The following is a 72,089-nucleotide window of genomic DNA, read 5'->3' on the forward strand; positions in this document are numbered from 1 at the left end:
TATTGACGTAGAGCATATGAGTGCAAATCCAAGCATAAATGGTCATCAAACAAGCATAAAAAGGTAAAGAAAAATAGTAACTCTTATAATTTGGATTATAATACTAGGTATAGTTGTCACTATTGTCAAGAATATGGACATGTTACTGAAAATTGCATAAGAACATATTTCAAAAGTGACTACAAAAGATCGTTGAGTCAAACCACATGTTTTAGTTGTTTAAAAACTAATCACATAAGCTCAACAAGGTCAAAGGTACCAAGCAGTGAGTTCAACAAAGGAAAAGGAAATGTAGATGTTGAAAATGTCAGAGATGAGATGAAAAAGACAAAGGAAAATGACAGCACATCAAGTTCAAATGGGATCACTTCACCCAATGTGTCAGGTGATCACACCTCCTCCAATTAAGCAATCAAGAGGTATGTTGGGATTGATATTTAAAAGAATACTATACATCAGTTCTAAGGATTTCGTTCTGAATAGATTACATATGCATGAATAAAGATGCAAGGTGTTGATTATAACCTAGAGCAAATCTTTAAGTTTTGTCAACTTTCATTTTATCGCCAAGCATTGAAAGTTTCACTATGGTTGCCGAGTGAAATGTTAGTTGATGTTGAGCTATCACAAGGTGATAGTGTTCACCGAGGTCGTAGTGGTTGCCAAGCAAAGAGGGAACTTCATGGAAGTCGAGTGAGTCAAAATCTCTATTGAAGTTGAGCTTACAGCTATGTAAGCACTAAGCATTAAATGTGAGGTTTGAAGGTCTATATGATTGATTTCTACTCATTTGACATCATTCAAATTTAAAGGAGAGCACGAAGAGAAAAAGGCTAATTGAAAGAGATCATACCAACATTTGCAAGCTAAATTCAACAATTGCTTGACACTAACACAGCAGATTTGTAAGGGGATTTATCATGTGCCGAGCTACACAGTTTGACTTTTCATAAACCCTAGTTTACAGAATGGCATCTAGTTCTTCAACTCCTAAGGTTAACGAGGGTAAAGAAGTTTTGAATATACAATTGATAAGCAATGAGATCAGACAACCTAATTTTAGAGTCCTTTATGATATTGTTTACAAGCAAGATCCATCTAATGCATTGTTTGTGATACCACCTCGGGTTTTAATGATTCAAGATGTAAGAAATTGCTACACATGCAAGGTGGGTAGCACAGGAGACATGGAGATTAAAGAAACCTTTGGGAAATTGTGTGAAAATGGAGTGTTAAGAGATGAATTCAAAATTGTAGAATCAAAAGGGTTAACCCATGCCCTAGATTTCCCCAATGTTTTCAAAATTGAATGGATTAAGATAGTTTTGAGTAGAATTCATAATAATTATATATGGTTGGATAATAGACCGGTGAAAATCACTAAGAAAATTGTACATAGAGTAACTGGATATCCAACACTTGACTGACCTAAAACCATAAGGAGTGAATCTAAAGAGGTTATTAAAAAGAATATAGGGACAGTGTGGAACAAACAAGGAATGACAATTGATACTATCTCTGATCCTCTAATTGCATTTGTAGTGAGGATAATAGCACATAAATTCTACCAATCAAGCAGGCTCAACAGTGTACCATGTATTGTTGTTGACATGGACTATAAGATAGTTAAGAAGGATCATACCTATGACCTTGTCAAGTTATAGATGCAACAATTATTAGAAAATTTGGGAGCTATAAAGAAAACCAAAAGTGCACAATGTAAATTTGGTTCAATTCTTGTATGTATATTCTTTTATGTACATAATACATTCCCCACATTTGGTAAAGTTGCATGGAAAACAAATAGATCTATTGCAGTGCAGATAGGTGAATTTATTGAGCAACTAGGAAACAATTTTGAATCAGTTATGACTAGCTACTTTGAGGACTTCAAACAATCAATGAAGGAAAGACTGAGGATACCAATCTCACTAGTTGACAAACATTTCAATAATGTTTGCTTTCTAGTTGACAAACATTTCAATGATGTTTGCTTTCTAGTTGACACTGATTTTACTTATGTTCAAGTTGCAGTTCCAAGGGTAAGGCGGGTAAGGCCACTAGGCTATGAAATCAATGTTGATGAAGCCTTCGCAACAATCACGGCACTACTTGTAGAAGATGTAGATGCTAAAGTTACTGCCTTTGGAAACTATGACATGGCTAAATCAAAGATTAACTATGGATTTAAAGATTGCCTCAGTCATAAGTAAGAAGAACAAAATTGTCAAGAAACTTAAGCAAAAATTTAATGAAGGAGCGGATGAAGAAGAAGAAGAAGATAATGATGATGATGATGAGGAAGAAACGGATATACTGTTGATGTGAGTTTTGTGTCACTTACATAACATATTAGTAATTGGATGCTTGATACAGAATATCAAATACACAATTCCTCTCTTGAAAAGTTATCTCTCATGGGACACGAGTATAACTCCAATGTTCCTTACACCGTTGGATACTCGCTCAGTTTTATCAATGTGATTTGCTGGTAATCACGTAGGCGGCCTTACGTTTTCTTGTTTGAGAAAAATTTGGATCTTGGTGAGAAAATGGAGATGGTGGTTCGGTGTGAATGCTAGATGATGTTGATGGCGCGATGATGGCAATGTAGGGTGAATTGTGATGGAAGGTGAGAATGCCGATGTTTTGGTTTACTTCTCTAACTAACCTCTTCTAAGCATGAAATTTGGCTGCTCAACTACTCCTACTCCTAAGAATGGAAGGTTAGTAGATGGACGGGGATCGAATCTAATGAAGGCTAACCAGCGGCCCTACCTCCATAGATGCAACGCTTCAAAGGAAAGTAAACTAGATCACCACACAAAGCCTCCCAACCAGCCGCTAGGATGCTAGTGGCCTAGTGTTGACCCCTATCAAACATCTACCAAAGCTACCATGCAACTATCCATTTTATTTTACTCTTACTCTAACAACTTGAAATGAAATTGCTTTAACTTGAAAAGAAAATTTAACTATGTGGAAGTAGAAAACATGCAATAACACCCAATGTTCTTAGTCAACATGCAATGAAAAAGAGAGCACTTTGGTATTATTTTCGCAACAATTTCTCCAACCCCCTCCTCTTTACAAATGAGAGCCAATGGCCTTATATAGAGGTCCAAAATACAATGGACGGTAGAGATCAAAACAAGATCGACGATCCAGATTGGATCCCAAAACCCTAATTAGGGTTGCCACCCCATCGGCCAATGAGAAGATGCCACCTCATCAATGGACCAATGAAAAAAGTGCAAAAGTGGTAACCAATGAGAAGGCACCAAAATGGTGGCCAATCAGAAACAAACACTTGTCCTATTCTAGAAGAAAGAGAAAGTTGCCACTTGGGCTTACATAAGATGATCTTCTAGTATAATTCTTCCTTTTTCTTTTGTTCTTTTAGCTAAGGCAATGAACTTAGCTAGCCTTTCGTTAACTTCTTCCATAGGAGGACAAGGTGTGTGCTTCGCTCGGAGTTCTGCTGACTTTGCCACGCTGTTTGCTGCTTGTAGTATCCTTTCGTGATCCTTCTCATATTCCTTTGCAAACCCAATAAAAGCATTGAGTGAGGAAAGGGTGTTCAGATGTTTCCTTTTGACGGCAGCCTTTCCTAACTCATCCAATCTCGATCCAAATCCTATCTCACTGACATCCTCCTCTCTAATACCCTCAAAATCAAGCGCCACCCCAACATTGCTCATCATGGTCGAAATGGAAGTGTCGACGCTTGGGCCGTGTTGTGCAATCTCAATCCTCTCTCATCAACCAACCGGGCTCTTTCCAAATATGCCTCCGGTAGCCTAATGAACGCCTGCAGCCTAGGAATAACCAAATCCTTGATGGGAAGAAAATTCTTCCATTCCTCTTCAAATAATCTGAATTTGTTTCTAACAGTCACCAATGACTGGAATGTTGAGATGAAGGAGGGCAAGAAATTTCGCCCATCTTGGATTGTATCATAGATCCAACCCCTTACTTCATGTAACTGAGCTGATACCTCTTCTGAATTGCTCCCGCTGTCTTAAGGAAGGGCTGCCTGATGCAGCTGTTGGATTGGTTGGCAATCTCTCCAATATTTGTTTTCGGCCTCCAACTTTACTATCTTTTCGTTTTCCTTCCTCAATCTTTCTCTGATTGATGTTATGCCTTCCTGAACCTCCTCACATTCCATATCATCTGTATTTCTTCCCAAATTATGTTCTACTATTTCGTACTCCTGGGTTGCAATTTCATCCGCTGCCTTATTGACTGTTGGTATAGCAATCTGAACCCTTCGGTGACCATCACTGTCGCTTCTGATTACCCTTGCCACCGTATTTGCCATCTGTTTTTGGTTCTCGCTATCATCCTTTCCTATTAGTCCTTGGATATCATCAACTGCGTGAGCCATTACCACCTCGCCTCTCGGCATAAGCATTTGCCTTAACCATAGTGGTGCAGTGCATCTCCCCAAATCCGGATTCGGTTCGACCAACAAAGCATCACCAACGACCTTAGACGCCTGACTTATCTCTTCAATATCAATCGGCCCATCTTCTTCTCTACTAGTTTCTGCCATATTTCCTTGCTGGTTCTCCGAGAGAGGGGAGTACTCCGTACTTTCACTGTAGCCACTTGATTCCGAATCAGAGCTCACCTCCACTGCGGCCTCTTTATCACTCGAATTGACCTCTTGGCCTCTAGCCTTAGTTATACTCTCCCTTGACGGCACTGCCCGCTGTCTCTTGGCTGGAGGTTCCGAACGTTCTTGGCTTTTCTCTACCTCCAAAGCCCTCTTCTTTCTATTTCCAACTGTCTCCGATTGCCGACCACTTCCTTCACCCTTCTGTCCGATTGATTCTACTAAACCTTCCTTTGGTTTCATCATCTCATAAGTAAGGAGAACCTTTTGTCTTTGTAGCTTTCTCAACTTGGCATTATACCACGACTCGGTATGCAAATCTACTGTCCTTGTGACTGCCTCCAAGGAAGGATCCTGATGATCGTCCCAATCCACTGGATTCAACTCTGTTCCAACTACTGTCTCATAGTCTTCTACGATCATCCTCCAATTGATCGGGAATATCAAGGCCTCTCCATCTGATATCTCTCATCATGTTCACCGACAATCTCGAGAAAGCTAGCTTTCTCACGTGAAAATCATCCTTTGCATTGGCCCAAAAGTCCTCTATAGTAGGAACATGCTTAAATTCGCTTCCATGAGATGCCTTGATAAGACCAACAAGGTCGAATCCTTGCCTTGCTCTGTACCATCCTAGATGATACCACTCCAATTCCTTTTCCGCAGCCTCAAAGGCGGCCCGATTTGGGCAACTATCATTGCCAATTATAATTGAGAAGGAAACGCCTGTTTTCCCCTCATTCCTCATTACTCTATCATAGTGCTCAAGCTGCCTAGCCAATTCCATCAAAACTACCTTGTCGGGCGGGTATCTTGGAAGCCTCTTGGGACAAACTGTACTTCCTGCCACTCTAATGTATGTGAATTGCGGGAATTGGATGAACCAACTCCCAAACTTCTTAATCCTTGCTTCTGCTTCCGATGAAAGTCTCTTAGTAGGCGCCCCTTGTAATACCCTTACTGTCTTCATGGCGAATGCATCGCAAAACATCTTGTAATCCTTGTTATTGTGCAAATGAAGCTGCGGATAGCATTCATGCACCAAATATTGCCCCGGCCCATTACCAATCTCTCCTAAGGCCCTAAGTCCTGGACTCTCATACAATCTAGCAATTAAGTAAAACAGATAGGATCCCATGTAGAATTGCCTTTGGTTTTGAACTGTTCTAAGTTGCAACTCTAAATTTTCACTTATGATCCTAGCCCAATCAAATTTTTCTTTTCCCTTTTCAATTTCATCAATGAAGAAGTACATCCAGTTTTCGAATTGCATAGCTTGAGCTAGGCCCATGATCCGACTGAGAAGAACAATGAGATCGTCATATTCCGGCTTGAAATCTGCCACTGTAAGCCTTGTTGATTTGTTAACTCCTTTCCTTCCTTCGTGTATCCAATTCCGCTTTAGATGTGAGAAGTAGGCCTCTTGGTTACCTTGAAATGATTTGGCCGTCTGATCCACCATTACAACTGTCATGCCCTTGCTCTGGGGAATATTAAATGTCTCTTCAATCACTTGTTCGCCAATGTTGGCCAACACCCTCTTCCCTTCGCCAAAAATGATGGATTTACTGTCTAGATCAAATCTGGATGCACACTCCATAATCAATTCTGGACAAGGCAAAGTAGGAGGAAAAGATGCTGCATGTACAATTCCGCTCTTGTATATCCTCTTTGCCAAGGGGGATTGTCCTTCCTTTAGTCTGTCCCTCATCCGTATCATGTCCACTGTAGCGATATTAGTATCGGTTATTTTCTTCATTTTCGAGAAGAAGGAAGTTTTGGGCGTCATATCCTCTTTTTCTTTCTTAGCGTTTGCCCGCTTGGGATTCTTACTTGCACTATCATCCTCCATGCTCGTCGCCCTATTACGGGATGGTAGAGTGGTGGACCAAAAGGCAAGAAGAACCAAGTAGTGCAATTCTTAGAAAAGAGCGAAAGAATGGATGTCAGCTTAAGCACTCCTTGCAACTCTAGATGATGACTTTCACCTTAACTAATAATCTTACAGCAACTTTTCGGAACCCGGGATATGACATCAAAGAATTACAAATCCCTTTGCAAATTAGAAAACAAAGATTCTAAGCTTATCCAACACTTGCCTTCTATGCAAAAATCAAACTTTCATATGTATCTCTTCTCCCAACAAAATTGCCCAAATCTGATATAAAAAATTGCAGCCCCTCTAGAAAATCAGAATTTTGTCTTCCACAAATTTCGGCCCCCACAAAATTCGGCTAAGCATGAAAAAAAAATCTGCCCTTCCACAAAATTCACCCAAGCAAAGAAGGAGCAAAATCTGTAAAATCTGCCACCTAGGGCACAAATCGCAGCCCACAAAGTGGAGCAAAAATCCCCAAAAACGCAAAAAATCTGGCCCTTAGACAAATCGCCCAACAATGGCAATGGAGAAATTGCCCAAAAATCGCCAAAAAACTGCCTTCCACCAATTTCGCCCAAGTCTGGAAATCTGCCCTTGCTTCAAATTTGCCCAAGCATGAGGAGCAAATGAATTGATGAAAATGAAATGGGAGGGGACTCCCTTTATAGCAGCTTTCACCTTCCTCCCAGGCTGGCCGACTTGGTCCTATAGAGGAAAGAAAACCAAAATTAAAGCTAAGTTAGTGGCCCACTTTAAATACTTTGCCAAAATTTTAATTTTCTAAAATGAAAACTGCACTTTTAATTTACTAATTAACCACAAATTGCAAAACGAAATTGAATGGTGCCTTGGGGATGCTAAAAATTTCTATTTAATGAGGGTTTGCTAATTAATACATCCTTGAAGTTGAATTTTGGCTAACCAAAAGCCATTTCTTAATATTAATTTACCAATTTCATTAAATACCAAAAGCTTTCAAGGCAAATTTAATCTATTAAAGCCAATTTTTGCAATTTTTCCTCTAAATCGATTTTGCTAAATAATTAAAATTTTATGACAAAAAATAAAATTGCCTCTAGAGTAAAAATCGATTTTGCAATTTAACTTCATCTTACAAAATTAAATTCTATTTCACCAAAAAAAATAAGATTTTCCAAGAACCTAAGTCTAACGAAAAATTTCCTTATTTGAAAATCATTCAAATTTACAATTAAATCCAAATTTTCAAAAGAAATCGTCTAAGTACAAAATTCATAATCTTATCCTGCCAAGTTGAAATCAATTTTGAACTTATTCGGCCTAAGGATAGAACTGGTAGCTCTGGAAAATCAAGTTGAAATCGGGTGAAAAATACATCTAACCTTCTCCACTGGCCCTAAAGGCGATTAAAAAAGGGGGTACCCAAGATTTTGGGGCGATGTGTGAAAACCTTACAACATCTGACGACTCCACGGGTGAAATGTTCCTGAACATTTCGAGAAACAAGTAACTTAGAACAAAATCTCAGGATGGCCTATCCGCAAATCACTTAAGGACGAGCACTCAACAAGGGAAAGGACTCTCAAGTTGAACCTAAGCACTCTGACCATAAGTTACTCACGTGTGTGCAAATGATTTGTTCCCCGCTCGACAAGAAGTTGATAGTCTCTCAGATCCATTAAACTTAGCTATTATAAATATCCTTACTTCAAAAGCAACCCGGATAGAGCTCCGTTGCCAGTCAGGCGTCTATAGCCCCGACGGAGTTATCGCTGTGGCACCACAATCACGGTTCTGCCTTTAGTGATTATCCTTATAACACCGGCAGAGATGACTGCACACCCTTTAACCAAATTTTATCTTTATTTTCACTTTAATATTGCCTTTTCTCTTTTCTCCTGATATTTTCTCTTTTTCTTCTCTCTTTTCAATCTTTTGTTTGGTTTGCAGGCAATGAAGCTTGCGGAGGGTTTGGAAGACCACAGTGGCGCTGAAGTAGGTGTATGATTTTTACTAAGTCCAACTTCACTTTAAAACACCAAGAACTCAGAGCAATTAAGTGTGAGTAGAATGTTGTAACCATGTCAAAAGATAACTTAAGAACCTCTATAGAGTCTAACCCAAATTTAGTACAAGTCCTACCATAGACCAACGACTAAACACATCCTTTAATCTCTGAACCTTGTTAAATGCATTCAAGAAATGAACAAGACAGACTCCGTTTTGTCCCAATATAATATAAAATCTACACACCTCGCCCATGAGTGATAACATGGAACCCTCCTTTGCACTTGCAAAGGTCCAAAACCAAAACTACTCTCCGACTGAGGGAAGCAAAAAAGATCTCAAGTCAAATGACTTGATGCAAATCAAATTCAAGCTCCCTCAAAACACCTAAACTAAGCAACTAAAAGAAAACTACTCTAAACAATTGAAAGGGAAACTACTCTAACCCTTGGGCCAAATGGTCCAACACAGACTCTATTCTAAAGAACTGAAAGCAAACCTAAACTAACAACTGAAAGCAAACCTAAACTAACTATGTACAAAGGGCTCCAGACAGAGTCCTAGGCTTGGAAATAATGCTTGAGGAATTGCCCATTGACGGGCAATGGGACATCTCCTCCAGTGAGTGTCTTGAGTCTAAATGCATTATCTCCGATGATCTCAGCAATCTGGAAAGGACCTTTCCAAAGTTTGTCGAATTTATTATGTTGTCCTTTCTTTTCATGGGCTTTGTCCCAATATAAGACCAAGTCAGAAATCCTGAAGGCCTTGTTTTGTGCTTTTCTGTCAAACCAACGTTTTACTACCCCTTGATGTTTTGCAAATTTTTCCAGGGCTTCGTCTCTTTTCTCATCTAACTGCATCAGTTGAGTCAACCTGACTTGGACTCTGTCTTCGTTCTCATCATAGTATTCCTGTATGAACCTTAAAGTTGGAATTTTCAATTGAATTGGGAATACAGGGTCTTGTCCATAAACCATATGAAAAGGAGTGATCCCTATGGACTCTTTAACTCTTGTTCTATCTGCCCACAAAGCGTATCTCAGTTGTGTGTGCCAATCTTTTGGGTTTCTGTCTAAAAGTTTTCCAATCACAGTCAAAAGGTTCTTGTTTGTGGATTCTGCTAGGCCATTTCCCTGGGGATAGTAACCTGATGAAAATTTTAAAATAATCCCGTGATCAAATGCCCATGTATGAAATTTCAAAGAAGTGAAAGCAGAACCATTATCACAAACAAAAGCAGAAGGACACCCAAACCTGGTAGTGATTCTTTCCTCTAAAAATTTGATAACAATCTCAGCAGTGCAATTCTTGAAAGCTTGGGCTTCTGACCACCGAGTACAGTAGTCAGTTGTGGTTAGAATATACCTGTGTTGTGCTGAGGAAGGTGGATTGATAGGACCGATGAAGTCAAGTCCCCACATCGCGAAAGGTCTCACCTCGATGATTGGCTGCAGAGGCATTGCCGGATTCCTTTGTCGTTTTGCCGAAGTTTGGCAAACATGACAAATCTTTACGTGCTCGTGAGTATCCTTGAACAAAGTTGGCCAATAATATCCTGCTCTTAGTATCCAATGTGCTGTGGCCAAGTCTGATCTGTGTCCTGTTCCCCATTTATCATGAAAATGTTCCAAAATATTTCTGGCTTCTTCCTTTCCGACACATCTCAAATATATCCCTTCATGATTTTGCTTGTATAATACTGCTCCTTGTAACATATATATTCTGCTCTTGAATCTCAATGCTCGCTTCTGTACTGGATTCAAATGTGAAGGGCACCGATGATTTAACAAATAGTTGGTTATGTCCCGGTACCATTCATCGGGATGTACATCCTCCAATTCATAAACTTGTTGCACAAGTCCAGGCCCCTCTGATGCCATGGTCTGTGCCAATTTTTGTCCTCTAACCAATTTCATTGGTAGGATTTCTATGTCATATTCTTGGATAGTGGCGACCCACTTGCCTCTTCTTTCTCCAAGCTCACTCTGCATCAGTAGCGTCTTCACTACTATATCAGGTACAATTGCACGTACTTTACTTCTCAAGATGTAGTGCCTGAATTTCTTCATTGCCTTCACCAAGGCATAAGCTTGCTTCTCCACATTTGGATAATTCAATTCAGCTTCTCTGAAAGGTGCACTCATGAAGGCTATTGGGTGCTCCTCATCTTCTTCATTCTTCTGTGTTAAAATAGCCGCGCATGCATGATCAGAGGCGAAAGAATATATATTGAATGGCCTCTCATAATCTGGACTCACTAGAACTGGTGCATTGATGATAGCATGTTTTATCTCTTCAAATGCCTTCTTAGCTACTGGAGTCCAATCCACTTTTGCATCCTTTTTCAACATGTCATTCATTGGCTTCACGATCTCAGCAAATGCAGATATGAACTTTCTCACAAAGTTGATCTTTCCAAAGAACGATTTGAGCTCCTTCTTACTTCCTGGCATGCCAAGTTTGGAAATTGCTTCCACCCTCTCTGGATCTATCATGATACCTCTTTCTGAAATTATATGTCCTAGCAATTTACCCTCGGTGACTCCAAACATACATTTCTTCGGGTTCAGAGAAATTCCATACCTACTACATTTCCTGAAAACTTTCCTCAAATCCAGAATGTGATCTTCTCTGTTCTTTGAAAATACGGTTATGTCATCCATGTAGATTATAATGCACTTGTCTTTTAAGTCCTTGAAAGCATAATCCATGGCTCTTTGAAATGTTGCGCCTGCATTGATCAAGCCCAAAGGCATCCTTCTGTATGCAAATGTTCCCCACTTCGTGGTGAAAGCCGTTTTTAACCTATCTTCTTCTTCGACTATCACTTGATTGTATCCCGAGTATCCATCCATAAATGACATCATTTGGGCTCCATTTACAATTTGCAAAACCTCGTCTAGTGATGGCAATGGATAATTGTCTTTTTCTGAGGCTCTGTTCAAATTTCTGAAATCTACACATAGTCTTATCTCTCTGTTCTTCTTCCTTACTGGGACAAGATTGGCGACCCACGTTGAATGTCTCACTGGGAAAATGATCTGCGCATTTAGCAACTTCTTTACTTCTTGATATATCAATGGTTCTAACAAAGGATTGACTGGCCTCTGTCGCTGCCTGAATGGCTTACTCCCTTCCTTCAGTGGAATTGTATGTGTGACGATAGAAGGATCATATGTTTTCAAATCTCCATATCCCCAAGCAATTACATCTGGGAATTCCTTCATCAAACTCAATATATCTGCCTTCTCCTTAGGTGTGCAAACTTTCCCAATGTGAACTATTTTGGGACAATCTTCTGTCCCCAAATTAACCTTTTCACACTCATCGCCCCCTGTGGGTTGATACTGCATTTTGTGGAACTGGTCCATGTCAAATATCCTTTCTAACTCAATAATCCCCTTTGGAATAGTATTTTCTTTTAAGCTCATAATTCCTTTTGCATCAATCTCTGATTCTTCATCCACTTCACCATCTATGATTTGCGCTATGAAAACATCTGAATTGGTCAAGAATTTGAGGATATGTCTATCATCTTCAAACACTTGGAAATTCTTGACATTGTCTGGTACTGATGGAACCGATGCCAACTCAACTCTGAATTTCTTCAAACCATCCAACTTAATTGGTGCCAACGAGCTTGCAGTCTGTGCGAGGGCATTTGCCACCTGATTGTTCGCTCTATAGCTAAACTTGATATTGAAGGCATCGAAGTCCTCTATCAAATCCCAAACCCTGTTTCTATATCTCTTCAATCTCTTGTCATAGCAGGCGAACTTCTGTTTTATCTGCTCAATTATCAAATATGAGTCCCCAAGAACATGTAGTATTTTGGCACCTTTCTTGATAGCGCATAACAATCCTAAAATCAAAGCTTCATACTCTGCCACATTGTTAGTGCATGAGAATTGCAATCTATGTGCCTCTAAATATGTTGTCCCAGTTGGGCTAACTAACTCAAATCCGGTTCTAGCTCCTTGTTTGGTTCTGGAACCATCGAATCTTAGAGTCCATACTCCATTTCTTTCTAGATGCTTCTCCTTTTGGAGACTCTCCGACTCGTCTATTTCATCATCTTCTTTTATTTCCGCACTGGGTGGTGTAATTTGGTTCTTTGTTTCACCCATCATGTTGCTTTCTGCTTCATCAACTTGTTGAATCTCAACCTTCTCAACTTGTTGAATCTCAACCTTCTGTTTACCATGTTGATCTTCTCGTTTTAGAGCCCCTGGTATTCTCTTTTCCACTTGTTCTAAGGCTACTGTACACAGAGAGCAAGATAACTCCGAGTGGAATGCATTGTGAATTCTGCACCAATTGGGTAATAATAAGTCTCTTACTGGTGTTCGGTTACCCAACTCCATTCCTTGTTGCACGGTCCTAGTCACGAAATTCTTGAAATTTTCAAACATGCCTTCACCCTCATCGGACGAAGCATCTGGATCTGACTCAATCAGGATCTCAGTGGAATCCCTTCCTTTGCTTATGATATTCATTGTCAATACTTCTACTTTCTTTGGTCTGTAGGTGCTCATATTTGTCTCCACAAACAATATTTCGTTTGACTCCCCATTTTCGGTCACTGTCAATCTCAACCTTGGGGTGCTATCAATTCTAATTTGATTCGCCAAACCTTTCCATGGGAGCCACATGTGGGAGAAGTCAGTAGCCATATATCCATTCAATTTTCTAGCCCAATCTCTCCCTAGGATCAATCCGTAGGTATCGGCTACATCCACTACTGAAATGTATACCATGTGTTCCATCCTCGGATCAGATGCCAACTGCATATGTATATTGTGTAATTCTCCTACCACTGGCACTTCTGTTTTATCTAATTGAGTAACTCTTCTGTTGGAGTCCAAAGGCGTGATTCCTAACCTTCTGCAAATGTTCAAAGGCATGACGTTGCTTGATGCTCCTGAATCTATCAAACAATTGTGAAGCAACTTCCCGAACATCCTTACTGACAACAAGAATGGGGCTGGTTCCTCTTTCCCTTGATAATATACCACAGGTGTCTTATGTGCTTGCTTTGGCTTCACTCTGAAATCTATTGTTTGAGTAATCTCTTCCTTCTTCACCTTTTCTTTATTGTTCACCGGATTTTGACTCTTTTGAGTTTGTTGTTCTATAGGCGTCGATCCTTGAGCCACATAAATTGGTTGAGGCCCTAACTGGCCATTGAAACTGCTAATGTCGCCATATGCAACCTCTTGTGTAGGGTTCTCCCCCTCACCATACGAAATTTCTTGAGATGAATTTGTCATATTCGCTCCTAGAGCGTCTTGGATTACATGCACCGAATTAGGAGGAGACCTCCCTTGAGTATGTGTTACTGTACTTTGAGTTTGAGATCCTTGTGGTTTGTTATCCTTCAAATTGTTAAGGAACGTATCCCTAACCTCTGCTATCTTCAGTAATTCGAACAAAGGGAGACTGATCTTGATCTTCCTCATCTCCTCTGTCACACTTTGTCCCAACTTCTTCAATTCTTCGTTATTGACAGTGTTGTTTCCCGTTCTTCCTCTATTTGTTTCTTGTGTCGACTGGACATTCTGTGATCTTTGAACATCTTGATTGTTCTTTTGTGTACCCTGTTGAAAATTCTGTTGTCCATTCCCACTGCTATGGTTACTCTGTCTGTATTCAGGGGCATCCCTTGAAGCATTTGGTACATTGCTCGCATTGGGGTGTGGAGGTGTATTGAAATTATTCGGGGGAATGGAGGATGTGAAGGGTCTGTCATTCCTCCTGTTGTTTCTCTGATAAAATCTTGCGTTGCTAGCCGGTTGTTGAAATGTTTGATTCCCACCTGTTCCTTGAACTAGAACAGTATCCTCCAAAGGTGGGAAAGAAAAATCTGACTCATTGTTATATTCATTTTGATTTATCACCTCGCTAACTGGCCCATTGGTTGATTCGGGTGGAAATCTTCCTTGGTGCTCTTTATATGCTTCAAATTCTGGCGGGAATGAAAACTCCTCAAAAGTCAAACACTGATCATATCCCGGGGATGGAACAATCTCATACCCCGTGACCTTCACATCTTCTTGACTATTTGACTCATCTATTATGTTTTGAAACAGGTTAGATGCCCTCTTGAACTCAGCACATCCTAACTCCGAATGTAAATCAGTCTCATGAAATCTGCAATATTTGGACATAGCGGACTCAGCTAGAAATATTCTATCTACCGGTCTACTGTCCGCTAAGGCCTGATTATCAAGTGGCGACACCACATTTCCATTGTTTGGGCCTGTGTTCCAAGTCTTCCCTTGGTTAGACTGATTGCTATATCCTTGGTCTTGTGACTGATTGTTACCTTGATAGTTGTTGTTTTGATAGTTCCTTTGATAACCACCACCTTGATTGTTTCTTTGGTAGTCTCTATCCTGATAATTTCTTTGGTATCCCCCTTCTTGATGGTTTCTTTGATACCCTCCTTGATAACTTCCACCTTGATTCTGGTAATTATTCCCTTGGTTCTGATAATTGCTTCCTTGGTTGTTTCTATGGGAACTTTGGAGTTGATTGTTCTGATTTCTCAAATAGGTGACTTCTGTGGATAGCTTCTTGACTTGGTCAATCAACTCTTTCATCTCATCCTTCTCTTCTTGTGTCCTCGTGGAGGAACCTGCACCTTGTAGATAAACTGGTACTGAGGGTGGTGCTTGAGATAATGGAGGTCCCGGGTGTACCACCAATTGATTTGTAGGAGCTTGGTAAGCAAGTTGTGGAACTGGATTGTTCGGATACCTTACACCTTGAGGTTCTATTCCTTGTTGGCCTAATTGCCTCCCAATCTTAATTGCTTAAGTGTAAGCCTCAGTTTTCGTTATAGGAGCAGGATTCGCCATCCTTGTGAACATAGCCGTCTGGCTGTCTAAGGCACTATAGTATGCTTCCAATGCACCCGCCTCTGTTATTGTGTAAGGAGCTTGCAATCTCGTGTAAGCCTTATGGAAACGATCATTGAAGGAACTTATTGACTCTTTATCATGTCTCCTGATGTCCACAAACATTCTATGTAACTCCAGTGGTGTGGTGGGCATACCAAACTTTGCAATAAAGGCTTCCCTGAGTTGAACCCATCCCGTTATTCATGATGCTGGCAAATTGACAAACCAGTAATATGGTTCCTCACTCAATGAATAGGGGAAAAGCCTACATGCAACATCTTCTTCTTGAATTCTTCTGTTGCATAATGCCTCTTGAAACACTTTGATATGCTCTTCTGCTGTGTGGTTAGGGTTATTGACAAAAAACTTGGAGCAAAAAACCTCAGGATTCTTAGGTAGATCATGGTACTGTTGGAATGAAATGGGTGAAGCATTGTTTTGAATCCATGGTGGTTGAGCCATTGTTGGTTGATTGGCTTGAACTTGAACTTGAACTTGAACTGGCGAATTAACCAAAGCTTGGATTGTTTGACCACTTGAGGGGCTAGCTAAGTTTGAGATATCAGCTACCTGACGATTCCTTGACCTTTTGGGAGATTCTAACACAAGTAAGTCTTCTTCTTGGTGTGGTGTATTTCTCAATATCCTCTGTCTCTTATCCGATATCAATCTCTCAAATCTTTCAGGGGAAAAAGATCCAATCTTTCTATCCAGCTTGAATATAGTTCAGACCCGACTCAAGTGATTCTCTAATTCGAGTTTTCTTTGATAGTAGCTTGAGCTTGTCTTTGCGCCTTTCTTTCTCTCTCAAGCTTCCTTTCCAATTCTCTTTGGCGTTCCAACTTCCTTTGAATTCTCCTTTCAATAGCTCTTGCTTTCCTTTCTTCTTGATTCAATACTTCAATGGTGTCCAAATACTCTCTGGTGTTTTCACTTTCCTCCCAAGCAATTGAGCCCAAACTGGCTACAAAGTGATCCTGAAGTGTTCTCCAAGTTGCTCTAGGTTGATTTGATCTAGGAAGCACCATTCTTCTTCATACTTATCTTGAAATTTTCTCAAAAAGGAAAATTTCTTGCCCTCCTTCTAGCACCAGATAATGTTGATGCGAGTTTTGTGTCACTTACATAACATATTAGTAATTGGATGCTTGATACAGAATATCAAATACACAATTCCTCTCTTGAAAAGTTATCTCTCATGGGACACGAGTATAACTCCAATGTTCCTTACACCGTTGGATACTCGCTCAGTTTTATCAATGTGATTTGCTGGTAATCACGTAGGCGGCCTTACATTTTCTTGTTTGAGAAAAATTTGGATCTTGGTGAGAAAATGGAGATGGTGGTTCGGTGTGAATGCTAGATGATGTTGATGGCGCGATGATGGCAATGTAGGGTGAATTGCGATGGAAGGTGAGAATGCCAATGTTTTGGTTTACTTCTCTAACTAACCTCTTCTAAGCATGAAATTTGGCTGCTCAACTACTCCTACTCCTAAGAATGGAAGGTTAGCAGATGGACGGGGATCGAATCTAATGAAGGCTAACCAGCGGCCCTACCTCCATAGATGCAACGCTTCAAAGGAAAATAAACTAGATCACCACACAAAGCCTCCCAACCAGCCGCTAGGATGCTAGTGGCCTAGTGTTGACCCCTATCAAACATCTACCAAAGCTACCATGCAACTATCCATTTTATTTTACTCTTACTCTAACAACTTGAAATGAAATTGCTTCAACTTGAAAAGAAAATTTAACTATGTGGAAGTAGAAAACATGCAATAACACCCAATGTTCTTAGTCAACATGCAATGAAAAAGAGAGCACTTTGGTATTATTTTCGCAACAATTTCTCCAACCCCCTCCTCTTTACAAATGAGAGCCAATGGCCTTATATAGAGGTCCAAAATACAATGGACGGTAGAGATCAAAACAAGATCGACGATCCAGATTGGATCCCAAAACCCTAATTAGGGTTGCCACCCCATCAGCCAATGAGAAGATGCCACCTCATCAATGGACCAATGAAAAAAGTGCAAAAGTGGCAACCAATGAGAAGGCACCAAAATGGTGGCCAATCCGAAACAAACACTTGTCCTATTCTAGAAGAAAGAGAAAGTTGCCACTTGGGCTTACATAAGATGATCTTCTAGTATAATTCTTCCTTTTTCTTTTGTTCTTTTAGCTAAGGCAATGAACTTAGCTAGCCTTTCGTTAACTTCTTCCATAGGAGGACAAGGTGTGTGCTTCGCTCGGAGTTCTGCTGACTTTGCCACGCTGTTTGCTGCTTGTAGTATCCTTTCGTGATCCTTCTCATATTCCTTTGCAAACCCAATAAAAGCATTGAGTGAGGAAAGGGTGTTCAAATGTTTCCTTTTGACGGCAGCCTTTCCTAACTCATCCAATCTCGATCCAAATCCTGTCTCACTGACATCCTCCTCTCTAATACCCTCAAAATCAAGCGCCACCCCAACGTCGCTCATCATGGTCGAAATGGAAGTGTCGACGCTTGGGCCGTGTTGTGCAATCTCAATCCTCTCTCATCAACCAACCGGGCTCTTTCCAAATATGCCTCCGGTAGCCTAATGAACGCCTGCAGCCTAGGAATAACCAAATCCTTGATGGGAAGAAAATTCTTCCATTCCTCTTCAAATAATCTAAATTTGTTTCTAACAGTCACCAATGACTGGAATGTTGAGATGAAGGAGGGCAAGAAATTTCGCCCATCTTGGATTGTATCATAGATCCAACCCCTTACTTCATGTAACTGAGCTGATACCTCTTCTGAATTGCTCCCGCTGTCTTGAGGAAGGGTTGCCTGATGCAGCTGTTGAATTGGCTGGCAATCTCTCCAATATTTGTTTTCGGCCTCCAACTTTACTATCTTTTCGTTTGACTTCCTCAATCTTTCTCTGATTGATGCTATGCCTTCCTGAACCTCCTCACATTCCATATCATCTGTATTTCTTCCCAAATTATGTTCTACTATTTCGTACTCCTGGGCTGCAATCTCATCCGCTACCTTATTGATTGTTGATATAGCAATCTGAACCCTTCGGTGACCATCACTGTCGCTTCTGATTACCCTTGCCACCGTATTTGCCATCTGTTTTTGGTTCTCGCTATCATCCTTTTCTATTAGTCCTTGGATATCATCAACTGCGTGAGCCATTACCACCTCGCCTCTCGGCATAAGCATTTGCCTTAACCATAGTGGTGCAGTGCATCTCCCCAAATCCGGATTCGGTTCGACCAACAAAGCATCACCAACGGCCTTAGACGCCTGACTTATCTCTTCAATATCAATCGGCCCATCTTCTTCTCTACTAGTTTCTGCCATATTTCCTTGCTGGTTCTCCGAGAGAGGGGAGTACTCCGTACTTTCACTGTAGCCACTTGATTCCGAATCAGAGCTCACCTCCACTGCGGCCCCTTTATCACTCGAATTGACCTCTTGGCCTCTAGCCTTAGTTATACTCTCCCTTGACGGCGCTGCCCGCTGTCTCTTGGCTGGAGGTTCCGAACGTTCTTGGCTTTTCTCTACCTCCAAAGCCCTCTTCTTGCTATTTCCAACTGTCTCCGATTGCCGGCCACTTCCTTCACCCTTCTGTCCGATTGATTCTACTAAACCTTCCTTTGGTTTCATCATCTCATAAGTAAGGAGAACCTTTTGTCTTTGTAGCTTTCTCAACTTGGCATTATACCACGACTCGGTATGCAAATCTACTGTCCTTGTGACTGCCTCCAAGGAAGGATCCTGATGATCGTCCCAATCCACTGGATTCAACTCTGTTCCAACTACTGTCTCATAGTCTTCTACGATCATCCTCCAATTGATCGGGAATATCAAGGCCTCTCCATCTGATATCTCTCATCATGTTCACCGACAATCTCGAGAAAGCTAGCTTTCTCACGTGAAAATCATCCTTTGCATTGGCCCAAAAGTCCTCTATAGTGGGAACATGCTTAAATTCGCTTCCATGAGATGCCTTGATAAGACCAACAGGGTCGAATCCTTGCCTTGCTCTGTACCATCCTAGATGATACCACTCCAATTCCTTTTCCGCAGCCTCAAAGGCGGCCCGATTTGGGCAACTATCATTGCCAATTATAATTGAGAAGGAAACGCCTGTTTTCCCCTCATTCCTCATTACTCTATCATAGTGCTCAAGCTGCCTAGCCAATTCCATCAAAACTACCTTGTCGGGCGGGTATCTTGGAAGCCTCTTGGGACAAGCTGTACTTCCTGCCACTCTAATGTATGTGAATTGCGGAAATTGGATGAACCAACTCCCAAACTTCTTAATCCTTGCTTCTGCTTCCGATGAAAGTCTCTTAGCAGGCGCCCCTTGTAATACCCTTACTGTCTTCATGGCGAATGCATCGCAAAACATCTTGTAATCCTTGTTATTGTGCAAATGAAGCTGCGGATAGCATTCATGCACCAAATATTGCCCCGGCCCATTACCAATCTCTCCTAAGGCCCTAAGTCCCGGACTCTCATACAATCTAGCAATTAAGTAAAACAGATAGGATCCCATGTAGAATTGCCTTTGGTTTTGAACTGTTCTAAGTTGCAACTCTAAATTTTCACTTATGATCCTAGCCCAATCAAATTTTCCTTTTCCCTTTTCAATTTCATCAATGAAGAAGTACATCCAGTTTTCGAATTGCATAGCTTGAGCTAGGCCCATGATCCGGCTGAGAAGAACAATGAGATCGCCATATTCCGGCTTGAAATCTGCCACTGTAAGCCTTGTTGATTTGTTAACTCCTTTCCTTCCTTCGTGTATCCAATTCCGCTTTAGATGTGAGAAGTAGGCCTCTTGGTTACCTTGAAATGATTTGGCCGCCTGATCCACCATTACAACTGTCATGCCCTTGCTCTGGGGAATATTAAATGTCTCTTCAATCGCTTGTTCGCCAATGTTGGCCAACACTCTCTTCCCTTCGCCAAAAATGATGGATTTACTGTCTAGATCAAATCTGGATGCACACTCCATAATCAATTCCGGACAAGGCAAAGTAGGAGGAAAAGCTGCTGCATGTACAATTCCGCTCTTGTATATCCTCTTTGCCAAGGGGGATTGTCCTTCCTTTAGTCTGTCCCTCATCCGTATCATGTCCACTGTAGCGATATTAGTATCGGTTATTTTCTTCATTTTCAAGAAGAAGGAAGTTTTGGACGTCATATCCTCTTTGTCTTTCTTAGCGTTTGCCCGCTTGGGATTCTTACTTGCACTATCATCCTCCATGCTCGTCGCCCTATTACGGGATGGTAGAGTGGTGGACCAAAAGGCAAGAACAACCAAGTAGTGCAATTATTAGAAAAGAGCGAAAGAATGGATGTCAGCTTAAGCACTCCTTGCAACTCTAGATGATGACTTTCACCTTAACTAATAATCTTACAGCAACTTTTCGGAACCCGGAATATGACATCAAAGAATTACAAATCCCTTTGCAAATTAGAAAACAAAACCTCTAAGCTTATCCAACACTTGTCTTCTATGCAAAAATCAAACTTTCATATGTATCTCTTCTCCCAACAAAATTGCCCAAATCTGATATAAAAAATTGCAGCCCCTCTAGAAAATCAGAATTTTGTCTTCCACAAATTTCGGCCCCCACAAAATTCGGCTAAGCATGAAAGAAAAATCTGCCCTTCCACAAAATTCACCCAAGCAAAGAAGGAGCAAAATCTGTAAAATCTGCCACCTAGGGCACAAATCGCAGCCCACAAAGTGGAGCAAAAATCCCCAAAAACGCAAAAAATCTGGCCCTTAGACAAATCGCCCAACAATGGCAATGGAGAAATTGCCCAAAAATCGCCAAAAAACTGCCTTCCACCAATTTCGCCCAAGTCTGGAAATCTGCCCTTGCTTCAAATTCGCCCAAGCATGAGGAGCAAATGAATTGATGAAAATGAAATGGGAGGGGACTCCCTTTATAGCAGCTTTCACCTTCCTCCCAAGCTGGCCGACTTGGTCTTATAGAGGAAAAAAAACCAAAATTAAAGCTAAGTTAGTGGCCCACTTTAAATACTTTGCCAAAATTTTAATTTTCTAAAATGAAAACTGCACTTTTAATTTACTAATTAACCACAAATTGCAAAACGAAATTGAATGGTGCCTTGGGGATGCTAAAAATTTCTATTTAATGAGGGTTTGCTAATTAATACATCCTTGAAGTTGAATTTTGGCTAACCAAAAGCCATTTCTTAATATTAATTTACCAATTTCATTAAATACCAAAAGCTTTCAAGGCAAATTTAATCTATTAAAGCCAATTTTTGCAATTTTTCCTCTAAATCGATTTTGCTAAATAATTAAAATTTTATGACAAAAAATAAAATTGCCTCTAGAGTAAAAATCGATTTTGCAATTTAACTTCATCTTACAAAATTAAATTCTATTTCACCAAAAAAAATAAGATTTTCCAAGAACCTAAGTCTAACGAAAAATTTCTTTATTTGAAAATCATTCAAATTTACAATTAAATCCAAATTTTCAAAAGAAATCGTCTAAGTACAAAATTCACAATCTTATCCTGCCAAGTTGAAATCAATTTTGAACTTATTCGGCCTAAGGATAGAACTGATAGCTCTGGAAAATCAAGTTGAAACCGGGTGAAAAATACATCTAACCTTCTCCACTGGCCCTAAAGGCGATTAAAAAAGGGGGTCCCCAAGATTTTGGGGCGATGTGTGAAAACCTTACAACATATACCTACTCAAGCACCATTGGCCTTAACTCAAGGTCAAGAAGAAGACCAAGCAGAAGAAGTAGAAATGGAAGAAGAAGCTAGTGAAGCACCTAAGAAAAAGAAGAGGAAAGCTAAGACACCAAATGCTAGTAAACCGAGGAAGGTTGCAAAACCTAAGCCTACAGTTCCCTCTACAAGAGCAAGCACGAGGGCTACAACAAAGAAGGCTCAAGAAGTAGTCAAGCCAAAAGAGAACAGAGCTAGACCAGCTAGCAATAAAGAGGAGCTTGAGAAGAAATCAAGGAGAATAAATAGCTCCAGCTAAATCTGATGAAGAGAGGATGGAATCTAATGAAAACAGCCAATTTCAAGTGGTAAGTCACCGTCCTTCAGATTTAGACAATATATGTGAGAACATAAGGAATAATGTTGATTTATCTAATCTCACACATTAAATTTGATACCCTTGGAAAAGTTGAGATGAATCAAGTAGAGGAGTCAATTTATGTCATGATGGCAACATTTAAACAAACTCCAATTGAGATTGTCAACTTTCTACCAAAGGAATTATCTGATAGAGTTGAGAAAAAATGGAAATATAGTCTAATGCAAAAGACAAATCAAAGAGACTACACTTGCTAGAGTGATGCCAAAACTAGATAGGGAAACAATGGCCAAGGCATTAAAGAAGCATACTGGGAAATTTGCACTAAAATACAAGGCATTCAACATATTGAAAAACAAGGTTGAGGATGTTGTACAAAAGACCACTTTGATCTGGAAATCAGCATATGGTTTGACAACAGCAAAGGCAATAATGCAAGCACCTATTGAGGTAGGTGAGGACAAAGAAGAGCAACAAAAGGTAACTGGGGAAATCACAGTTGACACTGAGACAATTACGCAAGAGGAAGGCACTTAAACAAATGAAGATACACAGGCACCAGCTGAGGATGAGCAACAAACAGAAATAAGTGTACCAGATACACTAGTGTCAATTGTCAGTCCGCAACATGAGGTGAACATAGAAAGTGATACTGTAAAGATAAAGGATGTTTCTGATACTGTCACTCAGAACATCAATCCCCTTACAAAGGATGACTTGAAAGAAGATATTGGTAGAAGCCACTATCCAGGCAAAACTTTGTGAAAATCTTGTAGTAGTGAGTGTTGATGAAATTGAGAAGGCAGACAAGGTATCTGCAGGGGAGGAAGTACAGAAACAAGTGACATCTACAGCCCCTCCTCAATTCACATTTATACAACCTACATTACCCCTTATGGTATATCAAAGGAAGGAGACAGCTACTTCCACCATCAGTACATTGGCACAAAGTACTCCAGTCTCAGTCACTATAAAGGAAACCAAAAATGATAAGGGTGAGATAGTTGGAGAGCAGAAAGATGAGACAGAAAAGACTAAAGGGACACAAGTTCAAACAAGTCAGGTACACATGAATTTAGTTAATACCAATATCTATACAGGATTTTATACTAAAAACTTTCTCTGGTACACATGATTTTCAGCCATTGTAATTGAACACTTTTCCATTATGAAATCAAAAAAGAACTTTATTTTGATGATCCAAGTTTCTAGCCATTCAGCATGGAAAGCCATTCCACTGTACTACTTATGCAGTCCCATTCAAAGAGTTTTCCAAGATAAGTAATACTAAGCCAGGATAATAAAAATAAATTAGAGCTAAGTGCTCATTCATTTTCTAAAACTCATTTGCACTATAGTGAACACCACCATATTATATTGAAAATAAGGCAATGGAAGACAAAAAAAAATATGTTGATCAAAAACTGCTTCCAAGCATTCATAGTTATAAGAAAAATGTTAAGTGAATCATAATTGAGACTAGAAAATGCTTGAAGGACAATTCACAAAGAGCTTGTTTGAAAATGCCCTCTGTTTGACTAACAGTTGTTTTCACAGTACATGAATGTCAAGAGTGATCTGCAGTAACATTTACAGTTGATGCATGCATGGATTCCTTTTACCAATGAGGTGTTTGGTCATGGCTTGTGTTGTGCACAGCTGGAAGATCTGTTGTAATTAGAAGTGTGTATTGGGTCTTCTCTGTCAACTGTAAGTGTGTATTGGGTCTTCTAATTACAACAGATCTTCCAGCTGTGCACAAGACAAGCCATGACCAAACACCTCATTGGTAAAAGGAATCCATGCATGCAAATCGCAAGCTACAGTTCATTTGTGATTTCCATAGGAGACTTTGGCTCTGATCCATGGACCCTCAGTCGGTAAATACATGTATGGGAACAGCTGCCATGATTGGATAGTACATCTAGCTTTATCATATTGATGAGATTCCCTGTTGACTCAACTGGCAGATTGAATGTTTGTGCACTTCCTTTCTCAAGATCATAACTGAACTCTCCCAGCAGAAACATTTGCTCAGATGCAATGTTTGTGTCGTCCTTATATTGACTAAGCCACCCAAATATGCGAAAATATTTTGGGGCACTTGATCTGTCATAAGCAACACTCTGAAAGGAGCAAAACATTAATCAGTCAACCAAATCTTGGAAGCAGAAATACAAACGATAAAATGCTTACTCATGATAATGAAATGTTCTGGAGGAAAATAAATATAACATCAACATAAAGGACATATTCCAAATAAGTTCTACAAATTTAGTAAAGACTGACATTCGTGGTGATTCTAAAATGACAAATAATTTGCAAAATTGGCCAAACCATTCCTCAATCAACAACACATTAAATAAATGTAGCTCCCTATAAATGAAGTTGCATCGACCAAAAGTAGAACCATTTCGTGCAGACCAGATCTCGCCCACTAAATGAGGGAAAAAAGATTTGCTTCTGCAGATTTTGAATATCTGCAAACATATACTCCTCATAGATGTCATTTAAGAACTCAATGGTATGCAAGGGCTGTGATCTCACTGAAGCAGAAGGGCATACGCTGGCACAGACAACTCTGTAGCAGAAGCAGAAAGCAAATTTACCATCTAATTTTGCTGATGCTCGACTTGGTCTCTCTGATGCTCGGCTTGGTCTTGGTTCCTATGAGTGTCGAGTTGTCTGTGAGCCAACTTTGTGTATCTAATTTGTGTTGTAGCCGACTTGTGGCTCAACATATATTTAATTTAAGGGATTTAATTTAATTTGTATTGAACTGAGCCGACTTGTGGCTTTTGGGTATAAGGGGGTTTTGTGGAGTCTTTAGGGAGAGAGTGTGTGATCCATCTTGGAGAAGAGGATGCGAACTTTGAAGGGCCAGTAGCTATGGCTTGAGAACCAGAGAATAGCTTGGAGGTCCTGCAGGTACAAGTGTAGATTCTTCTCGGTGTTCTTATCCAATTGTGGATCTGGACTAGCTGGGATTAGGATTGTGAGTTGGATCTTGTTGGATCTTGCAGAACTGTTATTGTAATTGCTGTTGTATTTGGCCCTAACCCGGAAGGCCTTACAGCCGGGCATATTGCATGTAATCAAATATTTTATGAATATAGAGTTGTGATTTGGTATCATATCTTGCATTGTTGTTGTGTTTTCGCTATGTGGTTATTTGCTGGGGGCTTGGATGTCTCATTTGGGGATTCTCCTGCCTTGTACTGCATCATGTTTTTACTCTTCAAGACAAATATGCAAAAGATGCGCATGATTGCTGGTATATAAATGGTCAAGGCTACATTTATTTGTAGCTTTTTGCAATTAAAAGGCTCTCCCAAGTATGTATCTTTGAATTTTTTTCGTTTTTTAACAGTGTGTTCATCTTTTTTGATATAAGGAACAAGTCTGGCCACTTCATATCTCTAAAGAATTGTGATGTTAATACTCTTAGAGACAAGTATAATAAAGATGTTCGTGATTGGTGGTATCTACATGGTCAAGGCTACATTTACTTGCAGCCTTTTACAATTAAAATTCTATCCAAAGCACGTATCTTTGTATTTTCTATTTTTTCTGGTTGTTATTTAATATTATTACACTATATATTCTATTTTACAATTTACGTTTTGAATTTATAAAATTAAATACTACATATTGCCTGCACACTAAACAGGTTGCAAATTCTTCTTCAGCTAAAGATGAATTGGAGAACATACTTCTCCATCGACTCAGTTTAGCACAACCATTTGGGTGCTAAGATATAACAGAGAATTTAATCTGTATGCACTCCAACCTGTCTCTTACCACATAAGACAACTGCATACAGTGAGGGTGTAACAAAGAACAGGGATCTAACCACTAAGTATGCTGATTTAGATGGTAGATGAGGTAGCTTCTGCACATGATTCTCTTTAGAACATGTTGATGTCTTGCCATCATATAGCAGTTCAACATGGTGTATTTGGTAGTAGAATATTCTAATTTAAACTCTGTTAGCTTGCTCGATATAATATTCATGTAAATCACGAATAGTTTTCAAACTCTCTAGCAATAACTGTCAGACAATCTCTGACCAGTACCTACTTATGCATCTTAGTTTTTATTGTTACATAAGATATAGATGGCATGCTCAAACTCATTTACAGGATACATGTCATCAAGAAATTGTTTACATTTTCTTTTACAAATTTACATCTATAATGGAAAGCACGTATTTCATAAAAGATAAAACCAATATCAAAATGCTAAATAATTGAAATTCTAATTTTGAAACTATTACAAAACTCGTTTGCATTTGCAAATCTTATACCTTGCATCACCAAAATATTGTAATTTGTAAATAACATCAAAATGATTAATGTTAGTTGAATAAAAATTTCGGCTGTACACAACAAATCTGTTTAACACTTGTGGAACAGACAACATACACACTCTCCTACTCCTAAAATTCTTAAAGATCCACATTTTTCTTGACCTTATTTTATTCCTTACATAATGAATGACATCTCTAATTCTGATATTACATGTGGAATGAAAAGGATGTACAGTTTTTTTGGATCATACTGGGCAATTGTTTTGGCCAGGCTCTCATACAGTTATCAGTATCACCATTAGAAAGCCAACCCTTTGGAGTCCTACCAGCTGTTGGTTTTGGTACATGTTATGTCATTCCGCCCCTCAAGTTTAAATTGTCAAAATTCAAGGGTTACACCCAGGTCTTACCCTTCTGCTTCAAAGCATTCCTCTATTATAGAAGGAAGGCATGATCACCTGTGAAAATTATTTCATCACAAAAAATAGGATTTTTCTTTGAACCATTCCACACCATATTTGAATTAAGTACCTGCCCAACTCACAAATTACCATCTCTCAAACAGGTGCCCTAGTGATTTAAACAGCTCAACTTGCATCGCCCAAAATAGCTGTTTCATTGCCCATATTATAATAATTATTTGTAACTAATAAAATATCTTGGAAAGCATAGGCTTTCCTGTCTAATACACCAAATAAAGTCTACAAGATATCCAGTGTTAGTAGGCGAATATTTTTATTCTCAAGTAGGAGGCCAAGATCATGTGATCTCTGGCCTTATTCAACAAGATTGGTTCATTTGTAACACTCATTAAGTAATCAAAGGTTTCGAATCTAATTTTCCTATTTATCATAGAAAGTTATTGCTCACAGCACCTCTTCCCACCATTCAAAAACAGATGTAAGGCAAATCCAGAAGACTACAAATGTTTTCTCATTGAAACAACCATGTCTATACAGGGGTAGCAACCCCTTGAGAACATGAGAAGGTTAAAAACGTAGATTTTACACAACCATTCCCAGATGAGAGATATATGATAGTCCTTCAATAAGACCAGAAATCCAATGCTCAAATAGAATATCTTTCTCCCTCAATCTCACTTCCCCTCATATCATTTCTCAGATGTTTTCTCATAATCTGCATGAGAATTAACATACATGACTGGTTGCTATTTCACAGGTCTTAGGAAAGCAATGATACGGTCTTTAAGTACCCGTATAACTCAAGGATATAAATTACAAGGCTTTGGTAAAGTAAGAAGTATTCCATAAATCAATCTCTACGCTCCTCTATACTATACCAGCTCAGAATTATCTATCTGAAGTGCGGTAGGAGGGAAACATTTGTCAGTTCCATCCTTTCTTTAAACGCTTTGTCACTAGCTAACCATATTTAGTGCCAAAAACCAAGAATTGAACTCATTCGTTCTGACATAATAGTTAACTGAACCCAAAATTCAAACAATAACATATGAGAAAAAATGTAACAATACAAGCAGTAATAAAAACAACAAAACCAGACCGTATCTTTGAAAATTTTAAACATAAATCACAAACATGGAAAAGTAAACTGACGCTGCCTTGGCACTTGATTAAATAATCTAGGGAATCATTGTTTAACTAAGTGTAGTTTGTCTATAATATAAGAAATATCATCCCCATTTCCAACAATGTGCTTAACACCAGCAGAACACGGATACAAAATCTTTAAAAAAAAAAAATATTGGCAGAAATCTAAAAAGTTTAGATGCACGATATGAGATAAAAATAAAAATCCCCTGATTTGACGGGGAAAATTTCCAGCCCCGTCCTAAAGCCGCTGCCGGAAATTCCAAAACTAAAAAGTAATGGTTCCCATGTCCTGGATAAGTTTCCAACTTATCCTGTAGCAGATATTTCGTCATCCTGTGGGACCTCTAATCCATTAAAATAGATCTTAAAATACCCTCCGTGAGACCACTTAACTTTCTAATTATCTACTGTCAATTATCATATGTTGATAAAGAAGAAAGCTACGTAGACTACTCCCTGATTACTAAAAAGGAAACAGGAAGTCAAACAAAGAAGTAATTTAAACAGATAGAGTATACCTCGGCAACGTGTTCGAGGGTAATGGCCTCTGGTAAAACTGAAGTCCTCAAACCAATGTCTACAAATACATTGTTACTCTTCAACGGCAAACATTGACCAGGCTCCCCGAAACTAGGCTCTAGAATTTTAGAAGCGTAAGGATGAACACTGCCGAAACTTCTCCTCAAAAAATTTAGAGAATCTAAACCCCAATTCTTTCCAACACCAACAAAATACACCTCGGAGTGTCTAACAACCTTACCTCCGCCTGATCCAAGTGCATAATCAACCTTACCCAAGCCATCAGCTGAATGCTTTTCTATCTCCGCTTCCACAATCCGCTTTGCAACAGCCCTTACATCGTCCAAACTCAATGCCTGTTCTTTCGCTTGAACAGCCCATTCATCAACAACAGAGTTCACAAGCTCCAGGACTTCCCTTTTAGACATAACCCCAGTGTCAACCAGCTTCAGCAAGGACCCCTCAATCTCCTCCGTATGTGCCTGCACATTTCTCAGCTCAGTCAAAAATGTAGCCGTCTGCTCCTCAATCTTGTCTTCCAATTCCTTTCTCAGATTCTTCACCTGCTTCCCAATCTTCTTATCAACCATATCCAGCTGGTCTTGCATCATTCGGGTGGTCGCCTTCAAAAACTTCTCAAGTTCTGATATCCTGCTCTCTGAAACAGACAATCCTAGCGGCGTCAGAAGCCCAGACGATTCGTTCTTTTGCAAACTCCAATTCCAGAAGGTCGTCCCCAGTCCCGCCACCAGAACGAACATAATGAAAGCTTTAGTGAAAATACCGCCCAAATACTGCAATCTTGCAGCAGCCTTGGGGCTAGGAGGGTTGTTAGGGTTAGAAGTCCTAGGGGACTCGAGGATTTTCCTGGCAGCATTGGGCACATTTTTGCTACTTGGTATTGACTCCAACACAGTTTCTCCCCTTATGGTATGGCTCAAATCTTTTCCATAGACATCATTCGCCACAGTCTGTGACAACGATAATTCTTCCTCTACAGCAACCGCGCCTCTGGTTTTAACTGCGGCAGCCGTTCTTTTTCTGACGCTTTGCCGACGAGGACGAGGAGGGGGGCCAGAGAGCACAGTGTTTACAGAGGCATTCGCGGGTACAGCCATTGTAGACATTTTGTAGGGTTTTCCGTCAACTAAAAGATTCAAATTGTATACCAGATAACTGCAATTGGTAAAAATACGGGTTACCTGGCATACATTTAAATGTGAAGAATTCCGCTCCCTCCTCCTTGAATTACGCTTCGCCTACTCTCTGAAACGTCCGTTGCAGGAAATATTAAGGGAGACTGTGAGTTTTAATTCCTACTGGGCGCAGCGAAAGATCTGTAACTACCCAGAGGAAATTATTCGAATTTGGGAATTTAAATAATGATTTTGGTGTATTTTAGTAGTCTACTTTGGGCTACAATGTCAAGCGGATTTTCATAAATGGATTGGATCCGTATGTGAGGTCCTCAACATGCCCATTGTTTCGCACTTTCTATTTTCTGAAGGGAGTAGTTAAATGTTTGAACCGTGTTTTGGAGGGAGTTAAGAAATTTGAAAAGCACAGTGTTTACAGAGGCATTCGCGGTTACAGCCATTGTAGACATTTTGTAGGGTTTTCCGTCAACTAAAAGATTCAAATTGTATACCAGATAACTGCAATTGGTAAAAATACGGGTTACCTGGCATACATTTAAATGTGAAGAATTCCGCTCCCTCCTCCTTGAATTACGCTTCGCCTACTCTCTGAAACGTCCGTTGCAGGAAATATTAAGGGAGACTGTGAGTTTTAATTCCTACTGGGCGCAGCGAAAGATCTGTAACTACGCAGAGGAAATTATTCGAATTTGGGAATTTAAATAATGATTTTGGTGTATTTTAGTAGTCTACTTTGGGCTACAATGTCAAGCGGATTTTCATAAATGGATTGGATCCGTATATGAGGTCCTCAACATGCCCATTGTTTCGCACTTTCTATTTTCTGAAGGGGTAGTTAAATGTTTGAACAGTGTTTTGGAGGGAGTTAAGAAATTTGAAAACATTCCGAGGACTATGGCAAAACAATTGGGACATTTTTGGAATTTGCAAATATAACATAAGAAAATGTGTGTCGTGCTTTTCACTGTTTTGTTTTGTTTTTTGGCCTATATAGTGTAACTTTCCATAAAGGGCAGAGGACTAATAGGAGCTAATTTTCAAGTTTTGTCATCTAATTTCATATGAGCAAACTAGATAGACCTAAGAAAGCAAGCAGAAACCTCATTTTTTCCGGCTTTCTTAAATATAATTTTGATGGTGAGGGACACGTCACACCACCATCAAAGTTATTTTGTTATTTTAAAAATTAATAACGGTGCAAATCCTTCTAATTTTGTTTGGTTTTACTAATTTTCAAAGTGATAGAGACTAAGGGAGTTAGAAAAAATTAATAATGGTGCAAATTCTTCTAATTTTGTTTGGTTTTACTAATTTTCAAAGTGATAGAGACTAAGGGAGTTTGATATATATATATAGTTAATTATAGTTATGTTATATATTTATTTATTAAGTTGGATTTTTATAAATTCAATTCATTAAAAAAAATTAAAAGTTAATATTTTGTAATCTTTCAAATTATTGTCGATCTAATATCTTGTCACAAAAAAAGTAATATGGGAGAAGCCTTTCACAAAATGAGCTTCTATAACACCAAATCAAGACCTATCATAATTGAGATAAAAAAAAACTATAATATATTTTAATTATAAATAAATAGATAAACTTAAGAAATATTTATTTTAATAGAAGAATTATCATTTGTCATTGGTTGATTGATCGAGAACTAATTCATTAATTCAACACAAGTGAATGCAATAGTATTTGCCTAGGGCGAGTACAAAAAGATGATTACATCTAAATTATGTGAGCATGATGAGTGTGTCTTTAATCAAAGAAACAGAAAGTCTTTAATCCTAAATTTTAACTATGTCATTAGTATGTTATCTCTTACAATTTTTTTATAAATCGACTACCAACTATGTCATCAACATGTTTTATCACATTGCATTGAAGTACACATCAAAATGTATTCACTTCTGAAGACTAGAGACAAAATGTCAAGATAGGTCGTCAAGAATTAGATGGCCCAATGATGTTTTTGCTACACTAGGCATGATCCTTGTCATGTGATAATGTGTGTGTGTGTGTGCACACACATATATGTCTATATGTAAACATGTGTATGGATATATATGTATCATCTTAAAGAGTAAGCACTTACTTTATGTTCCTTTTGAGATAATTTTAGCCCTCCTTAGTGTGGCTCTTCTTGTCGTGATCTTGCATTGCATTTGATTGCACACAACATTGCATCAAGATCCTTTATTTTCCTTTAGTCTTGCTCAAAACTTTGTGTTTTCTTTAATTCATATTCGATCTCTCATTTATTCATCCATTTACCTATTTTAAGTTCTCTCTCATTATTACAAAATGAGAGGTCATATTTAATGTTAACATGTCCTTCTTTACTTTTCCCTCTCCAACATATGTGAAAATTGAGCTAAGATCTAATATCAATACATCATTCAGAGTTTTTCCCTCCAATCACAAAATTCACTTTTACCTTAGGTCCTATCTATTAGCAAAATGTTTGGTGCTCCCCTTGAGATTCGTGACAAGGGCTTAATTGCCTTATGTATATTATAAGTTTGGTTGTATCAAGCACTAACAAATTAGTCTTTTGGTGCAACAACAACCCTAATCTAACAAGTGGTATCAAAGCTTGGCCATAGGTTTGAAACCTTAGACCCTTGGTTAGTATTAAGGGGGAAATTGTTGGCAAAATGTTTAGCATTCTCCTTGGGATTTGTGACAAGGACTTAACCACGTCCTATGTACTATAATTTTAGTTGAATCAGGCACTGACAGATCATTCTTTTGGTGCAACAACAACCACAATCTAACAAGTTATCTTGGTTAATTTGAGATTTGGATGTCATTTTACTCATTTTTACTGTGCATCTTTTTGAATCTCCCTAGATATCTTTAGACTTTATTGATCCATGTACCAATACCTTGAAATTAGTGTCCTCCAAGAATGGGTTGTCTAAGGACAACCTATGGAGGGCCCCTTTGAGGGGTTGCAAGCCCAATGCAATATTTCTTAATTCTTTCCAGCCTTGTAGAGTCGACTCCTATAAATTGTAACAGAAAATTATTATAAAAGGGAGTCTTCTCCTTTCATTTAGTTGTCCATTATCATATACATTTCATTCCCAATCTCTCAAATCATCAAGACAATGTGCATTCTAATGTAGAGCAACTTAGGGTTTTATGACAACTTTGTAAAATACACTAGGTATAGTGTTGTTTCTAATATCCTCAAGGACATAAACTAACTCAAATCACCCTTAACATGCACTAGGTTTCCCACTAACTCAAAAGGATTCTAAGGGCCTCTAATTAAGCAACCCAACCAAAATAATTGGCTTGTAAAATTCTAAGTGTTTATCTTCTAGGTGAACCCCAATGTGTCATCCAATTAGGCCTTTAGTGGTTGTATATCCAACTTTTCTCAAACATTTTCTATTGTCACTAAGGTTTGCACCCTTGTCCAAAACCTATGCATGAGGAAAACCTAGTGAAACATGGAAACAACCTCCAAGCTGTGGGACTTGAATTGTGAGGTTGAGTCTCCGGAGAAGGTCGGCTTCCTCTTACTATCAGGGCGCACCTAACTATTCTTGGAGAGGAAAAGGGAGAAGGAGAGCATGAAAGCAAATCTACCTAATCTAATCTAAAGAGGTGATGCACCAAAATAGAGTGTTCGGACCAAACTCTGCCCATATATGCACTAATGAACCAAAATGAAACTAAGGATACACACATTCAGACTTGTTTTAATCTAATAATCACATGCAGATCAGAAGACCAAGATAAATGACACAAGGAAAGAGAGATTCACTTATATTATCATTCATAGGCCAAGGAGATACAGTCATGCAGATCATAGATCTCTACAAAACACTAGTAAGAGGCAAAGAATTCTTGCACTTTCATACCAATGGTTGAAGGAGATAAGATAGAAAATCATGTAGTTTAGAGGCACATGGGAATTTACACTGAGAATCTGCAGAGCAGTAACAAAGAAAGCTCGACTCTTACAAAATTCACAAAAATTGCCTTTATAGTTCAGGCATAACTGAGATTTTCCCTCCAAAACTATCTTGCAACCACCACCATCAAGGATCTACCAAGAACAATCATGGGGATCAGAAGAAATATGATCTAAGTACAGCTTTAGGTACCACAAAATTTGACTGTTAACTAAAATAGGGCCTTGAGAAGATAGAGGCGGCTCTATAACTATGCTCTGACCAAGTAGATAGATTAGATCGAGGTGGTAGAGTGTCTCTGCATGCTTCACATTCACTTCGGGTGGTTGGAATTGATCATGAAGATCATATTCGTGTAAAACCTTGATTTTTTATCATTTTTTGGTGCATGAACCAATAGAGTTAGGAAGTCAGCCGAACACTGTAAGCGAAACAGGCCACGTGGACCAATCAGTTCATTTCTCCTTGCCACCCACAAGGTCTTCCCGAGGTTGACCAATCTTTCTTTACTAACTGCGCCACCTTGCAACCCTCACCGCGACAGTCACATTAACTGTCGATCGCTAACCGTTACTACCTCCACTAGACCCACTGGGACACGTGTCACTAAGGCGCTATGTCGCTATGTGTATCCTTTGAGTAATTTTTCGATAGCACCATAGCGCCCACTGTGGATCTAACAAAACCCAGCGCCGGAGAAACAAGGAAAAGGAGGACCCACCTGACACGCAGCCAAAAGGCGCTATGTTGCTATGGTAAAACAACATGCAACTTCCCATAGTGAGATAGTGCCAACCGTTGATCATCTGAGATCTGACGATGGAGACTTGTGGGCCCCCGAAAACATTAAAATGCACAGGGAAGAAATATCGTAAGGTTATCATAAAGTATTTCATGCCCTTTTTGAATATTTGAATATTTAAAGCTTGTGAACGTTAATACATCAAATTCAAATGCAGTGATTCTGGCAAGAAGGCAAAAATGACCAACAAATCTGGCGACTCAGAGGGGATGCAAGCCAGCTATGCATAGACCAGTGACCTCATGCATCCATTGGGCTATAGAGTCAAAAAGATGTGGATCCTATGTATACTGTGAAACCCTAACCCTACCTCTGGGAGGAAAACCTTGAAACCCTTGTCTCTGCAACTAGAACCGGAGACCAAAACCTCCTCTACATCCTTCAAAATTTCAAAACTTGTTGTCTCACGGAGACAATCCTGTGCTCATGCACTTCTTGGAAAAGCAAGGAACAAACTAGAAATGAAACTAAGCTAACTATGTACATGGAAATTCAAACCCCTTAGAAACATGGCTTGAGATAGATCCCATTGACTGGGATAGGCAGAATTTCACCACTAGGCCTGCTTGACTGAAAAGCGTCGGCTTGTTTGCAACTGATAATCAGATAGGACCACTCCACAATGCATCAAACTTTGAGTGTCTTCTTGGTTTTTCCCTATATGCATCCCATTTCAGAACCAAATCTCCCTCTTGGAAGATTCTGACCCTAGCCTTCTTGTCAAAACTCTTTTAACTTGCTGCTGGTGTGCCTCTAGGATCTGCATGGCTTTATTTCTCTTCTCTTCCAGCTCCATTAGCTCTGCCATTCTTACTATCATGGCATCATCTTCAATCAACTCCAACTGATGAGCTAGCTCTAGGGATGGGAACTCCAATGAAATTGGAATTCTTGCTTCTCTACCATAAACTAACACAAATGGTGAATTCCCTATTGACCTTTTAGACGTTATTTTGTCAGCCCATAGTGCAGTCTTTAGTTTTTTACGCCAACACCTCTGGTTATCTTCTATTGTCCTTTTCATGATTCTGGTCATGTTCTTGTTGGAGGACTCAGCCAAACCATTACCCTAAGGATAGTAATTTGAGGATGTGCTCAAATAGATATTATGATCCACTACCCATGTACAAATCTGAGCTCCAACAAAAGACTTTGCATTATCTGAAATAATGGTTGAAGGGGCACCAAACCTGGTCACAATTCCATCAAGGAACTCAACAACTAAAGATTCAGTGGCATCCTTCAATGCAATTGCCTCTGTCCATCTGGTGAAGTAATCTGTAGCAGCCAAAATCCATTTGTGACCAAAACTGGAAGGAGGATTGATAGGGCCTATGAAATCCAATCCCCATTGAGCAAAAGGCTAGTCCACCTAAATAGGATGAAGGGGAAGAGCTGCAAGTCTTTGTTTGCCAGAGAAGAAGGCACATTTTTCACACTTCCTTACATACTTATGACAATCATGAAACAGAGATGGCCAATAATAACCAGCCCTCATGATCTTCATTGTAGTTGTCCTTGCTGAGAAATGGCCACCATCAAGACCATCATGAAGTTCTTTGATCATTCTTTCCACCTGGTCTGTATCAAGGCGTCTCAATATGGCTCCATTAAAATCTTTTCTAAAGAGGACACCATCAACTATGACATAAGGAATTGATTGTAATCTATATTGTCTCCTTTTAGCTTTGTCTAACCTTTGAGGGTATCCATTTCCTAGCAAGAAATTCTTCATATCATCCATCCAATTTCTTAGGTCGCTATTTCTTAACTCTTATTGCTCTGTCAGTATCATACTTCCTCATTAGGTTCTTGTGATGATAACATCTATTTACACAACCCCCTCCCTCTTACCAGCTTGGTAATCTAAATGTCAATATCATATTCCATCACTTTAGTAATCCATCCAGCTCTTTTCTCACTAATATCTTTACTCAAAAGGAAATCCTTCACACGGGCATGGGGTACTAACAAATGAATTTTATTATGAGACAGGAGTTGTCTAAATTTCTTTAAAGCTCTGATGACTGCAAGGGCTTGCTTCTCTACATAGTTGTATTTATCTTCATATTCTTTAAGCCCTTCACTAAAGAAAGCTATGGGTTGCTCGTCACCTTTATCATTTCTTTGAGTCAGGACAGCAAAAATGCTTGACTCACCACCTAGGGTATAAAGGATGAAATATTTCTCAAAATTTGGATTCATGAGAGTAGGGGTTGAGGCTATGGCTACCTTGATCTCTTCAAAACTTTCCTTCCCTTCCTTGGTCCATGCAAAGACTGTTGGGTGATGCGACACGCTCCCCTGCCCACAGGTGGTTAATTATGTGGTGTTCCATGTTCACTAACAGTCGTGGCTTTGGGTGCAACGGAAAATGGGCCCTACAATTGGTATCAGAGCCTGGTTTTGGCCTGGTCATGGGTTCAAATCTCCCCGGTGCCTTCCCGACCCACATAAGCACCTGGTATGCACATCGAGGGGGAGATTGTTGGGTGATGCGACGCCCTCCCCTACCCACAGGTGGTTAATTATGTGGTGTTCCATGTTCACTAACAGTCATGACCTTTGGTGCAATGGCAAATGGGCCCTACAATTGGTATTAGAGCCTGGTTTTGGCCTGGTCATGGGTTCAAATCTCCTCGGTGCCTTCCCGACCCACGTAAGCACCTGGTGTGCACGTCGAGGGGGAGATTGTTGGGTGATGCGACGTGCTCCCCTGCCCATAGGTGGTTAATTATGTGGTGTTCCATGTTCACTAACAGTCATGGCTTTTGGTGCAATGGCAAATGGGCCCTACAAAGACCATACCTTTCCTGAGCATAGCTGTAAGAGGTTTCACCATGGTAGCACGATTAGGGATCAATCTTCTCACAAAATTTATCCTACCTAAGAAACTTTGTAGCCCTTTCTTGTGTTTAGGAAGAGGAAGGGCAAGTATTGCTTTTGTTCTCTCTGGATCAATGGTTAAGCCATCTTCATATACAATATGTCCTAATAATTTTCCTTGGTTAGTAGCAAAGACACACTTGCTTGGGTTAAGGGAAACCCCAAACTCTTTGCATCTTAGGAATACCTGTCTTAGATGATCAAAATGATCCTTTGCATTCTTAGAATACACTGTAATATCATCAAGGTAAACTAAGACAAACTTGTCAATCAATCTTTTGAAGGCCATCTCCATCGCCTTCTGAAATGTAGCACCTGCATTGGTTAGCCCAAATGGCATCTTATAACAAGCATAGGTACCCCATTTAGTGGTAAATGTAGTCTTGTATCTATCAGACTCTTTAACCAGCACTTGATTGTAGCCAGAAAATCCATCAAGAAATGAAAATCTCTTTGAACCACTAACCTTGGACAAAATCTGCTCCATAGAAGGGAGAGGATGGTGATCTTTAAGGGAAGCTTGTTTAAGGTCCCTAAATTCCACACACAATCTAATTTCTCCGTTCTTCTTCCTAACAGGGACAAGGTTTGCTACCCATGATGAGTGTTTGATAGGGAAAATTATGTGGGCCTCAATGAATTTGGATAGCTCCTTTCTCATTAAGGGTTCAATTTTAGGATTCATTGGTCTCTATTTTTGTCTTACTAGTTTTACATCATTAATTAAATCTATGGTATGCTGAAACAACCTTGGGTCAAAACCCTTTAAGTCATCATATGTCCAAGAAAATACATCATTAAATTCTTGACATAGATGAATAAAATTTTCTTGTTCAATTTCAAAACATACCTTCCCCATGTTTAAGGACTTTCCATCGGCAATCATGACTAGAGTGTAGTCATTCTCATCAGCAGCTAGGTTCATGGCCCTACCTCTTGCTTGATCATTAGGATTAAAAACACTCTCTAGAGTAATGAGACCTTTAGGAAGCTTGTTGGAGCTAAGGTTAATGATTTGGTCACCATATTGATTCTGCAGTCTTGACTGATTTCTCTCTGAAAATTCTGCTGCATTCTGCAAGAAGCTCACAATTTGCTAATTAGACTCAAACATTTGCCAATGGATATTGTTATCAAGGATAGCAGGCCTTACTACCACTCTGATTTGTTGCTTCTTCTCCTCCTTGAGATTCCCTAGCACATCATAAGATGCACCTATTGTTGCAAGTTTATTAGCATGTCTATTTTCTTTTCTAGGGATGCTTTGAATATTAAATGCATTGAAACCTTCAAACAAATCCCATACCCTATTTTTATAAGACTTGAGCAAACCATTCTTGGTGGTATTCTAATTTCTCACTTGACTAACCACCAACTCACTGTCTCCATACACCCTTAAGGCTTGAATTCCTCTCTTTTGAGCAAGTAGGAGACCTTGAATCAAGGATTCGTACTCGGCCACATTATTAGTGCAACTAAATTGGAGCCTAAAGGAGAAGTAGTATCTTACTTGTGTAGGAGAAATTAACATCACACCAGCCCTTGATCCATTCTTATTCCTTGAGCCATCAAAGTACATACTCCATATCTCAATCATATCTTCTTTAGTACCCACAAGATTGGGAACTAGAGCATCTTTCTCCAATATACAGTATGTACTGAGACCTGTCTCAAGAGTTTCTGATGTAGAATCAAATTGATATGCATCAGCCCATTCATCTAAGATAAAATCAAGTATCTTTGCTAGGGATGTGGTAGGCTCATTCACTATGTCATTCTCATCCATCTCTAGGATAGGGCAATTCATGTTGATGGAATTAGGGGTGTAAGATTCATTATGATGGAGGGCTTGAGGCTCTGCTCTGATTGAAGCATTCACTCCATATCTCATCTTGAAAGACATATATGACCAATCAGAAGATATGAAACCACCTATTTGGGCAGTAAAGTCTCTTGACAAGCAAATGGCAAAATATGACTTGACCTCAGCAATAGAGATATCTTGGGTTACAGTACAACCAGGGCATGCATGTAAATCCATCTCCACATTCCTAAGGATCCCTACAGTCTTGAAAATACTACCATCCAATTGTAATACATCCCTAACAATGGGCTCATATTTCATTCCCAAAGCATCAGCAACACACCTAGGCATCACTGAACTGCTAGCCCCTGAATCAATCATGCAATTATGGACTAGTTTGCCCCCTATAATTAGAGAAACATAGAATGGAGGAGGTCTAACCTTTTTACTTTTTTCTACCTCCCTTGATGGTTGTACTAGGCTTGTGGCACTTTCCATGCTGAGTGTCTGATCCTTTGGTTCAATTCTTTCCAATTCTTGCTGCAACAACCTGTTTTGCATGGGTATAGTAGCAACATCATCCCACATGGATATATTCACATTTGTCTTCTTCATTTTCTCTACCACACTGAATGGCATAGCAGGTGTTTTGGTAGAAGCTTTGGGAGTTGCAATTGTATGAGGTTGAGATGGAATAACCTGAGGATCACCTGTATCTTTTCTGCCATGATTTTGGCTTTGTTGCTGAAAGGTACTTGATTGATTATTTGTTGCTTGCTCATGAGATATTGCATTTGAAGTTGAGGTCTGCTTAGGAGGAGGAGGGACAATATCTTCCATAGCTCTTCTTTTTCTTCTAGTGTTATGAGCAATGGAATCCTAGTTTACATTATAATGCTCCTCCATTTGATGATTCATAAAAGAGCAATCACCCTGTCTTTGCATATCTGAGGCATCTTTAAATTGGTCCTCCTTGTATGATTGTTTTACTGTAGGTTCTTGGACTGTCAAAGCCATAAAAGATTTAGCCTTCTGACACATACAATAGGCATAGGAGTAGTTACAAGAGAGACAAAAATCTTGATCTTGAGCCATATTGTTTTGAGGGACTATGGCCCTACTTTGGTTTACATTTGAGGTTAAAGCATGGCCACCCTGCCTGCTCTGATCAAAAGAATTGTTCCAATGATTAGGATTTGGAGGCCTACCATTGCATGGAGTTTGATATTGCAATTGATGAGGCTTACTACCTTGAGCTTGCTGTCTTTCTAAAGTCACCACCTTGTTGCTTACTTTCTGCATCATAGAGGAGTTATCCTCCAGCCTCTTCCCATAGTCTTGCAATCTTTTCTCTAGGTTCTTTTCTCTTTTATCCATGTTCTACATCAGGGATTGCATCATCTCTTTGATTTCATCTATCCCATTTGAAGATGTGGAAGCTTGAGGGCCTGGGACAAGGGATTGTGATGTAGAAGTTGTGGGAAGAGGAGCCATTGTTGGTTGATGATTTGGAACATCAAGAAAGAAAGGCATAGGAGGCCTTGGAGCTAGTTTACCTCCTTGTATTAGGATGTTCTCTGATTTTATTGCTATGTCATAAGCATTAGGCAAGGTATCTCCTCCCATAGTTTGGATTGTAGTGGCAATATCACTGTTAAAAGCTCTAAGGTAATGCAAGAAGGCATTGCCAGGGGTAGGCTTCATTGAAGTAGGTATTCTATCCCATGTCTTTTGAAATCTATAATTAAAATCAATCATAGATTCATGGGGGGCTCTTTTTATAGTAGTCAACTGCTGTAAAAGTGACAAATAGTCACTTTTATCCTCAAAATTTTTGCACAATCCTACTCCTAATCCATCCCAATCTATTATAGAACCATGAGCTAAACCTCTATACCATTGTAGTGCTCTTCCTTTCAAGGATGAGGCTAGGAGCCTAACTGCAACATCATCCTTTGTAATACCATGGATATTGCAGACATTTGTAACCTCTTGAATGTGTTCTTAGTGAGAGATAGAAGTTTCATCAGTAAACTCTAGTATACTTTTGAGGGCAGCTACTGGTATGTCATGTCTTTGGGCTAATAAGAGAGGGCTCCCACCATTAAAGGTAGCAAAAGTATGAGCTCTAGGCAACGCCATATAGACAAGTGACCTATTGATATGTATTGATGGCAATCTAGGTTGAGATCTAATAGCAGCAGGAGTAGAGATAGATCTTGTAGGTGTATTTGTTACTATTGCACTCCTAACTGGTGATAAAGATATTCTAGTTTTCCTTCTTCTAGGGTTTGAAAATGAAAGCTCTTGATACTAAAACTTACCTCTAGAAGATGCCCTTGTTTCAGCTCTGGGCATGAATCACTGCAACTTGGGTCTAGAACCAAATGTGTATTTGAAGCTCAAAGTCACCAAGTACTTTGAAGAATGAGCCTCTTGAAGGCTTAAACATCGAAGCTAGTACTATCTCCTCGGTAATGATCTTGAAATCTTCCCTTTTGACACCAATAGGCTTGAAATTTTTTGAAAAGTTGTCCCACCGGGCGTGCCAAAAACTGTTGTCACTGAGGTTTGCACCCTTGTCCAAAGCCTATGCATGAGGGCAACCTAGTGAAACATGGAAACAACCTCCAAGCTGTGGGACTTGAACTATGAGGTTGAGTCTCCAGAGAAGGCTGGCTTCCTCTTACTATCAGGGTGCACCTAACTATTCTTGGAGAGGAAAAGGGAGAAGGAGAGCATGAAAGAAAATCTACCTAATCTAATCTAAGGAGGTGATGCACCAAAATAGAGTGTTCGGACCAAACTTTGCCCATACATGCACTATTGAACCAGAATGAAACTAAGGATATACACATTCAAAATTTTTTTAATCTAATAATCACATGCATATCAGAAGACCAAGATAAATGACACAAGGAAAGAGAGATTCACTTATATTATCATTCATAGGCCAAGGAGATACAGTCATGCAGATCATAGATCTCTACAAAACACCAGTAAGAGGCAAAGAATTCTTGCACTTTCATACCAATGGCTGAAGGAGAGAAGATAGAAAATCATGTAGTTCAGAGGCATAGGGGAATTTACACTGAGAATCTATAGAGCAGTAACAAAGAAAGGTCGACCCTTACAAAATTCACAAAAATTGCCTTTATAGTTCAGGCATAACTGAGATTTTCCCTCCAAAACTATCCTGCAACCACCGCCATCAAGGCTCTGCCAAGAACAATCATGGAGATCTAAAGAAATCAGATCTAATTATAGCTTTAGGTACCACGAAATCTGACTGTTAACTAAAATAGGGCCTTGAGAAGATAGAGGCAGTGCTATAACTGTGCTTTGACCAAGTAGATAGATTAGATCGGGGTGGTAGAGTGTCTCTGCATGCTTCACATTCACTTTGGGTGGTTGGAATTGATCATGAAGATCAAATTCGTGTAAAACCTCAATTTTTTAAATCATTTTTTGGTGCATGAACCAACAGAGTCAACGAGTCAGCCAAACACTGTAAGCGAAATAGGCCACGTGGACCAATCAATTCATTTCTCCTTGCCACCCACAAGGTCTTCCCGAGGTTGACCAATCTTTCTTTACTAACTATGCCACCTTGCAACCCTGACCACGATAGTCACATTAACTGTCGGCCGCTAATCGTTACTGCCTCCACTAGACCCACTGGGACACGTGTCATTGAGGCACTATGTCGCTATGTATATCCTTCGAGTAATTTCCCATAGTGAGATAACACCCACCGTGGATCTAGACTGATCTGATGATTGTGAAGACTCGTCGTATTACTACGCTATCTCCTTAAAAAATTTGAGCCCACAAAACACTTGGCACGTCCTGGCATCCTCATCTTGGCGAGACCTAGCCCCACTAATCCACATGGCATAATGGCGCTATGTCGCTATGGGTAATATCCTCACAGCTTTCCATAGCGAGATAGTGCTTACCGTTGATTTCCTTAGATCTATGGTGGTCAACAAAATTGTACAATTGCACACCGAGTTGGCTAAATGGACCAATGAAATATCACCACTGTACTATGACCCACCTGACAACTACCACCGAGGACGAGCCGTAATATTACTTTGGAGAAGGGCGAGCCCATTACGTCATCTGTGCCACGCGTCGTCGAGGCACTATGTTGCTATGGATAATATCCTCGCAGCTTTCCATAGTGAGATAGCACCCACCGTTGATTTTCTGTGATCTGGCGACGAGCAAGATGAATCTGACCTATTAGTATACCAACCAATAAGAACTGGCCACGTGCCAACCTGTCTAACAAGTCCTCGTTTGTGGTCTGCTAAGTGAAGCAGGACCCACATTCTACACAGTCATACCTTAGCCAATGAAAAAGATTGATCAACTACCAATGTGTGCCAAATTTCATCACTGATATCCGACGAGGCATACTTGGGACCCACCTTCCTTCTGATGTTGTTGTAGTATCACTTTTCATCTAGGCGCTATGTCGCTAACGGTGAGGAACACATATTTTTCGATAGCGCCATAGCGCCCATCGTGGATCTAGCAAAACTCGACGTCGAAGAAATAAGGAAAAGGAGGACCCACCTAACACACAACCAAAAGGCACTATGTTGCTATGGTAAAACAACGTGCAACTTCCCATAGTGAGATAGCACCAACCGTTGATCATCTGAGATCTGACGATGGGGACTTGTGGGCCCGCGAAAACATTAAAATGCACAAGGAAGAAATATCGTAAGGTTATCATAAAGTATTTTGTGCCCTTTTTTAATATTTGAATATTTAAAGCTTGTGAACGTTAATACGTCAAATTCAAATGCTGTGATTCTGGCGGGAAGGCAAAAATGACCAACATTTTCCAAACAACATTCAAAACTAATTACATATTTTAACACCCATTTGTCTTCTCCATAGTATATCCAAGACTCACTATCAGTTGTTTTGGACCAACTTGGTAAACTAATCAACTATGACTATTTCAAGGGCTAGTTTACCCCACTTGTAGAAGGAAACCCCAATCAATATTCATCACCAAATCCTATAACTTGGTATATAATTTTTATTTTTTTCCAAATAGAGAAATATGCACTCAATTCGACTATATAGGCCTTCTACATATAAAAACCCCAAATTATCCTCAAAACCCTCATAAAACTAAGACCTCTTCAAAACTCAATTAAATCTCACTTCCAAATCATGAAACATACCATTTCAGCATGTAGCCAATATTGTAACATAATCCAACACAAAACCAATGTCTTATTCAATCCAAACTCTAACTATTATACATTACGCACAAAATTCCTTAAGATCTTATACTGTCTTCTTTGGTGTACACCCTCAAAACCCAATTTCATGTTAGTACAACATAATATTACATATCATAGACTCATTCTATGAGAATCTATGCATACATTCATAGAATGACCCTTGGGTTCATGAAAACTTCAAACAGGGCAAAGAAACTCTATTAATGTGGGCCTATCAGCACCTATTTTTGAACTGTGCATAATTATGTTCTTGTAATGCTTTAAAATTTGTGTCAAGACCTTCAAATATCAATCCACAATCATCTAAAATAAATATCTAATTCAAAGGAATCCAAACAAAGTGAAATTTTATGAGAAACATTAACTTTTATTGTATTTTATCACCACAAGTTGTACTTATCAGGCTTCTCTATCATACTACTTTCTCCTTATCCTTGACCAAGCTACATATGATGTATTTCAACTAACTTAATTGATCCAAGTTAGTTCCAAATGATTACAACTCCATTTAGGGCTTTAAACATGTTTTCTCTCTAAAAATAACTAGTTTATATTTGAATTTTCAAACATTAAACTCTATTAGATAAACACCTAAAGACATTGGACTTTGGTACTAATCACCTAATGATCTTATTACATTTTTCAAATGCCTAAATCCCTAATTGGCCCTTATTGGTAAAAATTTCCTTGCTTACATGAATTTGGTCATAAGGTCCTTATTTTTGACCCTCGGGACTTTGAATTGTTACATCATTGAAATTATTGTGGAAGACCGTTATTGGTCTCAAGATGTCCAAATTTAAATTTTTTAGTCCCTTTTAGCATTCATCCTGCCTTAGACCCCTCCATGATCTTCTTTTCTTATCAGGTGTTCCTGCACCATACTCCCCGAGAAGGAAAAAGTTATTATCCCATAATAACATAGGAATAGTATTCATGCCTCTCATCCTTCTAGATGGCCTTTTATTCTGCATGTCTTTATTCCACATCTATTGTAATAACAACTCATTAAGATTTGACCTTCCACCTGTAAATAACTCATACTTATGGTTAGCTTTTAAAAACATTCTCTCATGTTGTCCAACATGATGGTTCATATTGCTCTATTGTAGCAACCTAGTCCTTGCATTCATCTTCTCCCCTTGCCTATCTACCACCTTCCCAATCATAGAAACTCTACCATCCCTAACTTTTGCAACCAAAGGGCACATTATGGTCCCAACTATCACACCATTTTCAGATCTATCATAGGACTGTGTAGTCCTCTTTGTCTCATCACTCTCATCCATTCTTACATCATATTCGTGTGTTTTATTTTCAGCCTACAACTTCAAACCTTTTTTTCTTCCAAAATAAATAGTCAAGTGCTCATTCATCCTATCATCTCCACGAGGTTCCAAGACACACCTCTCATTACCTTTATGTACTACATAGGAATTTGTTAACCCATTATATAATGTCCTCCTCAAATCCTTCCATAGTCTACCCAATATGACGTGGCAACAAATTACTAGAATCACATCACATAGAATCCTATCATTATATTCCCCTATTTTCCCTCTTATGATAATGGTTTTCTCCTCACTCACACATGTGGCTTGATAAGGACTTCCCTAGTGGCAACTTTTTCAATCCTAATTTATCTAGCATTTCACAAGATACCAAATTATCATAGGACCCAGAGTCTATGATTACCTTTGATCCTGCATTGTGTCCTAAAAATGGTTGCCCTTTGTAGTGCTTCCCCTCTTCTAAACATTAAAATCCCCCTCTACTTTTGGATTTTCATTATTTGATATAGCTACCTCATTTTCTTGTTTTTTCTTCTTACACCAACATGACTATTATTTCTACCCTTCTGTTCCCTATTCATTCAATGTACGTTTTTATGAAGTTTGCCCTTCTTCATTGCATGTTAAGCATTTACCAATGAACATTACTATTCCTCCAATTGATTTGCCTCCTCTATATCCTCAGTCGTGGTCTATTATAGGATCTTTACCTCTTTTCTCTTGGTCTTCATTCAAAGTTGCTACTCCTTCCTCTCCCTCTACTATTGTCACCACTTTTTCTTTCTTGTCTTCTCCTTATACTTTCGTTGACTGTGACTACTAATTTATAACATTCTTCAAAAATATCAAGTGTATTAAAGTTGATTTCACATTGTATCTTAAATCTTAGCCCACATAGATATCTTGTCACCTTATCCTCTTCATTATCGTCCTATGTCAGCCTTATGTCAAGCTTGTAAAATTATTTTGTATAATTTTGGACATCCACGTCCCTTTGTCTCAAACCCTACATCTTCTTATATAATTACACCTTTTAATCTATAGGAAGAAACTTCTATTAGGATTTAACCATAGACAGAAATAAAAATTACATGCAAATATAAACAATATCAGAAAATAATAGATCACACAGAAAAGAACACAAGACACCAAGATTTAATGTGGTTCACCCAATCCCTGGGCTATGTCCACCAAACAACAAGTCCAATATTATTATGATCCAGTGATTACAACCTAATTACAATCTGTAATCCCTTACAACTCAATACCACTACAAGAACCAATTTTTGCATCACACCTTATGAAATAATCCCTAACCCTAAGCCCTTTTATACAAGTATTTTTTTCGCTTTAGGGTTAAAATTAGTTACAACATGTTGGCCATAAAATGCCAATAAAATAGCCCCAAAATTTTTTTTCTCACCGACGAATTATGGAGTATGTATAGTACTTCCCTGATTACTCACCATACAATCTAACAACTTCTCCCTCATCTATCCATCACCCTTTTTCATGAATTAATCTTGGGCATCTTTCTTTTCCATCTCTCTACCTACAAGCAATCCCACAAAAGTAATGTATGTGTAGTGCCTACCCCTAGTTAACTTTTTTGATTTTATTGTCGAACTCTTTTAGGCCAGTTTATGTTTATGCTTGTTGATTAGTAGCATTATTTTCTAGATTATTGGAAAAAAATTTCATACTTAGTTGATTATATGATGAGACTACTTTGGTACTAATTACTTCATGTATGCATGATTATACTTTGATGATGATGATTTACAGTGATTTTAGTTATTTGATGATGTTAGTTAGATGGATTACTTATACATGTTTTCTATGGATACTTATCCCATACTTAGATGTGTATGGTGTGCGTCTATGTTTTCTTTATGTATGACATTTTTGATGTGGTTAAGGAAGGGAGTCATAGTCACCTGCTAGTTTGGATCTACATGATGCACCAATTCCTTCCATTGCCTATTTAGTTTAGAATATATGTGTTCGTACATGTGTGGATTTTATACAGATTATGTAGGTATTAGGTATCGACTTCCTTGAATTGCCAAGATGAGAGTACCCTATTGCAATATCTCAATGGTAAGAGAGGGGAGATAAATTCTTGAATCCAAATCCTAACCTTAAAACCAATTGTCGTAGAAAATTAGGACAAGTTTCTGAGATGATTACCCTTCCGAATTTGTCATAGGACGTAAATTCGTGATTATAACCCTTAAGTTTGATTTTGTATGTTATATTTTATGATGAGTTTTCATATTTCGTCTTGTAGGTCTTTGGTGATTTTTTTGTTAATTAAGTCAAATTAAAACATTAATTAATGATTTAATTTAATGGAAAATTATTAAGATAATTTTAATATTTAATTATATTTTATTAATTGGGAAATTAATTAAATAAAAAAAATTAAATTTAAAGAGAAAATTATAGTGTTATTTGTGAGCATAATAATAATAATATTAATTTAATAATAATATATTTAGAAGATAATTTTTAAATAAATACTAAATATTATTATTAATTAATAAATATATTATCAAAAAAAGCTTCAAAAATTAATTAAAGAGTGAAAGAGAAATTAATTTATTAAAGATAATTTAAATTGCAAAAAGTGTGCATGAATATTCAAAAAGTAAATAAAGAGTTAAAACATTAGGATCAACGAGTCCCCTCACGTGATCGCACAATCAGTGCCTCGAATTTAGGGGAGAACTCCATATCAGAGATTGAGAGTTCATTTCCCAGGGATGGGAATTTTTGGAGAGGGATTTATAGAGAGAAGGTTTTGAGAGAAAAGAGAATTCTCTCACAATCTTTGGGTGGTTGCATATTAGCATCAAAATCAGGTTGAATCTTGTGCTTTGTTCGCATAATGAATTATGTTATTCGATATTCCTATCTACATTGTGTTTGTTAAATTTTTTTTTCCAAATTTTGTTTGTGATGAATCTTTCAATCTTTCATTGTGAATCTATTGGTAATCAAATCAAAATTCTATCGGTATATGGGGATTGAAAAGAAATTAGAAAACCCTCATTCTATAAATTAAATAGTTGATATTTTAATTAGAAAGGGTTTTGGGAAGAAATTGAATTGTTAGAATGCAAAATTTGATTAGTTTGTCATATTTTCCCTATCAAAATATTGTTAGAACTTTTATAATAAAAAATATATATTAATTTTTTTTAATTTTAGGGGATTGTTTTAAAAACATTTTTTATTAAAATAAAATTAAAATAAATAAAATTTTGGTGGGCGGGGCCACCAACCCCTGACCCAACATCCTTTCATTATGTTGGTAGTAGATACACTGCTGTATGCAGCAGCAGCATGAAGTACCGCTATCTGCAATAGCAAGGCTACTATGGTAGTCGAGCTGCCTATGGTAATAGCCATAGAAGGCTGACCGACGAGCCTAAAACGCCTTTATCATATGCATTTTTAAAAAATTGTTTTATAATTTTTAGTAAATTTAATTATTATTTATTAATTTAATTAATGATTAATGATTTATTTATTTATTTATTTTATCAGTATACGACCAAGGCCTTGATTGTATTATTTAATAGAAATTGAAAATTTACAAACAAATTTCCTCCATTCAAACAGGCACTGGTAGGAAAGAACGGAGAAGAAAACCTCCAATCTAGCTCGGGACCAACATTCTTTATTATTACATCATAAAAGTGGCATACCCCAATTAAATTTGACTCATAAGTTATTATTACAAAGGAGAAGATTGAAATACAAATTAAAATAATATTCAATTGTTCTTAAATGCAACTATGACCAATTGAAGTTGGACCATTCTAGTCACTCACTCTTACATCCTTCCTTTAATTGGGTAACGTGCTCATCCCTACCTTTTTGACTTAACCATCAGAATTTTTAGTGGTAGAACTGCATAATCTTTATTAATATAATGGATGCCTTGGCTAAAATAGCTATTCTCTTTCTTTCAATTTATTTGTACTATCTCCTACACTGTTGAAATAAGGCATATGCCAAAATAATTATTTTCCATTTCTTTATTAACAAAATCCTAAAATATCTATATAATTAATATTAGATACCTTCTTGATAATACCTTTGACACTGAATTTGAAATAATGATACTTAACTTTTTTCCTATAATAATTCAATGCCATAAATACACCTTCATTTCCTTTAGAGAGCCAAATGAATTAGTTTTAAACAGCCAACACCTTAACTAGTCTTTGAAAACCACATCAGTATTTAAATATTATTAATTAAAGATTTTTTCTTAGTGTCCATTAGCACCTTTGGAATTATCACCTCGGACACACGTACCAGTCTCAAACATTTGATAATTAAGCTAACAAAGACTTTGATTCTTAATCCATAGTATCCTTCCAGGAGGGGGCTTGAAAATAGAGTATTCTTCTTGATGTGAATGCCTCATCTTAAAGATAATCATTTTAATGTCCAATTTAAGAAGCTAATCATCAGAATCCGTACTTCCGCTCTCAATTCTCAATAAATATAATGCCCACTACTCAAATATCTAAATGCAAATCTAAATAAGCATATCACAACAAAGAGAATCCATTCCATAGAAAATATTAAAATATATTAATCATATGTTATGTATTCACACTGAGTACAAAAAACTACCAGAGTGCAACAACTTGTTTACATTTGAGGGTATTTAAACTACGCATTACTTGATTGCAAACCATAATTGATCTACTTTGACTTAACTACATGATCTAAACTCTAATACAAACAAACACTAATCTAGATTGATTAAATTGAACTAAGCATAATCTTATAGACTAAAAATAGACTATGAACAAGAAAGACCTTTCCACATATTCCCAATGAGTGAAGGGGACTATGCTGCTAGGCCCAACCATCTCACTCGAAACATTTCAAACAAACAACCTATCTCTGCAACTCTCTGACATGCCTTACTTCTTCCAGAACACCATGATCACTTCCACAACATCATTTGGATTTTATGCCTGAAAATTTGGAGGAAATTCAAAAGAGGACCTTTCTCTGCTACTCTTCTCAATATTGGGGGTACAAAAATCCACCCTGTCCAGATTGTCAAATCCCACTCCTAGATGGATGTAAGCCTTAAAAAGGCTGAGATAATAGTTGAGCCATCCCTGCTCAGCATTAATTGAGATCTTTCTCTAGCCAAGAAGAAAATGAAAACATGATTCCATCTTGGGCCAGGCCATATTGAAAGCAACCCTATCTCTAATTACTAGGGTCAGTCTCCTAGGAATATTAGCCATGGCAAGACTCCCCGGAGGGTGATCCATGTACATCTCTAGAAGGGAAACTCTCAAATCTTCATTCAAACTAAAAATATTGGCTTCTATTATACCTTAGCACCAAGTGGAGTAAAATTTTTTTAGACAAAGTCTTACCATTGCCCACTTGTTGATTCTAGCTTTAGCCATGCAGCTAATGAAAGTGCCAATAATGTAACTGTTTGTCCTCCAAGTGTACTCATACTTGAAAATTCCTTCATTGATACCTTTTCTAACTATAATGCAAGTCATCCCATCAACTCCCCTAAGGATTCGATTCCACCTTTTAGGTTTGATATTGCCTCGAAAGGCCATAGTGTGGACCTTGGAGGTATGGAAAACACAAATATTTATCTCCATCTTTACTTATGACTAACCTAATGCCAGAAGCCAAGAATTTTGTTAAAATAAATAGAACAAAAGACAAAGCCTCCAGATTGTCCTTGAATGTTGTGAAATGTAGGTGGATCTTGACGTCACCTCCGCATGATTATGCAAACATACTCCAGCCATATGACATTGCATGCCATTATGATAAACCTAAATGTCTCTTGCCATCCTAGTAAAATATGTTATTTCCTATCTAATGACTTAATTAATACACCCCTAAGATACTCTTACTTGCCTTAGTGTCTTTATAAAACCAACTTTTAATCATCTAATTGTTATATGCTCCACCTAGTATTTATAAATCAAGAGATATTATGAAATGCTAGTACCCCAAAAAACCTATCCACATAAATAGATAGCCTGAACTAGCTATCCTAGGGTAATCTATATCATAATACCGAATATTTCTTTTTAATCCATAAAAGCTAATAACTAACAATGATAAAAAAACCTAAAAGGTCATAGCCCATCTCTAATTTCCAATAAGTTGACACCATCAACACCTTTATTAGCCAAAAGATCTACCTTTTGATTACCTTCATGATATATATGACAAATCCTAATATCCTCAAACCTATCAATGAGACAAATAACTTCTTCAAGTTTCAAATTGAGGACCCAATTTGGGGTAGCTCTTTTCCTAATTGCATTTAAAATGATTTGAGAATCACCTTCGATGAAGATTTTGGGTAATCCTAAATGATGACATAGCTTTAGCCCTTCTTCTAATGCTCTAAGCTCTACCAAGTTATTAGAGGTAGGGCTAATGGACATTTCTTTTTTAGCAATCCATTAACCTCTGTCATCATTAATGATATAGCCAATTCCTGCTGACCCTGGATTACCTCTGGCCGCTCCATCAAAATTAAGCTTTTCCCATCCCTTTCGGGGGGGGGGTCCATTTGCAACCTTTCCTTGCCTCCTTGATTTTCTTAAAATAAATGAGAGGAGGATTTATCAAATCAGGCCATACCTATTTAATTTGACCATCCCAAAAAGAAAAGGAACCTTCTTCCATGCTAGATGTCCCAAGGTAGGAGTTAATTGTTTCAACTATACTAGCTCCTCTGATTTCAACTCAAAATCATTAAAAAATTCTTCTGTTCCTTTCTTTCCAGAGTTCCCACATGAGGATGGAGGGACATATGTTCCAAAGTTTATAATAAATGCCCTTACAAAGGTTTGAAGGCCACCCCTTGAGAAAATCATTAAGTAATTTTAGAAATGGAGAATGCCATCCTAACTTCTGACTAAGCCATTCCTAGAAAACTCAGGAGTATGGACAACTATAAAGAAGATGGTCTACATTCTCACTATCTTGCTTACAAAGAACACACCTCGAAGGGCCTTCAATACCTAATTTAATGAGTCTATCTACTATCAAAATCTTATTTTGAAATGCAAGCCATAAGAAAAAACCTGCCTTCAACAAACATATTGGATCCCAACAAAGTTTCAGTGAGGTTTCCACCTCCTCCCATCTTTTAGAGTTTATCAGTGCTTTGTAACCATTTTTTACACTATACTTACCATCATTTGAAGCCACCCAAATGAGCTTATCATTTCTATCAAGTTGCTTGACTTTCCTATCTTGTATGATTTTTTCATATGCCTTGATTTCAACTGAATCCATCTCTACATCTTCCAACGATTTCCAGATTCATCTAGATTGATCTCCCATGGAAATCTTTGTTCTATAATCACTTACTTTCTTGCCCCACTAGCTAGGTAGTTTTTCTTTAAGGTTTCTTGAGACAAGGTTGTTGTCTATTGGTGGATGCCCATCCTAAGAGTCTTCCCAAAAAAGGGCATCATTGCCTTTACCAACATCCCAAGTTAGATATTTTCTAAAAAGGTGGCAGCACTTAACCATGAAATTCCAACTTTTTGATCCTTTAGGAAGGGTCTTCATTCTAAAAATTGAAATAGGGCCTTCTGCATTTAGATACGTATTATACATTATCTTGGCCCATTTATGCTCTCTTTCCGTGCATAGATGCCATATTAATTTGGCCACTAATGCTTCATTTTTCCATTGAAGATTCTTAATACCTAACCCTCCACATTCCTTTGGTTTAAAAATTTTGTCCCATTTAATGAAGGCTAGTTTTTTAGATTCCTCACAATCATTCTAGAGGAATTTTCTAAGTTTAGATTATATCTTGTGATGGAGGTACTTGGGAAGCTGACGGCAAGAAAGTGAGTATATTGGAATGGCCGATAGAATTGAACTTATCTTTATACTCTTTCCTGCTTTCGTGAGCTATTTGTCTTTCCAACATCTAATTTTTGCATCCAACTTCTCCAATACATTATTCCAAACTTTTCCTGATTTCACACCCTTCTCTAGTTTGATTCCAAGGTACTTACAAGGGAATGAACCCTTGTTGTATCCCATTATATGACAGATATGGTCTTCCACCTCAGAATCTATGTTAATGAAATATATCTTAGATTTTGATTCATTTACTTTCTAGCTTGATGCTTTCATGTATTGCTCTATGATAGATTTTAATTTAATAGCCTCTCTCTTTGAACTTTCACCCAGAAAAATCATGTCATCTGCATATTGTTGATGAGTTATGTTGGGAATATTGCTAGTGATAGTCATACCTTTGATTTCCTTTTTGTTATGAGCCTTAGTTAGAGCTCTTCCAAAGGCTTTAGCCATAATAATGTATAAGAACGGGGATAAAGGATCTCCTTGCCCAATGCCCCTTGAAATCTCAAAAAAGCTCTCAAGGGACCCATTAATGAGGACATAAATTTTAGTGGTTGAGATGCATGTGAAAATGAGATTAATCCACTGATGGGAGAAACCAAATGCTTGTAGTGTTTTACAAAGGAACCACTAGTCCACCATATCATAGGCTTTTTGGATGTCAAGCTTCATAAACATACAAGCCTCTCTATTCTTTTGGGCTGAGTGAATTGTTTCTTGAATGATTAGAATGTCATCCAAAATAGATCTGGCTGGTATAAAGCCTATTTGTTCCTCAAAAATAATCTTCAGGAGGATTACTTTAAGTCTATTTGCTAATATCTTAGAAAATATTTTATAAATGGTGCTACATAACACTATGGGCCTAAAATCTCCAGGATTCTCAGGCTCTGTCTTTTTGGGAATTAGAGTAAGAAAGGAGTAACTAATTTTAGATAACAAGGATCCAACCTTGCTTGATGCTTCAATCACCTCCCAAAGATCCAAACCAATAATATCCCAACATTTTTGATAAAAATTGCTTGAAATCCATCTGGACCTAGAGATTTATCTGGATTCATGTTGAACACCACCATTCTTACTTCTTCTAATGATATCGATTTATTTAATACTTTATTATCCTCTAGAGTGATCAGTTTAGGGATTACTTCAAAAAAATTAGCTTGATCTACTCTATTTGACCCTTAATAGTTATTTAATGTTTTCTGAAAATGATCCACGAAAATCTCTGCTATTTCATTTGGTTTATCAGTTACGATATCCAAATGATCTCTAATACTTTCTATTTTACCATTAGCTCTATTATAGAGGGTCAAATTATGAAAAAAATTTGTATTCCAATCTCCCTCTTTCAGCCATTTTTCTCGTGACTTTTGTCTCCAAAAATTTTCTTCTTTGGATAATATATCTTCTTGCTTAGCAAGCAGTTCTTTTATAGAATATAGCTATCATTATTCATACCATTCTTAATAATTTCTATATTTAGTTCCTTTAATCTATCTTCAATGTCCAATTTTTCTTTAAAAATGTTGTTAAAGTGTTCCTTGTTCCACCTAAGAATCTTTTCTTTGAGCATCTTCATTTTGGACACAAAAATAAACATTCTAGATACTTCAAAGTTACCTTGTGACCACCATTCTTTGATATTACCTAGGAAACTAGAATCTAAAAACCACATTTTTTTGCATTTAAATGAGTTCCTAGCAAGTTTGTGAGGCTTAGAAAATTCAATTCTGATTGGGAAATGATCAAATCCAACAATCGGTAGAATCGAGGATTGGATATTTAGATTATTTACATCTACGTCTCCTTTAATTAAAAACCTATCTAATTTTTCAGCAATATATGCAAAATCCTTCCGTTTGTTATTCCATGTGAAATCCTCATTATTAAGTGAGATATCAATCAAATTATGAGTTTTACTTCATTTAAAAAAATCTTTACTAGATTGAGGGATTTGTTGAGATCCCCCTATTTTTTCATTCAAGTTTAGAATAGTGTTGAAGTCTCCTCCTAAAATTATTAGACTATTCTGATAATCTTTTATGAATTGGCTAATTTCTTCCTAGATTAATTTCTTCTCAGCATTACTGACTGGGTCGTAAATGTTAATTAGAATAAACTTGAGATTTGATTTTAAGCTTTTGACGAAACCACTAATCTAGTTATTGTTTGATCTTAATAAGTCTAAGATTACTTTCCTATGGTTTCTAATAACACCTAATCCCCCGAATGCACCTACAGATTCTTGCATAGTAGTACTTTAGTTACCTAACTTTTTATTTAATTTGATTCCTTCTATTTTGTTTAATTTACTTTCTTGTGATAAAATAATTTTGGATTCAAATAGTTTTATATTTTTTTTAGTGTTCTCTTTCTGCTAGGGGCATTTAAACCCCTTGCATTCCATGTTGTAATCTTCATGACTCCTTGGAAAGGATCTTCCCCTTCCCTATCTTAAAAAGCTAACCAATTTTTTGCTGCTCTCGAGCTTTACCGTTCACTTCTCTAAGTTCCTTGAGTGATTTTCTTCCTCTTCTGGATTTCAACTTGCCATAGTTAGGGATTTCAACCCCTTCTTTATTCTTTATTATGCCCAGCTATTCCAAATTCTCATGTGCACTTTTAATTGTGTCAGACTAATTATTCCCCTTGACTTCCTCTTCTTCATCTCTCAACTCTTGTAGTATCTATTCTGTTATGCATTGGACTTCCATGGTGACTCTATCCTCAACCTTATATGACCTACTAGCTATTACAGTGTCTTTGCTTGACTTATTTTCTTCTTCAAAAGATAATAGATTCCTTCTAAGATCTTCAAACGTATAATTCTCTCCTCCTGGCTGTAATACTTGTCACAAAAGTTCTTCTTTTTGTGATGTACTGTAATTATCTTCATTTTCAGGATCAAATACCCCAAACAGTTCCTTTGAGAGCCTCTCTAAGTTTTCCTTTTCATCCTCTATTAAAACTGCTATTTCTAAATCTTCATCTTCTTCCAACTTCTTATTTTAAAAGTCCTAAAAGACTTGCACTAGTATTTCTTCAGACCTGTTCTCTTTTGATGTACTGATTTTGAACTTGTCTTCAAAATACTCTCTCTTTGGGGAGGGATTCTGCCAAAATTTGATCAGCTACTTCAGAGTCTTCTTATCTGATGTTGAGTTTACCAGAGAGGGTTCTTCAAACTACTACCTATGAATCTTCATGTTCTGTTCACTATATTTACTCTTTTCATTCGTTGTAGGTTCTCCAAATAAGAATGATTGTTCCATATCCTCAATATTTCTGTGTAAAATTTGCACTCTTATAACCCTCTAGATTGATTTCTAAAGAATTTTTCTGATCACTTTCTAAATTTGTTGCCCCTTTCCTTTCTTTGTCTTTCTTTTCTTTCCTCTTATGTTTTTTTCTATGCACAATTATGCTCTATAATTTGACCCTCTTATTTGATTTGGATGATTTTTCCAAGCAGAAGCTGTGATTTTTTGGCTCCATCAGTTCTAGAGAATGTAGCTTTCTTTGCACTTGTTTGTATTTTTAGTCATTTTTGGTTGTGGATTCCCTTTGTTATTCTCATATATTGATCAGGTTCTTTCCTGCTAATTTCCAGTATTTTGAAATGTAGGACTGCAATCATATTCTGCTTTAGCCTTTTTTGGCTTTTCTTCCCTTGTTTTGCCTGATATGCTCTTTAAACCAACTCCCTCATCTTCGTCTTTCTTTTGCAACATACTTAGGTTCCTTAATCTGATCATAGAATGGGATATATTTAGATCTAATGTCTTTTGCAATGTTTTGAAGGAGAACTTCCACCCATCATCAAGTCTGATTATCTCTATGATTTTGCCCTCATATCTCTGAAAGTTCAATTTATATGTTGATATGTTGGTAATGATTTTGATTGGTTTGAGCTTCATATTGTTTGCTTTACATTTGATAAGAAGTTTTATGTTGTTACATCTCTCAAAGGATGCATCTAATCCGATCAACTCTCCCATTAATCATCCTATCCTTTTAATAATACCTATTTGATCTAATTCTAGGGGAATAGGGTTTATGGAAAACAATGTTGGAATTGAAAATTTTAAATTATCTTCATTACAGTTTGGTGTCCAATCAAAAAATTTAACCCCATGACCCTTATAAAAACAATTAAAACCAGCAAGAAAATCTCTTTTCACATCCTCCTCACTACAATGTATGAAAGACAATCTATTAGTAAAGTGAGAAATACTTTCCTAGTAGTCACAGTAGTCCTCCAACCAGTTGATTACATTATGCAACTCTGCTTTAGGGCCATTCCAAAAAGTGAAAAAACCAACCTCCTAACATTCCTGCCAACACTCTTCACTATCTTGGTTACTTATAATAAGGACCTTATCTTCTTGATCTATTGGTGTGGCATTGACAGGCTGAGGGCTTAAAGAAGTCGTATAGGGATAAGAGAGAGGCACCTTATGATGTGATAGGATATAAATACTCAGAGAGTCTAGAGCTAAAGAATTATGAGTCTGGGTTGAGTGAACTATGGATGGTTTTATGGCGAATCCAATCTATTGGGTATATAAGGGATTAAGGTTGCGGCTAGCATATTTTGTTAAATTGAAGACATAGATTTGCTTATCTAGATTCAACATTGAATGAATCAACAAATCTTTGCCTAGGTTTGGATAAGGATAAGGAAAGATTCTTTTATTAGGGCACAAATCTAGAGCATCAGTGGCCTCACGGTCCTGTAAACTAGTTAGCATGGAGAACTAATTAGAAGTCTTTACATCATAAAATGTGCTCGCTTGAAGGAATTCGCCCAAAGATTTATGTGCCCATGTGCTTTTGCATTTATGAAGATTTGATCTATTTGCTAGTGGAGGCTCTGGGCTTGATTTTGAAGGCCCTCAATTTTTAGGGTATATATTCTTGCGAATGTAGTGATTGACTGCTTTTGGGTGAGACTTCTCTTTTTTCGCTTTTCTCTTTTTGCTCTGCTCACCATTTTAAAACTTTTAATGATTAATGAATTTTAATATAGTTTGTTTTAAATAATTATTAAATTAAATTAATTAATTTAGTTTAAATTAAGTTTTATCTAATTAATAATAAAATATTAATTAATAACTCTTAATATATTTATTGATATTATTATTTAATAATTTTAATTATTAATAAAATCGCAGTAATTTTATTTAATGATCAATAATTATTGTTTTAATAATTTATTAGAGATAATTATTTTTAGAAGTCATCTTATGATATTTAATTGTGAACCTTGAAAATTCATAAGTTAAGGGTGATTGTGTAATTTGTTCTATCACGAGAAATGGGTTAAGGTGTAAGGGTAAAATGTAAATCTCATCTACTCAAAAACTTACATTGAAATGAAAACTTAAAACTTACTGTTAACTCAGACTATGTGTCTTCAAAATCAAACAAAACTATGAAACTACATTGTTAATTGTATGTTGTCTTATGTTTTGGGGTTTGGGTTGACTAGAGTGCTGACCAATCTTAGGATGTTTACCAGAGACTTGGGAGTTTTGTGTTTGCAATGTCATGATGATGATTTGATCTTATTTTTTTTAAACTCAACCATGGTAATGTGTCTGGTATGCTCTATGATGAGTTTGGATCTATTGTTCATTATTGTTTTCAGTGTTCTTGTGTGATGACAAGGTGAATAGTATGACATAGTTGACTTAACCTTAAAGTCTTTAATTAGTTATTTTTGGATGCTTTCTAGTTTCTTGTAAAGGACTGAGGTGTTATTGTGAATTGTCTTTTGGTGCTTTCCAGTCACTTGTATAGGGCTGAGGTGAAAACTGTGGTTCTGTGATTTGTACTTTTATGAGCCTAGGGTAGGTAATTTGTATGTTAAGTTAGGAAGTGGCTTGCAATGGAGGCTAAGGCCCTAAAGAGGCTGATAGGTAACCCATTGTAAGTATTTAATAAGTAAAAATACAATAGTAAATAAGAGTAAAATGAACCTAATAAGAGTCTTTGTCTTTCCTTGCCCATGCCTCGATTGCTAGTACAGACTAGGATGGGAGTAGAGAGGATGCTTGGTTGCGACCATGGATAGTTAGTATGCCTTTTCAGTATGAAAGGATAATAGTGCCACATAGAGTCACTAGGGGGCCAAAGGATTAAAAGACTAGCCAAGTAACCCTAGAGTTGGTTCGTGTGATGAAACTTGCCCACTAGTAGTATAGAATTTCTACGTGTCTTTGTTTACCTCTAGGTTTAGATGTCGATTTATCTTGGAAACTTTGAGTTAGATTTGTTGGTGTAAATAAGTATTTACTTATTACACTTACTTAAGTTTTACTTAGGTTAACGTATTATTTAATTATTTTGCATTATTTTATTATTATTTTAGGTGAGACACTTAGGAGTTTGTGAACTCTCATTGAAATATGCAACTCTAATTATGCACATGGTGTCTACAACATAGGAGTATGCATCATTCACTGAGTTGTCATGTTGACAACACAGTTCTCTGCACTCCTCATTTAGCACATGTTGTCTACACCACTGATTTGCGTGCTACACCATTGTAGGCTTATCCTCACATCATCACACTTAATCCCATGCTTAATGGAGGATAATCCATATCTGGTGGACATGTGCCTGGTTGTATGACATATCATGATGCTAACTTCTATGCATTCTAGAAGCTCTCCTGAGGCCTTTATATTCAGGCACTCCTAGTGTATTCTCAATCCAATTATTGAATGAATATCATCATTTTGATCATACTCTGCCTATTTTGGTCTACTGTGTGCTTGTGTTGAGTTCTTTAGTTCTTGGGTGAATTCTGGCCTAAGCCAAATTCTTACAAGATTTATTTTAGCATTTTCCTTGACCTAGATATTACTTTTGATTTTTGGGATTGATATCCTATTTGGGACTTGAGACTATCTCCTTAGCGCAGTGGAAGTGGACCTTTTTGGGTTACCATGAGGTCGGGTGGTAGTAATTTTTATTTCTACCATTAAGATCCATCCATTGATGCCATGGCTAAAGTTGCTTATTCTGCATTTCTTTTCATTCTATCTTTGTGTGTTATGATGGATGGTAATATCTATATGATGGATGGATTTACTTATTGTATTCTAGCTTGTTTCATGGATCTGAAAGGGATGATGTAATCTATTTTATAAATGTATATTCTTTCAACCTTTCATACCCTGTGACATGTATAGTGGATGATTGTGCATTTCAAATCAATGCCAAGTGGCATTTAGAACAAATGTATATTATTTAAATGGATTTGAACTTGTAGTTATTCTTTTATGTAGATGCGTTATTTATTGGACTTAGTATTAATTAAATTTAAATGTGATTCAACATCTTGGGATCCTTAAGGAATGCAATCTATTAGGTTTGCTTATTATATGATTGTATGTTATTACTTTTGCTACTTTATTATTATTATACATGTTACATGTTATTCTTTAAAAAAAATGTTTGGCAAACTTAGTAAAACTTTAATTTAGTTCTTTTGGATCCCTTGGTGGGGCGTTATAGCATGCCCCTTTAGCCTAGACTTAGCAATCTTAAATTTTTAGCCTTCTTACACATCCTCACAATCAAAGAACTTTTTCACTAAACTAAACCAATCTATTAGTTACTCATCATTCATCTTCCCATCATACATAGGTATATTAAACTTATCCTTGCAGTCATTCCCTTTGATGGCTTTGATTAAATTAGCCACCCTAGCATCTAGGTGATCTTTTCCTCTTCTTCTTCTACTTATTCTTCTTATTCATGATCTTCTTGATCATTATGCCCTTTCTATTTTTTTTATTTCTCTCCTCATCTTCTCTATTTCTTCCCTCGTCTTCTTATTTCCTTTGCCTATTGTGCCACAACTTTGGCAAGTTTAATGTTTGTCATTCTTGGAGGCATACATTGATCATATTCTCCAAATATTTCAAAGTCTTCTTCCTTGGAATTATACCCTCACCCTTCTCCCAAATGATGTTATTGTGCTTTGATACCACTCTGATGCAGAGAAACTCATGACTCTATGAGAACTTTGTCAAATAAACTAGGTGTAGTGTTGTTTACAATATCCTCAAGGACATCAACTAACTAAAATCACCCTTAACATGCACTCAACCTTGCCACTAACCCAAAAGGATTCTAAAGGCCTCTCATTAACCAACCCAACTATTGAGCTGTCATTTTGCATGATGCTTAACGGTAGGAATCCTTTCAAACTCCTCTCTTGAAAAGCTAATCTAGGATCAACTCTAAGGTTCTAGGTGATCTTGCAACCTACTAAAATATGCTCAATTGAAGATAAATGTATTTGTTCATGAAGAGGCCTTTGTTGGTCCAACTAATTTGAATAAGATCTATAACCTGTTGTTTCAAAAGTAACCACAAGAGAGATATATTTTCAATATTTTATGTTTTTCAATGAATGCAATTTATCAATACAACTATATGAATTCCTAATTTAACCAAGTGTTAGTAAAGCAAATAACAAAGATAAGGTAATGAGAGATTAAAGAAAATAACTTGCAAGGGAAATTCCTAATGCACATAAACCACCGTAACAACATGTCTATGAGTTAAATCATCAAAAAGATTAGGTAGGAAACCAATGAAAATAGGAGCAATGCTTCCTCAAACTCACTGATGCAATCATCCATGGGAATGTAGTAAAAACCAAAAAATATTTTGCTTCTCATCAAATTGCAAGGCCATAGAAAGTGTGCTCATGCAAGACAAGAAGCTATGTAGGAAAAATAGGGTGATCTCTTCTCCAACTTGGTACGTTAGCAAAATTTTTCGACACCTGGCAAACACTAGAACTAAAAGATTTCATAATCAAATTAACACAACAAAACCATTGGTTCCATTATAATTCATGAGAAAGAATTTATAAAAATAACACACTCCAACACAAATAACTACACTCAGAATGAGAGCACCAATAGCATATATTATTGCATCAAACTAATGGCCTAGAATACATATTACATTCTTGAATTTATAAGAAATCATCTCCTCAATTTGTGTTGAGAATGAGAGATCTTTGAATGAAAACATATACTTAAAACTAATAAAACAAATCTAATTATATACAAACTAACTCTCTAAATGGTGCTAAATAGGTCTCCACCCTTGTTTATATCAATTAATGGGTGCATGAGCCTTTACATGACTTAAAACAAAGAAAGAAGAAGTAGATAAGAAGAAGGAAGCTGCAAGAGGATTTGAGAGTCACTAAAAGCTCTAAAAATGGAAGCTTGATCTTCTCTGGGTGTTACTAGGAGTTGAACTTCCATCAAAATGCATTTTTGGTGCATGGAAAGCTCTGAATTAGCAACTAGCATGTAACTGTCAGCACACTATTACTTCTTCAAAATTATCTATGAACCTGCACACCTTGATGATAGGTTCAAAAAAATCCAAAAAATTCCCAAGTGTCAAAACTAAATTTCTAGCTTCTAGGTTTTGTACCCCTTTATACCAGAGTGATGTTTGGATGTTTGCTCTTGAATTTCTCCATACGAGTTTTTGCAAAAGCCTCCAATTTAGTGTCTAGTTCCAACAACACCTCTTTAGTCTTAAATGCTTGTCTAATATCTTCATCAAACAAAGCATCCTTGAAAGTTCTTTGAAATTGTTGAACAACTAATTATACTGACTTGAGCTCTATTTTCAATTCATCTTCAAAAATCTCAAGGGTAGCAGCATCATAGTACTTCTCTGCTTCCAAAATCTGCTCTTGAGTTTGGTCCCTTAATCTCTGAAAATGTTCTTGAAGTCCTTCCATGACCTTATTACTGGTAACTATCTTCTTAATCCAATCCTCAAGCTTATCAAGCTCTTCCGTTGTATACACCTCCATGAGTGTACGATATCTTTAACACTTTGTTGTTGTCAAAATCTGTAGGTATTTAGCCTAGGTACATACATCATCCATTAACCCAAAATCCTGGTTCACTATGGACACCAGTTAATCCACACTTGACTGAATGTAATTCAATTGATTTAAATTACCCTATATTATTTGTATGCCCTTTTGTTCAAAATTGTCACGACATTACTGACATGCACCCAAAAATGGATCCATCTAAATTGTCCCCTTTTCCTTCCTCTCTAATGCCACAACAAAGGTGAACTTTGGATGATCTAGGTCTATCAGGCCCACTATTCCATGTAGATAACCTCTCATTATCTCATTTTTCTCCCAAAACATTACTAATTTTGACTCATTTTTTTCCATGTGTTTGAACACTTCTTTATGCCCGTAGTGATCAAAACTTTAGCAATATCTATTGTGGGCTTCCCTAATAGGACCTCCTTGATTTTGTAATCACTAAGAGTCAAATCTTCTATATCAGCGTGTGGAGGAGGGATGGCTATGTGTGCATGAAAGTCCTGATCCTAGTTCGTCATAATGAAGGTCAATGGTCACACATCACTCATAGGTAGCTTAGGCTTCTTGATGGCTTTTACTAGCTCATCCATTCCCTCCTTAGTAGTTACATTTAATTGCCTCTTTTGTTAAACCATTACCTCCCTCTCCAGCCAAGTGGGTGTAGTGCCCATTGGAGACATATATTTGACTGAAGAGGGGGTTTGTATTACAAGATACTTCCCCTTATCATTCCTTTTTGGCATCTTCTCCTTTTGGGAAAGATCTATACTTTGAGTCTTAGTGTCTACTATAGCTAGGGTCCTAACCTCTATATCATGAGGATTTTGTTAAGGTTCTTCTGGTATTTGACCCTCCTCTGATACTTCATTGGCTGACAATTTTTTAGGATCTTCCTCCTCTACAACCTATTCTTCTATTTGTATGGCAAAAGGAAGTGGGGTGACTGAGCCTTTGTCCAAAAAATGATAGATCCTAAGATGGTAGGGGTGGTAGGCCCAAAGGTCCTTGAGGTAGAGATGGAAATTGATTCTAATCTTCTCCTAAGGGTTGGCTTGTGGGAGTGTCCCGTATTTTGTCACCCACCATCTAGGTTCCTACCGACATAAAGTCAAAATAAAAAATGTTAAAGACATCTATTTCTTGCCCCTCCTAGTCTTTAATCCACTATTGTTGCTCATCTTCTAAAGTTGTAATCTAAATAGGTTTCCTGGAGATGGATGGTGGCATCATGGTGGAGCTTCTTCTCCTCTCTTCTTCCATAGTCCTAGTTGAGAGAGTCCTCTGACTCAAGGGAACATTATCCATTAGTTCATCCTCTTCTTCTTTTGCATTAGCTTCAGGGATGGTCTCTAGAACCTGTGGGGAAGGAGTATTCTTTTTCTTTGACTTTCTTGTTCATGTCCTTCCCATAGTGGACTCAATCTCGACCTTCTTAGGAGTAGAGGGGGAGGCTTCTTCCTCTTGACTAGCTGGCGACACCCTATATACTTCCTCTTTTGATTCTTGATCCTCTCCTAGAGGAGGCACTTGCTCAATCTCTTGGACTTGAGCTGCTTTCTCATCTTAAGGCTCTAGTTGTGCTAGATTCTATTGTGGTAGTTGAGGTAATTATACTTGAGCCACTTGCTTCTTAGCTTTTTCCAGGGCTCTCCTCCTTTTAACTCCCCTATCTACCTCAAAATAGTCAATTTCCTTCTCTTGTCTATAAACCATTTTTTGGTTTCACTGGAGATTGAGCCAGGAAAGTTGGCACTATGACCTTTACACCTTTTCCTTTCATAGGTCATGTTGTGGCTTGCAGGTCAACAACCTATGGAACTAGATCAAGTTTGAATGGTTTCTTGATCCATTCCCTTATCAACTAGATAATGTTTTAAGCTCTGTTGTTGATATTGACATTTTCATCCCTGCCAATCTCTGCATTCATTATAGGCATGTCATATATCTTGTTTCTGTTGTACACTAGATCTAAGACATATTTTGTGTCTTTTTCAATAGCCTTGAGAGGGATTTTCATCTTAAGTGTCTTTTCTACTAAATATAGAGTCATTCTACAATAGTTCCTTATTTAGATATCATAGTCATCTATGACATTCATCTATTGATCCTCTAGTGCATCTTCATGTACGACCTACCTCCCTACCAGATGTTGTACCATCCCAATATTATCAAAATATGGGCTAGGGTAGTTATACTCTTCCAAGGGATAAAATCCCATTCTAAATCAAAGGTCTCTATATCTTATTTTTGCTTGACCTCAAATGCACCTATGGTTATTGGCCACACCCATGTTTTCTTGTGTTGTTTTCTCATTCCGCCATATGCAAATGTGAGTTATTTGGCAATCTCCAACAAAATGAGTCTATTTGACGGATATCTCAGGAGTTTCTTTTGGTTCACCTATATTCCTACTACCCTCAAGTATGTAAATGTTTTGAATTGAATGTAGTAGGTGCCAATTTTTGTGATCCCTGATGTTGTCTCTACTGACATTCTTTTAGCATAATCACCCTCTATAAATTAGATGATTAGAAATATAAAACCATCATTCACTATCCTATATTTCTTGCTCTGATCCAAGAGCTTCTTCTTCACCAACCAAGGATACACCACATAGGGCCAAGCATTTGCATCTTGCATGCTTTCCTTTTTGTAAAGTCATGGGTAGTCAGTTGTCCTTGATACCAATAAGTACACCAAATATGATGCCATATAGAACTTGGGGTCAGTCTTGAATCCCACCAATTGCTCATCTAGGTTATCATTGAGTATTGTGGCCCAAATAATAGGTGTCTCGGCCATCCTAGTGGTTTCAATGAAGTGGACCATCCAAATATTAAGATGTCTAGTTGTCGGTAAGCCCATGACTTTGCTTGAAAGCACTATGGCATATCCAATGTCATTATAACCCCAAGTCATGTCTACCTTTCCAATTCTATAGCCTATTGGTGTTCTATCAATCAGAAATGATGATTGAATTATCTGTTGGGCCTCTTTTTCATTCTCTTGGTTCCATCTTTTTGCTCCCTTGTAGGATATTTGTAAGTAATAATTGACTCTAGGAAAATGGAAGAATTTATCAATATTGTAAGGTTAGAGGTCCAAGACTATCTCTCCTATGACACTCTTGAAAACCTTTTCCTCAGTAACACAGTGGTCTACCAATGTCATAACGAGTTCATAAGACTGCACAGATGTAGGATGTGATGCCACATTGACTAACCCTAATTTGATAAGTGCTGACACCATCACAGATCTCTCTTTAGGCTTATTGTAGATGATGAGGAATGTGTTCCAATTGATATGTCCCAGATCAGTGTCTTAGATTTCTACATATCCATCTTGAAAATGAGATTTCTTTGGTGCACCTTGGTATTTGAACACTACTAGTTTGGGAGCCATCTTTTCTATGAGCAAGGATGATGAAGATGCCATTTTATCTGTACATAAGAAAGAGATTAGTCTAGAGAGTTGTAATTCAATCTAAACATAAACCCTAATTACCAAAAAACCTAGCCCAAGGTACAAAATAGAGAAAACACTAGCTCAATCTACACCATAACCTTGGAATGCAAAATAGTGCATCTTGCGCACCTTGATAGGTGTGCTAGGTGTGCTTAATGACCCCTAAATGGTCATTTTATGTGCATTTTCACAGGTGCATACCTTGATATGGTGTGTGCATGTATATGTGCATTACTATGCATCTATATGTGGTAGATGGGGGACTTAGGGTCTTCTCTTGCTTTGTTATGCATTAAGGGTGCGCACATGTGCATCTTTATGGGGTGGTTAGGTGCACGCACCCTTATGTTATACCTAGGTTGCTCATGAAAGTTCAAAAATGGTGTGGAGATGTGCATCTTGACAAGGTGTGCATCTGTGTACCATTTCCTTAGGTGATTTGTTTTAGTGTAAAAAGGTGTGCATGTGTGCACCTTGGGGAGGTGTACATGTGCACATATTTTCCTTAGTGTTTTTGTTAAGTTCTTAGGTTTTTTTTATGTGGACAAAGGTGCACACATGCACACCTTAGACAAGTGTGCATGTGCACACCTTTGGTGTCTTAACTTGTGTTTATTTTTTGCAAGTTAGTAGCACACCTTAGGATGTGTAGAGGTGTGGTCTTGGAAGTGGCATTAAGAATAATGGAGAGAGAGGAGGGGGTACCTTGACTTATATAGGCCTAGATAAGGTGTGCACCCTTTGGAGGTGTGCACCTATTCATGTGCATAGGTGTGCATCTCTAAAGGGAGATAAGTGCACACTTGCACATCTGTGCTAGTGCACCCTTTTGCACTAAAAGACCCTTAAACTCTCAAAATTCTCAGTTCTGAGGTTTCAAACTTGCCAGTTAGAGATAGAGACTAGACCTAGACTCTTAAGCAAGTCCCAAAATGTCCTAGACCCTAGATTAGGGGTTTGGGAGACAAAAATTTCTACTAGGGGGTCATTCATTGTAAAGCCACAACACTGACCAAAATAATTGGCTTACAAAGTTCCAAGTGTTTATCTTTGAGATGAGCCCTAATTTGTTGTCCAATTAGACCTAGTCACCAATTAGCCCTCCAGTTACTATATCCAACTTTTCTCAAACTTTTTCCAAACAACATTCAAAACTAATTACATATTTAGCCACCCATTTGGCTTACACAATATAACCAATACTCACTATCAAGTTTTTTGGACTAACCTGGTAAATTAATCAACTATGATTATTTTATGGGCTAGTTTACTTCACTTTTTTACATTACCAATTAGAGAAAATATGCACTCAATTTGATTCTATGGGCCTTCTACATATAAATTCCTCAAATTGCCCTCAGAAACCTTATAAAATTATGGCCTCTTAAAAACCTTATCAAATCTCACTTCGAGATCGTGAAACTATTAGAATGATTTAGAGTAACTAAGAGGGTGGGGGGGGGGGGGGGGGGTGGGGGGGGTGACTCTATTTTCCTCAGGTCAAGATGTACCAATTAAAATTTTAATTACTTCAAATACTTCAGATCTAATCATTAAGTAGCCTAGTCTCTATAGAAAATAATTAGTAACATAAATCTTGTAGTCCATTGTCCTAATAGTAACAAACTTTGCAAAATGTAAAACATTAATAGTAAAACATCTAAACTAACATCCACATAAGTATGAAACTAGGATTAATGTGGAAACTCAATTTGGGAAAAACCACCAATAACATGCTACAATTTTTACTCTTCTGAAGTTAGCTCTATGGGGAGCCAACCTTATTAAAGGTTACAAAACATGCTATTAAAATGTGACCTTACTAAAGGATTTAATCACCCTATTGGAGTGTCCTAGTTAGAGGACTATTTAACATTCCATCAGAATGTCACCTCGATCAAATGATTTACAAATAACTATTAGGTCAACCTAAATTAAAGGATTTCAAAATTGATACAATAATTAGAAATTAACAACAGGTTGATCTAATAAATATAACTCACTTTGTAAATATAGATCACAATGTAGCTCATGTGTTGATTCATTAACTAACCTCCACTATCATCTCTATCTCATTTCTGCTTGGCAATCCTTCAAGTGATCACACTTCACCTCTTCATAACTCTTCTCAGCCTCTTGCTTAAGTTTGCCAACCAATAACATCAATAAACATCTACTTGTCAACCTTGATTAGGTTATCGGTATGCCTCCTTAAATAGGTAGTTCTAGTCTTTTTCCACTTAACATTGCTATATAATTAAGAGTATTAATTAGATTCAACACATACAATGAATATGTCCACCGTTTCATTCTCCTTCTCCTCTTCTAGAAACTTCTAGAAACTTCTCTTTGAACCGATTCCTAGAAACACTCAAACATAGTTTCCCTTGCATTAAATGCTCCAAATCATTCATCCTTGTCTTTAACACATTTTAAATATTTCAAGAATTCAATTGTCTTGGCTAGAAATAAATATTTCCTCATAAAATGTCAAATGTTGACACTCAACCAACACTATCTTTTGGCACTCGGTCATTACTGTATTACTCAGTTGATACTAACTATTATGTTTAGTATACTTTCTGATACTTGGTTGACATTGTATTTTGCTCGGCTTATATTGTCACTTAGCCAACATTAGCATCACTTGACATATGCTTCTAGTTCCTTAATCTTCTTCTCTTTTGCAAAATCAAGCCTATGCATTTTGTCTTCCTTTGACCATTCCTTATAGGCTTCAATAAAACTATCCTCTCCACTTAGGTTATGATTAAACAATCATATTATCTTGTCAAGGTCTAGCTAATTAAGTGTCCATTGTAGTTTTACATAACTCAACATTTCCTATATAGGTCCTTTTGTTATATCTTCTTCTCAAATCCTCTTCATCAATCATCTTGATATGACACTACTCATAGAAATTGTCTTACCAATAAGGTTTGAAATCAATGTGTTAGAAATGCTTTAGAATAACTGAGAAGGGCAGGGTGGGGGGGGGGGGGGGGGTGAATCAGTTATTCAAAGTCCAAATGTCCAATTCAAACTTCTTTCATCAAGTAAAATGAGCCTATTAGACTGTTCATTCATCCAAACTTAAACTTTCCTACTTAGCAAGTTACTGTAAATCAACATGCAAGTATAACACATGAAAGATCAACACATAACACGATGATTTATGTGGAAACCCAATTTGGGAAAAACCACCAGTAACATGTAACTCAATTCTCACTCTTCTAAAGTGATGCCTTGTGAAAGGCCTACCTTGTTAAAGGCTTACAACACACTGTTAAATGTGACCTGGTTAAAGGATTTAACCACCTCATTAGAAGTGGGCCTGGTTAGAGGACTTTAGAACATTCATTTGGAATTCCACCATGTTAAAGGATTTACAAATGGTTTTAAAACCAACCTAAGTCCATAGGATTTTACCCTAACTAATACAATTTCTAAAGAGTAACAATAAGGGGTTTTGACCTGATTACAATTCGCAACTTATCTTGCAAATTTTAGATCACTTCTTCAGCTCTTCACGTTGCTTGGCTTTTAGTCTTTGCAACTTTGACAGCTTGCCCTCCTTTCAAGCTTAGTCTCCTTGAGTCTCCATGCTTGATATACTAGTGCAATCTTCTTTATGACCACTTATCAAAGTAGAATCTTTGTGCTCTATTCTTCCTTCTCCTAGATGCTTTCTCCTTAACACCTTTCAACCACTTCACAATTTTGGCACTCCAGAAACTCTTGCTTTTTAGTCCATGATTCCTTAAATAGAAGTCTAGAATTACTTTTCCCACTCAATTCTTCCCTTCTTCAATTCCAGTTCGAATGGATTAGGTAGGATTCATTGAATCTAACCCAAATCTTGTTTCTTCTAGAAGCATCATGATGAATCCTTTGGAATTCACTCAAAAATAGTTTATCTAAAATTTTGTCCCACTAGCTCATCATCCTTATCCTCTAACTAGTTCACAAAATCTAAGGTAACAACTTTGTCAAATTAGATTTGGCGAATCTTTGACTTTTCCAATAATGTAGCAGCTCGACACTATTGAAATTTTGGTGCTTGGCACATACTATGTTACTTAGCATCAACTACATTTTATTGATGCTCGACACCTACTATGGATTCACTCAGCATCCATGACATTTTACTGATGCTCAACACCTACTGTGGATTCACTCGGCATCCACTAAAATTTTTTGACACTTGGCACCTATTACTTTTCTTAGCACCTGAATAGGCTTGGCTCCTTCTATATCACTCGAAACATACTAGATTTTGCATTTTCTCAGCACTAATAAAATTTTGCTTGGCTTGAACTAGCCTTCTCGACACTCACTAATGAATTTAGTTCAGCTTTGCAGTCAACCTTGTTTCAACTTATTCCTCCAGTGTTTCTAAGTATGGCCAACTTCTATATCTTCAAGTATATTATTAATACACCATTTTACCATTGTCTTAACTGATCCTTGCACTTCATTACAAAAAAATAACTCAATCTTTCCCTTAGGTTATTTTGTTACATCTTGTTGATTAAATCCTCTTCATCAATCAACTAAGTGATAGTACTTGGATCTTATTAGCAATTGCCATTCTAGCAAATAGCAAGTTTGGCATCAATGACAAAATAATGATTGAAAACATTCTTTAACAACAATCTTCCTTCTTTGCAATAATCTCCCTCTTTGATAGTATTCCTTTTCAATCAAATTTCCAACACAATGACAATGTAACAATTGTTCCAAATTGTGGTTCCAATAGTCTTCCTCTTTGGAATTGATGGCAACAC

General features: G+C 37.6%; 1 protein-coding gene across 1 annotated transcript; it reads right to left on the reverse strand.

Annotated features, from left to right (window-relative positions):
- Positions 1-23,888: 23,888 nt before the first annotated feature.
- LOC149536832 (SUN domain-containing protein 1-like) lies at positions 23,889-30,817 on the reverse strand. The gene is made up of 2 exons (XM_089805220.1): positions 28,876-30,817; positions 23,889-24,603 (listed from the first exon to the last, which is right to left on the reverse strand). Exons 1-2 carry the CDS (start codon positions 30,001-30,003, stop codon positions 24,298-24,300), a joined length of 1,434 nt encoding a protein of 477 aa, XP_089661346.1. The 5' UTR covers positions 30,004-30,817; the 3' UTR covers positions 23,889-24,297.
- Positions 30,818-72,089: the final 41,272 nt, after the last annotated feature.

The sequence above is a fragment of the Cupressus sempervirens genome, chromosome 10 (genome assembly GCF_028749045.1).
Source record: "Cupressus sempervirens isolate cs-2001-9-10 chromosome 10, ASM2874904v1, whole genome shotgun sequence".
Classification (NCBI taxonomy): domain Eukaryota; kingdom Viridiplantae; phylum Streptophyta; class Pinopsida; order Cupressales; family Cupressaceae; genus Cupressus; species Cupressus sempervirens.

Bases quoted from the DNA above. Each gene is read 5' to 3' on its own strand.
- LOC149536832 (XM_089805220.1), bottom strand. From the start codon at position 30,003: ATGTCTACAATGGCTGTACCCGCGAATGCCTCTGTAAACACTGTGCTC. The intron at 24,604-28,875 runs GTATACTCTATC...TGCTCCTTTCAG, and splicing joins CCCTCGAACACGTTGCCGAG to AGTGTTGCTTATGACAGATC.